The sequence below is a fragment of the Ictalurus furcatus genome, chromosome 15 (assembly GCF_023375685.1).
Source record: "Ictalurus furcatus strain D&B chromosome 15, Billie_1.0, whole genome shotgun sequence".
NCBI lineage: Eukaryota > Metazoa > Chordata > Actinopteri > Siluriformes > Ictaluridae > Ictalurus > Ictalurus furcatus.
Window position 1 is genome coordinate 18,106,327 of NC_071269.1, and position 71,469 is coordinate 18,177,795.

At 38.5% G+C, this 71,469-nt stretch overlaps 4 protein-coding genes across 9 annotated transcripts in view; 1 reads left to right on the forward strand and 3 right to left on the reverse strand.

Moving 5' to 3' along the window:
- The window catches only part of LOC128618968 (rho guanine nucleotide exchange factor 6), a 13,907-nt gene extending 3,788 nt beyond the window's left edge, over positions 1-10,119 (forward strand). Inside the window, exons 2-13 of one of the 2 annotated variants that reach the window (XM_053642712.1) lie at positions 41-140; positions 279-341; positions 1,621-1,671; positions 2,397-2,540; positions 2,681-2,767; positions 5,689-5,770; positions 5,879-6,015; positions 7,629-7,775; positions 7,866-7,952; positions 8,321-8,396; positions 9,202-9,278; positions 9,369-10,119. In XM_053642712.1, the coding sequence (XP_053498687.1) occupies positions 41-140; positions 279-341; positions 1,621-1,671; positions 2,397-2,540; positions 2,681-2,767; positions 5,689-5,770; positions 5,879-6,015; positions 7,629-7,775; positions 7,866-7,952; positions 8,321-8,396; positions 9,202-9,278; positions 9,369-9,437 (1,120 nt within the window). In that variant the 3' untranslated portion in view covers positions 9,438-10,119. Of the gene's footprint in view, positions 1-40; positions 141-240; positions 342-1,620; positions 1,672-2,396; positions 2,541-2,680; positions 2,768-5,688; positions 5,771-5,878; positions 6,016-7,628; positions 7,776-7,865; positions 7,953-8,320; positions 8,397-9,201; positions 9,279-9,368 lie in introns of those variants that run through there. The other variant, XM_053642713.1, reaches the window with a different exon arrangement.
- A 947-nt stretch (positions 10,120-11,066) lies between these two features.
- On the reverse strand, positions 11,067-31,496 carry arhgef19 (Rho guanine nucleotide exchange factor (GEF) 19). 3 transcript variants are annotated; one of them, XM_053642709.1, is made up of 16 exons: positions 30,515-31,496; positions 16,990-17,638; positions 16,141-16,689; positions 15,823-15,955; positions 15,647-15,726; positions 15,320-15,561; positions 15,054-15,214; positions 14,735-14,887; positions 14,346-14,475; positions 14,127-14,201; positions 13,878-13,967; positions 13,549-13,712; positions 13,130-13,288; positions 12,303-12,376; positions 12,102-12,206; positions 11,067-11,950 (listed from the first exon to the last, which is right to left on the reverse strand). In XM_053642709.1, exons 2-16 carry the CDS (start codon positions 17,615-17,617, stop codon positions 11,793-11,795), a joined length of 2,901 nt encoding a protein of 966 aa, XP_053498684.1. In that variant the 5' UTR covers positions 17,618-17,638; positions 30,515-31,496; the 3' UTR covers positions 11,067-11,792. The 3 variants fall into 3 exon arrangements, with proteins under 3 accessions (XP_053498684.1, XP_053498685.1, XP_053498686.1); XM_053642710.1 differs by lacking the exon at positions 30,515-31,496 and adding an exon at positions 30,123-30,507; XM_053642711.1 differs by lacking the exon at positions 30,515-31,496 and having other exon boundaries at positions 12,102-12,227; positions 16,990-17,348.
- A 419-nt stretch (positions 31,497-31,915) lies between these two features.
- Positions 31,916-53,323, reverse strand: ano11 (anoctamin 11). The gene is made up of 23 exons (XM_053642714.1): positions 53,184-53,323; positions 52,524-52,638; positions 50,240-50,433; positions 50,027-50,134; positions 49,736-49,872; positions 49,586-49,643; positions 48,216-48,326; positions 47,117-47,282; positions 46,910-47,000; positions 45,014-45,110; positions 43,934-44,077; positions 43,716-43,853; positions 43,519-43,617; positions 43,293-43,395; positions 42,896-43,007; positions 41,384-41,438; positions 41,124-41,221; positions 39,299-39,435; positions 38,924-39,129; positions 38,671-38,813; positions 37,785-37,875; positions 37,376-37,507; positions 31,916-32,751 (listed from the first exon to the last, which is right to left on the reverse strand). The coding sequence occupies exons 1-23, from the start codon at positions 53,313-53,315 to the stop codon at positions 32,728-32,730; spliced, it is 2,691 nt and encodes an 896-aa protein (XP_053498689.1). The 5' UTR covers positions 53,316-53,323; the 3' UTR covers positions 31,916-32,727.
- Positions 53,324-54,872: 1,549 nt separating this feature from the next.
- Positions 54,873-71,469, reverse strand: part of plekhm2 (pleckstrin homology domain containing, family M (with RUN domain) member 2) — a 19,387-nt gene continuing 2,790 nt past the window's right edge. The window contains exons 2-20 of one of the 3 annotated variants that reach the window (XM_053643695.1): positions 70,316-70,422; positions 70,118-70,227; positions 69,847-69,946; positions 69,208-69,295; positions 68,246-68,411; positions 67,868-67,927; positions 66,304-66,571; positions 64,800-65,528; positions 64,623-64,692; positions 62,854-62,944; positions 62,681-62,745; positions 62,431-62,519; positions 61,926-62,058; positions 61,456-61,646; positions 61,291-61,356; positions 61,019-61,178; positions 60,025-60,204; positions 59,682-59,798; positions 54,873-58,416 (exon numbers count right to left, since the gene is read on the reverse strand). In XM_053643695.1, coding sequence (XP_053499670.1) covers positions 58,279-58,416; positions 59,682-59,798; positions 60,025-60,204; positions 61,019-61,178; positions 61,291-61,356; positions 61,456-61,646; positions 61,926-62,058; positions 62,431-62,519; positions 62,681-62,745; positions 62,854-62,944; positions 64,623-64,692; positions 64,800-65,528; positions 66,304-66,571; positions 67,868-67,927; positions 68,246-68,411; positions 69,208-69,295; positions 69,847-69,946; positions 70,118-70,227; positions 70,316-70,422 — 2,928 coding nt within the window. In that variant the 3' untranslated portion in view covers positions 54,873-58,278. Of the gene's footprint in view, positions 58,417-59,681; positions 59,799-60,024; positions 60,205-61,018; positions 61,179-61,290; positions 61,357-61,455; positions 61,647-61,925; positions 62,059-62,430; positions 62,520-62,680; positions 62,746-62,853; positions 62,945-64,622; positions 64,693-64,799; positions 65,529-66,303; positions 66,572-67,867; positions 67,928-68,245; positions 68,412-69,207; positions 69,296-69,846; positions 69,947-70,117; positions 70,228-70,315 lie in introns of all 3 variants that reach the window. The other 2 variants (XM_053643697.1, XM_053643696.1) reach the window with 2 other exon arrangements.

Consider the following 71,469-nt stretch of genomic DNA (forward strand, 5'->3'; position numbering starts at 1 on the left):
AAGCTGTACACATAATTCCAGCATTATCTGCTGTTTTCAGGGTCTGGTCTTTAGGAGAAAGCAAGCTGCAGGTTTCCTTAAAGAATGAGACAGATGAACCTCCTAAACGTTCTCCACCTGCTAGGAATATTACCAAAGAGGTAGGCATATGTATGATTATCTTTTCCTATAATAATAATAATAATAATATATAAACGATCATCCAAGATTAAAACCACTGACAGGTGATGTGAATAACAGATAACACTGATTATTTCGTTACAATGGCACCTGTCAAGGGGACAGATGAACCTCCTCACCGTTCTCCGCCTGCCAAGAATCTACGAAATGCTATGAAAGAGGTAGGCATGTGTGAGGTTTTCCTATTTTTCCTATTGCATATGTCTGTCATAACATTAAAACCACTGACAGGTGAAATGAATAACACTGATTATCTCATTACAATGGAACCTGTCAAGGGGTGGGATATATTAGGCAGCAAGTGAACAGTCAGTTGGAAGTTGATGTGTTGAAAGCAGGAAAAATGTGTAAGTGTAAGGATCTGAGTGATTTTGGCAAGGGCCAAATTGTGATGGCTAGACAACTAGGTCAGAGCATCTCCAAAACGGCAGGTCTTGCGGGGTGTTCCTGGTATGCAGTGGTTAGTACCTACAAAAGGGGTCCAAGGAAGGACAACTGGTGAATCAGCAACAGGGTCATGGGCACCCACGGTTCACTGATACTAGTGGGGAGGGAAAGATAGCCCGTCTGGCCCGGTCCCACAGAAGAGCTACTGCAGCAAAAATTGCTGAAAAAGTTCATGCTGGCTATGATAGAAAAGTGTCTGAACTCACTGTGCATCACAGCTTGCTATGTATGCTGCTGCGCAGCCGCAGACCAGTCAGAGTGCCCATGTTGACCCCTGTCCACAGTCAAAAGCACCAACAATGAGCATTTGAGCATCAGAACTGGACCATGGAGCAATGGAGCAATGGTGGTCTGGTCCGATGAATCACGTTTTCTTTTACATCATGTGAACGGCCGAGTGAGTGTGTGTCGCTTACCTGGGGAAGAGATGGCACGAGGATGCACTAGGCAAGCCAGTGGAGGCAGTGTGATGCTCTGCTCAATGTTCTGCTGGGAAGAACCTTGGGTCCTGGCATTAATGTGGATGTTACTTTGACGTGTACCACCTACGTAACCATTGTTTCAGACCAAGTACACCCCTTCATGTCAACGGTATTCCCTAATGGCAGTGGCCTCTTTCAGCATGATAATGTGCCCTGCCACACTGCAAAAATTGTTTGGGAATGGTTTGAGGAACATGGCAAAGGGTTCAAGGTGTTCACTTGGCTTCCAAATTCCCAATATCTCAATTCGATCAAGCATCTGTGGTATGTGCCGGACAAATGAGTCAGATCCATGGAGGCCCCACCTCACAACTTACAGGACTTAAAGGATCTGCTGCTGGCACCAGAAACCACAGCAGAGTCCATGCCTCCATGGGTCAGAACTGTTTGGTGGCACAAGGGGGACCTACACAATATTAGCAGGTGGTTTCAATGTTATGGCTGATTAGTGTGTGTATGTGTGTGTGTGTGTGTGTTGATTGCTATGTTTTTTCTGTCTTTCTCCCTTAAGGGCTCAGATCCAATCTCTGCAAAAGAGTCTGCTCAGAAAAGGAACTCACAAGTATGTATTATGTTTTAATATATACATGCTGCATGACTGGTATACACGTCTCTTCTACTCAATATAAACTGATCACTGTACCATAAAACTTTAGAATTTAAGGAGGTAAACGGGTTGTAAATGTATTAAACAACAGCACTGTTAAACTCTCAAATCAGATTGGTCAGAAGGTGTTGATTAATTTTCGATAACAGTACAGCCATGACAGGAGTTCAGTAGCAAGTTTTATATTAGTGTGCTCATTCTATAGTACCAACGTACACAGAGATGTTTATAAACTAATTTAAAAACCATGTGTAATTGCTGATATGGTTAAGCTTTCTATAAGAGGACATTTATTTAGCATTTTTGGAAGGAGTCTCCAGTGTCAGCGCTTTGCTACAGTCAGAGCTAAAGCTGTAAATTTTCAGACAGAGGATTTTATTTATTTATTTATTTATTTTAAAGCGGGCTTTGCAGCTTCTGTGTAACATGACAAGTTACCTTTTTTTGTCTTAATGACTGCGTAAGTCATTACAGGAACTAACTTGTTTTGCATAAGTTCAATTAAATGTAACTATAAATGAGTAAAAAGTACTATGTGGCATTTTTTAATTAATAAATATTGTAATAATGGTCAAATTTGCCAACTTCAACTTCGCTTCCTATAACAGTACAGCTCCATTATCAGGTATAACAATTAAGACATGTGTACCTAATAATTTGCCATATTTGTTGCCTCTAAGGTGGTACTGTGGGGCCAGACTAAAGATGAGCTACACCAAAAGCTGTACACGCATCCAATCCGAGACTGGGAGGGACGAGCGGCACACGCTTATGGAGACATCATTTACTCTTCTCTAGTGTTTTTACATAATGGCTACATGAGGGTAACCAAGTATTTTCTGTGGGTTAATCTATTTGCAGAAGTTACGCAAAAAGATTTGAAACAACAGGTTATGACACGCAAAAAAATCTGTGTGTGTGTGTGTGTGTGTACGACAAAAATCAATCTTATCTTTTCCCACAGGCTATGGCTGAAAGATATCTGGTTCTTTTTTCTTTTCATTTATTAATCCTCGCCCTGGACAACTCGACTCATGATTTCATCTATGAGGTAGGTTCTGCAAAAACGCATTTTGCTTTTGGACATCCTGTTGCTTCTATCATTATCAAAATGTGGCCCACTACTTTGCAGTTATGAAGGGTCAAGAAGGTACAGTAGCTTACACATCAGTGTTAGGCCAAATTTACCCAGTCTTCCTGTTTGCTATTTTTATTGAACAACTTGCAGTCATTATTATACAGAATCCATATAACTATTGTAGACATGAAAGGGGCACCAGCTCTGTCTCTGCAGGCTAACATGTATATAACATCACTTTAGTCTTTGATTAAAAGTTTTTTAAACTCTCTCTAGACTCACAATACAGTACGTTAGAATTAATGGCAAGCACATAAAATAGTCATAGAACTGGCATGGAGAATGTATATAATGAATTTGCTTCCTTATGTCATCTCAGAGAGATGCTTTCCACTGTCACTTCTGACTTGCTCATTATGGATTTAAATGTACAGCTGGATTTCTGTAAAGCTCATTTGTGACAATGTCTATTGTTAAAAGCACTATAAATAAAATGGAATTAAATTGAATTGATTCTTTTTTTTTTTTCACTGAAACACATCTGAGTGGAAAATGAGTGGGAGAATCAGTGCTATCAGTTGTTTTATCTATCCCCCTTTTTCACAAAACAATCTCCTGTTATACAATTAGATTCAACTGCTGCACTCCATTCTTAGAGCTATCAAGTGTAGTATAAACAACTATAAAGTTACTATCTCAGCCAAACGATGCAGGAAGCATTGGCCTACTAGACATTAAAGCGATTATTGGGTTGCACACTAAAATGCTTTCTCATGGTGGAAAAAGGCCCTTGGAATGACTCAACATTTTCATTTACATTTATTCATTTAGCAGATGCTTTTATACAAAGCGACTTACGAATGAGGAAATACAAGCAAAACCATATATCAAGCAGAGAACAATACAAGTAGTGCTACAATACGAGATTTATAATTGAGTTCTAGAAAAGCAAAGTGCGCAGAGTAGAGGTGTAAGAGCCAGAGTAAGTTTTATTTATTTATTTATTTAAATAATGTGGGGTTGGCGTTTTTGGGGTTAGTTACGTGTTTGCGGAAGAGGTGGGTCTTTAGCTGTTTTTTGAAAACAGTGACAGATTCTGTGGTCCAGATTGAGGTTGGAAGTTCATTCCACCACTGAGGAACAGTTAATTTGAAGGTTCTGGAAAGGGACCTTGAGTCACGCTGAGTAGGCACTACTAAGCGTCGGTCGTTAACCGATTGCAGATTGCGTAAGGGAACGTAAGGCTCAAGGAGAGTGTTGTATTTTAATTTTTTTTTTTTCCACTACATAAATAGATTTTGTAAAAACGGGTGGGGGATCAGTGGTGTTAGTTCAGTTGATAAAGTGTTGCTAGCTCTGTTGTTGATGATAACACTTACACAAGTATCCTTCATGAAACACAGTGGAGTCAATACTAAATCATGAAGGTGTCTTTGCATATTAAAAAAAAAGTTTTAAAGAAATGTTATCTATATTTCTCATTAACAAATATATAATATCATAGCAACCTTACCTGCTAGCAATCATCCAGCTAGCTAGTTAGTGAAAAGTATGATTAATAAAGGACATTGCAGATCATGTGATTGGATATAATACTTATTATTAAACACCTTATTAAAGTTTAACATGCTGAACAGAAATGAGTCAGGCTTTTGCTGAGTCAGATTTGGACACTACTGTGCTATTCAGGAACTGAGTGTTTCCATGATTGAGGTGCCATTTAACCCTTGTAACTCTTAAAAATGTAACTGTTTGTATCATTTTCAACATGGAACCTAAATAAACACACACACACACACACACACACACATATATATATATATATATATATATATATATATATATATATATATATATATATATATATATATATATCTCCACACACACATATAACAGTGAAAGTAACAGGGCTGAGTTGTTGGTTTTGGGGGGGTTTTTTTAAGCAGTAAATTTGCAAATACACAAGATGTGGTTAACTAGCATCCATGCTAATGGCATAAGAACATTAAGGGTTTTAATGCTAATAATTTCTTATTCTTAAATTGTTTACTTTTCATCTGTAATTTGCATAGCAAGGTTGTACCTCATTCAATATCAAAATATCATTGAAAATGTGGAAAACACAATAAAAAAAAAACTTACTTTTTTTCCCCCCATGATCTTCAGGAAATTCAGCTGATGCAACTTCCTGTTGATCATGTGACTTGAGGTATATTCCAAATTTCCTAAGGGTAAATGTGTTCAGGGGACATTTGTGGGACATTAAGGTTTCATGCATGAGATGTTAAATGGATTTAAACAATAATGCAAAAGAAAAAAGTATTTTAATGTTTATTGTTTTATTATTTAAATGTCAGGGAAATTTGTAATAAGAGGGCTGAAACAGGCAGAAATAATGTTTTGTAGATAAGTTACTTATCTTAACAATAAGGGCACTTTACCTATGTTTAAAAATGTCTTTTACATTTTACATTTACATGCATATTTTTCTATGTAATATCAGTAATACATAATAATAATGTAATGGCACTCCAATCGTAGAATCACTCAAGCTGCTGTGTCTCTGACTCGGCACAGAATTTCTAGCTGTAGATCAGATCAACAACACACATTACAAAATAGCATTTTCAAATAGTTGTTCAAATACCTGTAATGGGAATGCAGCACATCCCTGCTTATTATCTTAGCAAGGACTGTGTTCACTATTGCTAATAAATATTATAGAAATTATGCAACATTTATGATTAATAAGTATTACATGAAATGTGACTGAAAGAAGTGGAAGATTTATGCTAATAGTATACTGTGGTAATTTGTCGTTATATTCTATTGTATGATTGTTCCCAGTTTATATGATTCTAGTTAAACCTGCTTGTCTGACTCTATGTGTGCAGGGCATACTTCCTCTGTCAGCAATTGAAGTGAGAGTGATTTCTCAGCATGACCCCTGTGCTCCACACATGTTTGAGATCAGTGGTTAGTTAGTCTTCCTGTGTCAAAGCATTACCATAAAATGCAATGGAAAAACTTTATCTATAGACTGAGTAATAGATTGACATTTTTGTTCTTTGTTGTCCTGCATAGGGCCCATGGTGGACTCTAAGATTTTCATCTGTGCCAGTGCTGCTGAGCAAAGGATCTGGATTGAGAACATAAAGGACAGGAGATGCAAATCCCTCAGACAGCAGCTCAGCCCTTCTCACAGTGCTCTCTCTTACCTGGTACACCACATACACGCACAGCCATGTCAGCACTAGGGAAGGAAGTAAAGCCGCTAAAACCCTTGAATTCAACCTTCTACTTCCTGACTTTGAAGTAGATAAATTAATATTATTTCACAAGTGGTGGTGTGTCTATACATATGAAGTGGTGCTAAAATACATGACCACTTTCGAATGTGAAATGTGAAATGTATTAACGGAAATAACGCACAAACGGCATATCTTTGCATACATTTACTGAACAACATGGTCCATTATTAAATATAGTCAGTACACGTATGTGAACTTTTAAGATTCATTTAAAGGGATAAGCAAGATTCCGAATTTTAGATTACATGAAAACCAGGTACGAGTTTGGGTGCCCTGTCTTAGGGTTGAAAACATAAACCTGAGCCTTTACTATTAAAGTCTGAGCTATAGCACACAGATTTGAGAACTTTTGAGCTATTCCTCAATCAAATAAAGGTTGGGAAGCAGTTGGAGAAGGTTACAAAAGAATAGGGGGAAAATAGGCCCCATTTATCTCCTCTTGTGCTTCAGTCTCAACAAAGTCACATACTGTTCTGATTGTATGAAGTTCATACAAATATTGTACCAAGTTTACTAAACCACATTTCCTACAAGCTTGTAGAAGTGTGCTTTTGATAGGTTAGCATGTCTAAGTATATTTGGAGAGATACATTTAAGGAGAAGTGTATTTTTGCTCATTTTCTATATGCTAGCATTTGACGAGAAACAGGTAAGAGTAGTTTTTATATGCTAGTGTTTGAAGACAGCCCTGCCGGGGAGAAATAACAGCTACTAGCTGCTAAAACACAGGCTGAGCTGGTCACACTGGTAGACCATCTTCCCCAGCTGGTAAGTTATTTTCCACCTTCTTTATTATTTGACTAAATTGATCAGTAAATGTTTGAAATTTCCTAATTGGATTTTATTTTCACTTGGGGTATTTTCTTAAAAAATAACTTCTACAGTGTAGGATTTGGGTTAGCACTTAGCAAATATGGTGTATACGAGATTGACCAGCTCAGCATGTGCTTTGGTAGCTGATAGCTGATCAGACCAGCTACCAGATTTTTTTTTTTATCAGAGAAGTACGGTACTGTATTTTTTATTTGCTATCATTTGAACAGAAGTACACAGAAGTAGATGCTAAGTAAACTAATATTTTAGTTTTATATTTAGTAATATGGTTATAAATAGTATCCAAGTATCTTAAGAACTAAGGTCTACTTATTTATTGTCCATATTAAATGATTAGGTTTTTATTTGAGCAAGTTTTTCCAGTCTTTTACTCTGGCATACTTTAGTCATAATGTGAAAAATAACTTGACTCAATAAACCATCCAGTGAACAATAGAAAGAAAAAATGTTTTATAATCAGTTAAGATGTGTGTAGGTGGTATAGTAGTAAAGTGTTTGACCTGCTGATCTCTACATTTACAGTAGATATAGTATTTGAAAAACTTGGCTCAAATGCGCCACCATGAGGAGAAATGCCACACACCAAGACACTGCATACTCCCGGAATTTTGCTAATTGCTCTTTGCTATGTTCAGTCATACTAACACAGCCAGAGACAGACAAAAAACAGTGTATTTTCAATCTCTCAGTTGCCATGTGATGAGGGCTGGAAGAGGGAGGAGCTGAAGCGGTACCTGCTGAGGTCTCCAATATTGCAGTGGGAGGGATCCCCTATCCAACACATGGGCCAACCTGCCTACCTCTCATTGGTACACATTAGCAATTCACAGAGACAGGTGAGTGAAAGAAATCAGATAAATACACATGACTTCTTTCACAGCTAAATTACATACACCTTTATCAATATGTGGGTCTGCCTTTTGCAGGGATCTCAGGAGCGTCTCATCGTGCTCTTTCCTCTGGACCTCCTTATCCTGTCTGTTGACAGTCAGCGGCTCAGGGTCAAATATGAGGTGAGAGAATCTGAGGCATTACGTTTCTGAACCATGATGTTTCTGCTTTTGTAATATGCTGAATTGGATTCTTTCTTGCTTATGTGGCATCCTGGAAAAACCCATTCACATGGTTACATTTGAACATTTTCTACTAAATAAATTGTTGAAAGGGTTAGGGTTAGGGTTAGGTGAGGTGTCAAAGTATGTAATAGGCAGAGAAAACAAAATTTTGAACTTCTTTTTATGGATGATTGCCAGAACTGGCCAGACCACTGAGAGTTTTTATTTTTCTGGACCACCACACATTTTGGTCAGTGTGATCAGCGTTATGTTGTTGTCCAAAACTATACTGGTTACTGGTAACTGATTACAAGTTCAAATTACAGGGTCGTCTGCCAAGGAAGAGTATCAGAGCTTTGGAGAGATCTGCCCGGCATGGGAGACTTGAATTCGAACTTACAGGTAATTCAAATATTCACCATTAATTAGACCTCTAAATTAATTAGACATTTAGAGGTCAAGACGCTATAAATATTTGTCCACACTTGAGAATTCATTATTTATGTCGGTAACACTAAAGGACACTCTTCATAGGGATACATGACACCCTACCATAGCATTTACATTTACATTTATTCAATTAGCAGACGCTTTTATCCAAAGCGACTGACAAATGAGAAAATACAAGCAAAGCCTTTCAAGTCCTTCATAAACATGCTACCATAACGATTTGAGGTCACAATGAGCCAAGGGTCAGATTTTTGTTGACGAAGTTGTTATGGCACTTTTTAACTGATCGTCATGCCAGCTGACTTTGCAGCTCACTGTATTGCTGGTATGTCAGAAGCACATAATGGTGATGATGTGACATTGCTTGTCAGGCATTTACAGATGATGTTCTGCAGTGTCTCTTGTACTTGGTAAATGAACACCATTACATAGTGAACATTCGTAGTGACAGGGATCATGGTGATATTCCTTATTAGTGAGTTTTGTAAAAATTCATACCACCTGCTAACATGCAATGTAGTTAGCAGAATAAGGTAAGTTACTTTAACTATTATGTATAAACTTTATTATCACTAATCCAACTTAGTTCAAACATAGCAATTTTTTTATGTATCAAGTGAGTCATTACTATAGTTTACATTTATAAAGGACTTGGACATTTTTTGCTGTTTTGAAATGGAATCAATTTCTCCTGGGAACATTTTACATTTGAAGTGGAAAATATACAGAATGTTGAATTTTATTTGCTGTTTTAAAGGAGACTTGATGGAATCGCTATTGGTCTCATGCACTTACCCAGAAGACTACCAGAGTTGGATTTTCCAATTACAACAGGTAAAAAAATACTAACAAAATAAATAATAAAATAAATAGATTTAACTTCCTAAGCTCAATTCTGATTTATGTGTCCTGTTTTTCTTTCAGCCTGAAAAGACACAAGCATTTCCTAATCATACACCACCACCTCTTATACCGAAGAAGCGCAGAAGCTGAAGTCAAAAAGCAAAGGCATGCAACCGTCACTACACCGGTTCCCAGAGGTTATTCCAGGTCCTGGACTAACATCTGTCCTGCACATTTATTGTTTTCCCTGCCTTAACCCACCTAATTCAACTAATCATCTAATTAACTGGGACTGTTGAAGCATGTAAACACTAAAAGGTGCAGGACAAGTGGTGTTCCAGGACCAGGGCTGGGAACCTGTGATCTGCAATAGTAAAAAAAAAAAAAAAAATTCATTGCATGAAATTGCCTTTAAACAGGACTATGTTCTTTTGATCTGATCTACCATGTACAGTTTCTGTCCAATGAAAATATTCTAGACTTGCATGCGGCAACTTGTACAGATATGCTTTTCATCTAAATGTAATTAAAATGTGTAGATTCAAATATGATGCATCATTAGACCAGTGAATTCTTGCAAAATGCATGTATGTGCCTTTACTGAATGAAGGCACAAACCTGCCTGCTTTCTGAACAACTTTGTTTTCTTCTTAAAACAAAATCCTTCTCTGAGACATACTTTATTTTCATTAGGTGTGCATTCCTGAGCTGCTGCAGTAGATATCTCTTATCTTATTAAGCTCAGCTCTTGTTCTGCAGCCATCACTACTCTGATTTAGAACAGTCGCAAACTCAGGAAAACGAAGTCTGAAGATCTTGGTATTGCTGTCACAATAAAGCTATTCAGTTTACCTCATACCTTGTCTCATTCATGCCTGTGGGCCAGAGATATGAGCTGATCTGGAATAGGATGAGGATAGCCTCAGGTGAAAGTAAGAAAGTCATCTTTATGAAGTGAACAGTAGAGTGAATGCAAGCACAGGTTGGTTTTTTTTTTTAGTTGAGCTATAGTTTACCCACTTTATTCTGGTCAGGGTCACGGTGGATCTGGAGTCTATCCCAGGAACACCGGATGTGAAGCAGGAATACACCCTGAATGATGCCAGTCCATCACAGGGCAGCATTCACACACATTCACACACTCATTTACACCTAGGGGCAATTTATCTTAGTCTGTCCACCCACCTGCATGTTTTTGGACAGTGGGAGGAAACTGGAGAGAACACATGGACATGAGAAGAACACACACAGAAACTCCACACAGACAATAAGCCGAGCTCTGGGGAGGTGACAACGCCACCCGCTGCGCCTAAGCTATAGCTTAAAACAAAACAAATATTTGTTAGTGATAGTTGCATTTATTTTAGAGATAAAACATTTTTACAGAGATGCATGACACAGAAATAGATATCTAATGCTCTTTATAGACCATGCTCAGCATAATTATTTAGTGTCTTTCCTCTAAACAGAAATGACAAACATATCCACAAAACACCTGGTGAAAGTCTTCCCATCATAAATAATTGTCAAAAGTAGAAGTGGACAAAAACAACAGACAAATCATTTGCAGCAGCAAATTATAAATTTGATTTAAGTACCATAGAAAGCAAAAACTCCACTTGAAAGGATGAGTATTAATAAATGTTCTGTAGCTTTTAAATGAGGTGGTTATTTAGTATTCCAGTATTATGCTGAGGCACAATGGACACATTATATATAAAACCCTGTACAAGCTCAACTGGTAAGCCTTTTGTCCCGTTTTTGTCAAGTTTAATTGTGTGACGGCACATTTCTTAAATAATGTGTACATTAAAGAAATGGTTAAAGGAACAAATTGCCACAGAGCATGTCTTCTTGTGAAGTGACCTCAAATAGACTTGATTATGTGGTTCTTGACAGTGTAGTGGTGCTGTTATTTAGGAAAATAAACAAAGCTACAACACTGAAAACTCTAGTGGCAACCTTTTTAAATCATTTGATTTGTTTTATATATTTAAAATATGAATTGTATGCATAGTCTGCTACTTTATGAGATCTATGTCTATGTACCAGTGGGATGAGTTAGCCAACCAAAGCCAAAGAATGTCATTTCAGGTGAATGTGAAAGATGATTTAACCTCATTGTTCCAGGGCAGAATTAAAGAAGCAGAATTTCCACAACAAACATGTTTTGTCTGATTAGCCCCACTTGAGGTAAATGGAATTGGAAGTAAATCAATTTTATTTCCCCAAACCATTCCTTAAAAAAATGCTACATATCTACAAATGCTAATAGCAATGAAGAACAAAGAAAGAAATTTTAAAGTCGATACTATTACAATTTTTTGATGTGCAACTATGTTACTGCAAATATGTGCCTACCATTGTGGAAATCAAAGTTTATTGTGGAAATCCAGGTCTCTTTTTTGATCGTTTGAAAGCATTAAGAATGTAACATCAATTAAAGCCTTTCTCATTCCAAAAACCAAGGGTTTAAATAAAAGGATGCACTATATTTACAGGCCCTCACGGAGGCTCGCCCTCTAGTTTCTGTGTGACGCACTTGATGCGAATATTCTCCCGAAGGTTTCGCAAACGAGCGCTGCGACTCGTAATTTCCTCCACGTATGTTTTGGGGAACCAGCCCCTTTCTCCATCAGACAACCGGATCCCCTCCACCCATCCTGAGAAGCAAGAAACAATGAAAATCCATTGGAAATTGTCAAAATTGTCAAATTCCATAAAGCCTACAGTCAGCTGAATAATCTTAGACAAATTAACTAAGAAAGAATCTAAAATATACAAGTGTAAAATATCCATTATCTTGTGTCATACCATCACTTGTAATGGTTTTAGCTTGAAGGATATCTGCCTTCTCCAGTGTAAGTTCATCATGTTCCTGGGCCTGGTAGCTCTTAATGCACTGAACCTGAGATAGATCTGCACGAATATAACACGGAGCTGAAATCTTAATTTCAAGTATACATCCATTTTTTTTATGATTTGGAAATAAACTTAGTGTCAAAGTGATGTTACCCTCATTTTCACTAGTGTGCACAGTGGTTGGATCAGGAGGAATCATGGCTGTGATCCATCGCTGTTTGCCACTCCTGTTCAGAGATGAAAGGTTATAAAACCAGCAAGAAAGTCTGCCAGTGCAGATTCAAATTATCAAGCCTGCTAACAATATCCAGGATCTGACAAGGTTTCTTTTCATTTTATTTAACAGATCAAATCTTCCATTAGTCTAAAATTGAGGCACTTTTTAGTCAGTCAGCATGTTAGGATAAACTAGAGAGGTTAGTGACAATATTTCAGTTAAATGGTTTGGAAATTGGTGGAAGAAACCATCACAATGGCAGAATCTGTCAATACTTTATTACCAGTTACAATAAAATCAGAAGGTATAAATAGAAAAAAATCCAATCAGGTTCTATGAGAGGATGAAAGTGAAATCAAAATCAGCAGAATCTTAACCTGAAGTTGTAAGGCTAGGAAGAAAAAAAACGTGTATGTCACTGAAAATGTTCAATGTGGATTTTAAGATATTTGAATATACAGCTTGTTCTATTTAAAATTCAGGTCTTGACAATTTTAATGTGTGTCTCAAATACATCAACTTTGTTTGCTTGCTTGTTTGTTGGTTGGTTTTCTAATTCCTCATTTGCTTAGTTTTGTGCTTATTTGTTATATCCAGTTTTAACGCATTGAACAAAATGTGAAAGCTTGTGAGATTCTGAATTTTTGTTTTTAAACACAAGACATACAGTACTATATACAATCAAGCAAATAATCAGTTTAGCTCACAGTACTCAAGGTACGAGGAACACTTGGTTGTGAGTTTGATGGAATATAGGCCTCACTCTGTTTGTGACTTGAGCAGGATCTGATATTTGAGCTGCTGTCCTTCACACAGCTGCAGAAGGAAGATGAAGCCTGAGATGCCCTGAAGCTTCTGACTCAAGTCCTTCACCTTTAGCTCGCCAATCTTAGCATGCACAAACACCATGAATTTCCATGTGCTACAGGGGAGCAGAAATAACATCACTGTGTAACCATCCTAATTTACAAACTATACTATGTGTCAGACTAATGGTTAGCTGATTGCCAGTCAGCACTTAGCAAGTGGTTTAGAGAAAATGCTGACTTTTGCTAACCCTCCAATTGTGGTGAGGGGACAAAACACACCACATGTTCAGACAAAAAAAAAAAACAGATGTAAATCTCTTTTACTAACTTTCGAACACTCTCCCCCACTGCCACGTATTCATTATTCACTCACTCTTTTCTCCGGGACAGTAAGAGGCAGTCATTAAACAGGTGCAGATACACAGGACGTGTAGGCAGTTTAAACTTTGACCCGGATATGCTCATGGTTTGTGTGTCCACCTCCAGCAGCTCACCATGTTTTACTAACCAGCGAGACTGAGAGATGAGAGGGAAAATCTAAAGAGAGAGAGAGTAGATTATATATATATATATATATATATATATATATATATATATATATATATATATATATATATATATATATATATATATTCTCAAATAATAACTTTTAAAATGTACCACATTTATCCAGGGAATTTATGATAGTATATCCTTTAGTACCTTTCCCTCAAAGTGTATTCTCTTGTTGAGATGAATTAGTTCCTCCATCCTCTTCATAGATTGCACACTGGAGTTACATTCTTTTATAATCTGTATCAGCACATGAGATCAGATTTATTCAGTGGAAATCATTGTTCTCTTTATAGCATGTTCAGCATCCCTTTATATCTGTTATTTGAAATATTACATTGTCCAATTCAAAATGGATCAGAAGTTTGTATTTTTAAAAGAGAATTATAACACTTCTACCTTTTTCAGTTCATTAAACGCCTTGGTGGCCGTGTCCTCATCTCGCGAACCAGGCATTGTTCTCTTTAGAATGTTCTGTAACAAGTTTAAATCAGTCCTATTTTGGTCTGTAGAAGTGATTTAGTAAAATTGTAAATGGAATATCTACCATTCTTGTAAAATACCCTGAATTTAGTAATGAGAAATGATCAATAGTTGGTCAGTGGATATGCTGCCCACCTCCACCAGCATTTTGAGCCGTGTTATCCTTTGAAAGGGCAGAATGAGGAATGATGTAAGAGGGAGGCGCTGGCATATCGGGTCCTCCTCCAGACGGGCAAGGATTCCAGGGAAGCGAGGATTTTCTTGTCTGTGAAAAAGAAAAATGATTACTTCCTGGTTGAATCCTATGATGAGCATCAAAGTTACATTACTCCTGCTCTGCTCAGGTGCTCTAGTTAAAGTCCTCTTCCACTAACCAAAAGCATTGTATCCTTCACCAAGGCATTTTACCCAAATCAGCTCAAGCTTCTGTCAACTCCAAGCCATCTACTTCACAATGACGACAGAATGGTTTCCCCACTTGCCCTACTGCATATAAATAAGGTTCAAAGAGTAAAACTGCTCACAGAAGCCGTTGGTACGTCTGCTCCTGGTAGGCCTGGTTAGTAACATAAGGAAGGTAGACCCTCCGTAGCGCCGGGCAGTGGTCCAGAACAATATCACACACATCAAAGCGCAAGATGTCTGCCTCTAAACGCTGCTCAAGATCCTGTAGAAATCTTGTGGAAAAATCAACAGGAAAAAATAAGCGGTAATATAGTAACAAACTTAAAGACAGAGGAAGAGAATGAGTTCTATAAAGTGACAGATGTAAGGAGATGTCACTAAAAATACATTATAGCTATCACAGCCACCATGCTTACTTCATATTTCCTGTCTACATACTTCTCACTGACGTCCTTGACATCAGGCAATTTGGAGAAAAGCCACTGTTTCTCTTGAGCCCCCAAGCACTCGTTCAGCTCTGAAGACATCATGAAGTGGTCAACCGCTATGGTCAAGCTGCGTATGTAAGAAGCTTCACTTGTCACCAGCTCAAACTTAGCCTGAAGTGAGAGATAAGGCGGATAAGAATATAAGGCGATATAAGTCCAAAAAGTAGTATGTACCTAGGTATCAAAGTAGATAGCTGAGCGCAGAACTGGCATTACCTCTTGCAGTTTACGCTCCTCATTGCTGAAATTGTCCAGCTGTCCACTGCTGCGCACATCAGGAATGTCCTGCCAGAGGGAAAAGGCAGAGCCCCGTGATGAACGAAAGGAGCTGGAGGGAGACAGATTGCTGGGGGATGCACTGTCCCCAGTCCGGTCATCTTCCATTCCAGGCTCGGCTCCCTGTTGCCTCTGGATCTCACGATTAATTGCCACATCGCTGTACTCCTGATACAGGATCACTGACATAGAAAAAAGGGAGGATGAAGAAATGTGTACTTACAAGTATCACAAACCCTTTTTAAGACTCCTTAAGGTCACACTTACAACTAGGCAGAAAGCGTGACAGGCGTTTGGGACTTCGAAGTGGGGTGTCTGCATCCTCATCAATTGAATCTTTTGTCATACTGTGCAGATAAGAATACAAAACAACTTGCTGAATGATATAATTCTAGTCTGTGGTTGAGATACTCAGAAGAAGGATGGCTGAGGAGGATGATCACCTGAGCTTGGAGCTTCTCCTGTGCTGTGGCAGAGTGCTGTCAGCAGAGGGCAGTGGTGGTGCAGATCCCATCGGGCTGTGTGGTGTGCTGTCACTTGAGCCCGCTGAAAGGCGCTGCCTGATGTTGGGTTTGTCTACAAACAGAGAAATTGGTTGAGGGGGTGAGTAACATCCATGTGTCAGAATGATAACCCCAGAAAGGGTGTCTGACCAAAAGGAAACTGACACAAGGCTTCTCCACTATATTAAATGGTAGGAAAAATCTTTCCATAAGGCCTTAGTTTGGAGTGGAGATATAAGAAGTTTTGAAAGCACTCACAGTCTGGACCAGAGTTTACAGATTGGTGACGATCCCTGGAGGTCACACGGGCAGACAGCGACTTTCCCAGCCTTAGGGAAAAAGAGTTTTTCCTCTGTGAAAGCTGCAGACGTGATATGAGCTCAGAGGCTGAGAATCGTCGCCGCTCATGGTCTGAGGAACGGGATCGGGGCAGGGGCATGGGGTGGGAGTGCACATGAGGCAGGGAGGGCCCACCTAAGAAGGCTGAATCTTGTAGATGCCCACTATCCCCCAATTCCTCTTCTCCTATCCCTCTCTCACTTGCCTTTTCCCCCAGTGCTGCATCCTCAGTTGGGTGATCCAAAGCCAGTGGTGGTGGGGTAGAGGTGGAAGGAAGGGTGAGTTCTTCATCTAAATCTAACAAAGCGCTGGAGCTCTGGGATGTTGGCACAGTGGAGCCCACTAATCCCAACTCTCCCTCTATGAAGGATTCAAAGGATCCAGGGAACAGGTAGTCACATTCGAGTACTGGACTGTTTAGAGAGTCATCACTTACACTGTCAGGTGAGTACACCTTCATCTTGCGCCCTGTCACATGATACACAAGGTGCAGGATTGGTAACTAAACAACACAAGCTTATCATTTTTTGGAATTCATAGAATTCAAAATATACCAGTGAATTATCTCTGGAAAAAATATGGCTCAAATTATAAGACAGTGGTGTGGAAAAAAAAATAGTGGAAATAGGTTTTCTGTTGTACTTTTTTTTTTTTTTTTTTTTAGATGTAGAGGCCATAAATTTGACTAAAGCATTACAAAATTTAATCTACAGTTTCTTTCTAAGACAAGAATGTGTCACAAAGTAGCTAAATTATGGTGCCACTTACGTATAGACTTCTCCTTTGAAGATCCCTGTGATGCTCGTCTCTGTAGACGAAACTTATCATGGTTCTGTAGATCTGAGCTTGCTGAAGAGCAGGGAGAGCTGGGCTGCTGAGAGTCCACAGAGTCCCTGTTCCTGGACACAAACGTTGGCAACAGGGGAAGGAATAGATCTTTGGGACTACACTGTGGTAAGAGTTTTTCAGAGTCTGTCTTAAGTGAGTCCACACAGGGTGCTCTGATATTATCCTGAACTTCTTCCACATCATGTCCATCCTGGCCAAGTTTCACATGGGCTGTGTTTGCATGTTTCTCTCCATTTTGGCAGCAGTTCGAGGAAGGCCCATTATGAGGCAAGCCAGAGGAGCATGGCGAGGAACTGCGTCTTCCCAACGATGATGAGGAACAAAAACCATTTGTTTTAGGCTGCTGAAGGTCAATGAAGGCTAGTGTCTCCTGCTGACACACAGCAATGTGCTGGCACAGGAGAGGCCTGTTCTCCTGAGAGTTGTTCAGAGCCTGTGACTCAGGTGAACCAGGGATCCACATGGCAGAGCTCTCCCCTCGGCAACAGAACGTGTGGAGGTGAGGCTGGAAGTCAGGGAGAGGAGAGAATCCATAGCCAGGGAGCATGGCTTAGATGACACATGGGAGCTGTGGGGGAGATATGAAATATAGAGAGATAATCAGTTACAGGACAAATCATCACTGTAGCAAATGTTTTAAAAATGCAACATTTAACATACAGTATATGATAAAAAAGACCTCCTGGTAAGTGTTTCCCCAGCTTCAGCTATAGACTGACTGGAATGTTGAATAATTAAATGTCATACTGTACTCTATGAGAAAAGTTGTTCCTTAATGGTTCTTTGGATAGTTCTTTACTTGCAAAATTTCCTGAAAGTAAAATGCTCTACACAGAGCTTCCAGCGTTCCCCAAGAGAGACACACTGAAAAATGCTTTAGTGTCCTAGAGGGAACCTTTAACCTTTAAGATTTTATAAGAACCATCAGCATGCTTTCTCATACACAGAAGAGCATATTCATCTGGATAATTTCCACTTGCCAGGGCAGGCTTGGACACACCAAAGCCCATCTCATCCATCTGTCAGTGCACATCCTGATGTTGCTGTGTAAAGCTAACTTTAGAGTAGACTGTTCTCCTCCCCCTATGCTTGGTTGGGCTCTGTCAGAGCTTCAGCGCTGTGTCTTCCTGCTTTAATTAAAGAGTGTGGTTTCTCAACTCTCAGCCCCTGTACTTATCCCCCTCCCTCTCCTTCTGCCACGTTCATCCCAGACACTGTTACTCCTGCATGGCCACTGCAGCACCAGCTCACAGCCAAGAGACACCGTGCAGACGTCCAGAGTCCAGAGTGCTATTGCTGAACAAATTGAAGGGTGTGTCAAAATCATCTCATTATAAGATCTGTTACTCTCTTCCTATCGTTCTTTTTTCTTCACAAACATCCCTTGTTTTGTACAAACAAACTAGGTCAGTGGAGATTCTCTAAGATAACCTGGCTATTATTATGTGTCACTGTAATTGACCCAAACCTTCCTTGGGTGTTTGTTAATCCAAAAAAAATGCAGATATGTTTTGTTTTAAACCTTGGGACAATGCTCTCAGGGACATCTGGGTAAAGAAGAATACTAAGCGTACTATGTTTATTGACTGTTCTGCCTACACATGCATAAGTAAAAATAATAATATATATAAGTTGATATTAAGTGTGGGAAAAAATCTAATTGATATCAGCTCAGATGTTTATCAGATGATATCAGCCCTTTTGATGTTTCCCCATTTCCCTTAATAAACATGGTATAAATATTTGTAACAAATTGTCTTTCTAATTGCCTTCCACCTTTTTGCATATACTTTTTTTAGGTTCATTTCAAATTATTCAAAGCTACAATTCAGTTGATTTTGCCTCATATTTTGGATTGTTTGTGAGAAATCTCAACAAATCATGATACTGAAAAATATAGGTATGTTTTCTTGTATTTTACACAGACCATGGGGATGCAAAAACAATCACAATGACTGTTGTGAACTGGGCCTTATGTGGAACAGAAGAAAAATGACAATGCTCTACTACCACATACAAAGAAACTAGGAGTGTATTTTTTTTTCTCTTCTTGTCTGAGGCTTTGTTTCTACCAGGACTGAAATTTTAGTTCACAGGTACTGATGCAAAGACACACTTGGGACAAATGTGGCATGACAAACATAAAATATAGTCCACTTGCTTCAACTGCACTCATTGCCAATTAAAAACCCATCTCCACCACCACAGCACACACATTACAATCATACATACACACGACACAAAGCACATACTGCACAAATGGTTACCTGTTCCCTGTGCCAAACAAAGGATCTCTTTATTCTCAAATGTAGAGGGCTGTTAGGTGCACAGGAGATTTGAGAGGGTGTGGGAACAGATTGGGATTGTACACACACACACACACACACACACACACACACACAACTGAGTACAATTCAAAATTAGTGGAGATTTGATCGGTAAACTAAACCCACTCAAAGCCACAGATTACTGCAGTGCAAAGGTTCCTCATGCCCGAGTACACTTAAGATATGATTTTTCCAAAGTTTATTCATTCTTTAATTATTAAACCTCTAGAAACTTTAGAACTACTAAGCTGGCATTCAGTGAGATACAATAAAATGAAATCAAATCTTGCATAATCTTGCAGTACATAATGGTTTAATGCTGTCCAAAACCTTCACAGCAAAATGAATTCCATTACACACTACATTACAGCCTATTAGCTTATACCTTTCCCATACAATCAGTTTAATGCCTTGTCATTTATGGTTTTCAATTTAAAAAAAAAAAACAGCATATAATTTGCCTTTCTTTGAAGGTGTTATTTGCGTACATTTCTTTGGTGTTCTCATTTTCCCTGTAATTTCACTAGGCTCCTCTAAGTCACTGTGTCTGCGTACTAGAGGAATAGAGACATGGCAGGCCTTTTATGATGGCTGTGATTAAAGAAGAGAATTCTTCTCTCTGACATCGTGCATAAGCGCACACAGACAGTTAAGGCTGGCGTGATTTCTCAGCTGTAAATACCATCGGTTTCTATGCAATTTTCAATAAACTAATGAGTGTTTGCTCATTGTCACGTTGGCGCTTAAAACTATGCATTATCCACAACAGTATATGGAGTTTACATGGGAGACGGCACACAGCCATGGAGAGGAAACAGATTTCATAGTAACACTTTACAATTATAATCGAGTAACTATGCAAGAGCACATCCTGAATTAATAGTAAATATCTGAAATGGAATAATGAATTGGGTTGTTAGTACTAAATGAAGGACAGTATACCACTTCACAGCAGGGAACATGGCATAGTGGTGAACATGGCATAAAATCATATCTTAGCAAGTGAAAGTAACTTGGATAAAGAAAGTTGATCTAATATTTCCAAATGTAATATTAGATTTGATATTAGAAATCAAATCTGAAATTATTCACCCAGTTTTTTAGATGCTTTTACACATTTCAAGCATTATTTTTCGATTTTCTTATTCTACTGGCAAAAAATGTTGCTTCTTTCTAGAAATACTGAGAAAAATTATCTACCAAGACTTTTTCAAGCTTGAAATTAGAAACAAAGGTCTAGAAATAGGTTTTATAAGCATACAATTGGTTTATTGTGATGTTATAATAGGAAATACTGGATATATTCGACTATCTTCAAGATATTAACACATTATTCCTGTTAATGACTCATGCGCACATGCTTATGTTGTTAGCACTCTCTGCTCTCTCTCTCGGTCTCTCTCGGTCTCTCTCTCTAAAATAATGACTCCAATGTTCTGTGTAAGTGAATGACTTAAGCGAGGTCATGTAAGGTTTGTAAGTCTATACGTCTTGAGGGAAAAGGCAGCCATTGAGAAATAGATCAGGAAATGAACTGTAATTTTCTAATTTGGATACGACAGAAGTGAATAAACTAAACCTCTAATGGGGAGTCCAAAATAAAAAATAAATTAAACATTGTGATCGTTGTAATAGTTGCAAGCCAAGCTACCTCTGAAATATTAATGCAGGGTTAGACAGTCAAAGCAAAAGAATAATTCCTTAACAATAGTTTACCATTTATAGGCAGTTCTGTATAAAACAAGCCTAAACCTTTGCTCCATTATGTAAGCTAATACCTTTGTATAAATGTTAAGCAAACTTAAACTGGGTCTAATCGATTAATCATGATGTTGTGTTTTGTTTTATTTTCTTCACAAGTTGGTCTCCAAGTCTACTTTGTTTGCATTAATATATTTTTAGGCCACATATGATGCATTAGTATGGCTCTTCTTGGCCATTACTATATTAGTTTATCTCTACATTCATTTATGTTGTCTGATGGTAATTACTGGGGGAACAATAAGTCCTTCTCATATTTATTCATTAGTAATAAAATATGCACCGTCAAACGTTTCATCATTAGTTCATAATTTGCTCTTGCATAGTTATAGGGTTACTAAGGAACCTTATTGTAAAGCGTCCCCAATTTAATTGGTCTTTAGTCTTTAAAGCGACAGCACATATGCAGACTAATAAGGAGGGAAATGAATAATTCTACTATTCACAAACTAAAATGGGCACATAAACCACTTCTAGGACTTTAATCCTTGGTTAAGTCTCCAAGCTTCCTGCCACCTATTTTGCTCTATTTCAGGGATTTTCCCTCATAGTGAGTGTCTCTTTGAGTTGCAGGGTCTAACAGTGTGGTGACACAGACTTCTGTTTGTGTGTTATATTGCATTGACCCAAGCTCACACAGCTGCTCTAATTGGTCAGGGTCTGGGTGGTCAGTCAGCTTGAGGCAGTCTTCTCCACTTGCAGAGAGCACATTGCTCAGGATGAGCTGTCTCCACACACACTTTAGCTAGCAATGAGCAAGACAAGTGACAGGATGATTGAAATGGTATACTTATTAAAAAAAAAAAAAACAACTATCAAGACATATGAATGGGTCCAGACTTTATTACTATTTTACTGTAGTTACTGAATAATTCCTAGTAGTTAATGGATAATATGCTTGGATATTAATGGGTTAATATTTATCAGACTGGATTGAAATTTTCAGGACTGGAGAAACTATTTTCCACAAAAAGCTAATACTTAATTGTGATTACAATTGAAATTCATAGTCTAAGCTAAATAAGCAACTCTAATGCATGCTCTCTTAATGTGTTTAATGCATGTCTAATCGTAAGTAATGGATTTTTTCGCCTAAATTACAAGCCACCCTTATCTATGATAAGAGCAGAGTAGTGGATTTTAATTGCAGCAGGTATGGACTTCACCTCCGACACGGTGATCATGAGCTGCTGGGAGTAAAGCTCGCCATGTTTACATTTTGGAGGGGGTCAGAATCTCCCCTAGAGCCTGAGGCCTTCCTATACTTACTCAACCATGACAGTCACAGAATTCCTAGCTTAACCCTTTATATTGCATCACCCTCACACAACCCTGCAACACTTGAGAGATGGTGAGAGACAGATTCTGCCCAAAGGAGACAGTCCAGTTACTGAAACATGCCTTGGTGTTCCCATGTCCATGCCAGTCACTTTCCACCATTGTTGACCCAATGACCTCATCGTAAAACAAACTCAGATGGCCCTCTGAGCCACTATCACATGTAAACACAAAGATTGCTGCCTGTGCTGGGAATTCCCTGTCAGATAGGAGTGTGTTTAGACACAGGACACACACACACAGCATTTGAAGTGCAGTTTGGAAATAAAACCCAATTAACAAATGAGCAGGTAAGTAGTTTAGTGAAAGTGAATATGACCTAAGGCATGTGTCGGAATTGTTTTTCCACTTCACTGCTCTGACTGTGTTTAGATTGGCCTCTTCATCACCTTGGAAAGGAGTGCTATGCCACTCTAATGGCACAATGCCACAATTTCAGACCATCTGGGAAGACAAAATAGGCAAACTCTGGCAAACAAAGCACATTAAATTTGAGTCTTACCATGATAATTTTCTACTGTAATAAACGTCCATATAATGTCATTGTGACCAAAAACAGCTGAAGGCAAAGTGTCAAAAAAATTTTAAGTAAAATCTCAGTGTAACCACAAGACATGTCTAAAAGTGACCAATGGGAGGATGATGTAGAATGGCACAAAACCTGGAAATCAATTTGATGGCTACAAATATAGTAGTGGCAAAATGCTTATGGACAAAAAGTATCCTTATTACCTCAAGTTTACTTTCAAGAATGCAACACCCTTCTTCTGTATGAACCCAGATCAACCTGATTGACTATATGATCTCATGATATGATGATATGATATGATGTTAGCGGATCTTCAACATATAATCTAACACGGAGAACATGTTATTGCATTATGTTATAGAACTTAGCAAAGATTTTAATGGGATCATCTCATACAGTGAGACAAGTAGTATTTGACTTGAAAGACTGCTGTAATCTTAAACTGGCTTTAGTTTATGTGAACAGCGAGCAGAGCTAAGCTCCAGTAATATAATTTGATGGAAATGTCAATAATTTCTGATAAAGCCTTTGTGTTTTAAATCCATTTATATGTTTTATGTGATAAATCATGATGACAGACAACCCAGAGTCTAGCTCTACACACGCCTCTCAAAAAAACACATACAGATGTATGTATCTGCCAAAAATAAAATAAAATAAAATAAAATTTTCATGGTAAAATAATATTTTTTTTTACATTGATACCTGAACATGGGGAAGAGTAGAGACAATTTTTAGTTAGTGTTAATGGTAGAAAGAGGAATAAAAATTAAAAAAAAAAAAAAAAAAAACAGTTATGAGCCCCCCAAAATTTTAGAGAACAGAAAAGTGTGGTAAATTCCATTATTTTATTTAAGAATAAAATTCTAGAGTGACAAATTTCAGACAGATTTCTGTATGAATATCATGTGATTAGGATGTTTGTTTGTTGATGATACATTCATTGCCAAAAAGTATCACATCTTGTCCACTGTTTGTACAGCCTGTGCAATGGTTTTAACATTCCTTGATCCTTCAAGTCCCTCGTTTATTTATGTATTTATTTATTTTAGTGCTGCTTGATTGCACTAATTTTTTTTTTCACAACTATGCAAGTACTTTTTAATTTTTTTTCATTATTTTATAGTATTTCATAGCTACATAAATTAGTCAGTGATGCCTCAACGTTTAACCCTTTCGTGCATAATTTCCATGCTTATGGAAACTCAATGTAAGGCGGTTTTTAGAAAAATAAAATAATAAATAAATCACCTCCAAAACACTTGAGACCATTATTGTAATTTAACATAATTCATTATCCTGATTTCTGTTGTTCTCTAGACTATTTGCCATTCTCAGTGTCTCTGGTATATTTTTACAAACTTTCGACACAAAATCCAAAATTAAGAAAAAATATTTTTGACTCCAGTGGACAGCTTTTTTTTTAATCTCAGAAATGCTTCTTTTTAATTCTGAAATTAGTTGCATCATGCAACAGTCTAAAACTGTGTAAATAAATTTTGTATGGTAAAGAATATGCTATATTCAAAAATGATATTTTGTATCGTTTTGTCATCCAAATGAAATATTTTAGACCTGATTGTTAACCATTTTTGGAAGATTGTTTTGATTTCCGGTTTAAAATTGTATCCTTTTTTTGTTTTTACTCATAGTATTCCTATATATAGACAATCCATTCACTTTTTAATATAGTTCATATTTAGAAGAAATGCAAATGACACTGAATAACATGTCATTTGAAGTAATAAATAAATAAATAAACACATTGATGCATCTTAAATTTGAAGGTTTTAAAATAATGTATGCATGAAAGGGTTAGCCTAGCTGTTGCGTTTTTCCTAAAGCAGTCAGTTGCATAGGTATTAAGTAAGCCTACTTTGCTGAGCTGTTAATATAAGTATGTATAATTAATTATAATAAATGCGCATACCACAGGCCTGTTTTTATTTATTTATTTATTTATTTATTTATTTTTTATTAAGCTTAGGTGATTTTTTTAACACTATAGTTAAATTGAGGCCTTTGAACCCAAGTGGTCCAAAATCTAAGTAGTAGAATTAGTATTAATCACATTTCCATGATCCCAATACTTACTGAAAAGTATGTTCCCAAACTTCTTTAATTGGCAGCTATGAAAGAAATCCTATTTTTACCTCCTCCTAATTGGAGTATTGTCATCTTTACTGTAGATAAGAGCCTTTGAATCTTCCTGCAGATGTTCGCTAGATTAACAGACCTTAGATTTGAAAACCATAGTTATGATGCAGTGAGATAATGACCCACTTCTGATGAATTCATTTGTACTCAACGTCCTTTTTTTTTATCGCTATCAGCTCTTCTAGTGAACTGAGCCAAGATTTTCCCTCCCCCTCCAGGTAATTATCAGGACAGAGGCAGGTAGGAACAAGCCCCACACGGTTATTTGTTTTGAAATGTGATCGGCTTGTTGAAAACACCTTGAGATTGACCATCCCAAGAGCTCTTCTTTAGATTTTGGGCTACATTCAGTAAAGATGATCCAAGAGTTGAGACGTTAAGGAATGAAATGTGAATATTAAAACAGGAGCTTGAAGTATTCTGAAGACAGCTATGAAGTATTCTTTATGTTCTGTGTTGGTAACAATGTTTGTGGTTAAAAAAACAAAATCACGTCTCTTTGGCTTTTCGTGTTTAAACATGGACCAGTGCGTGACACTCACAGGTCTTTCAAAAGCCTCTTGAAAGCCGACTACACAATAACGGCTTTGCTGAGATAGCTGCGTGTTCTCTGCGCAGAGTCATTCCCGAGGTAAGTGCCTGAGCGAGGCTTGCACGGTATCATATTAGATGTGATGGGACTTGGCCAAATGAGAGCCTGAAACAGCCTGCAGGCTGCAGAGCTAGACAGGTGTGAGCCAGGGATGGGCCTTTTACACATACCTGCAGGCTTATGGAGGATCGCTTTTCAAAGATAAACCCACACACATAGGGACATGAACAAAAAAAAAACTCATAAGATATTCACTCAAATAGTGGTCAGTACAGGGAGCGGAGGGAACAGAAAATTCTGTTCATCCTGCCTTTTGTGTGTGTGTGTGTGTGTGTGTGTGTGTGTGTGTGTGTAAATGAAACACATCAGTTGCAGCAATGGAGCATGAGATTAGCTGCATGTGCTTTAATGAGAGGGTGAATAGCAATAAATGATGAGCAATAACGATTCAGCTGTTTGGCAGGTATGCTCTATAATCTATACATTTTGGAACAGTGGGTCAAGGTGAGTTTTTTTGCACAAGCAGACCTGCCAAACCTGAAGAGGAACAATGCGTAGTCCCACAGAAGAGAACTGGGTGAGGGTTTGTTAATGGGCACACATTTTTGCGGTTGTTTATGGTCAAAATTTTCCTTTTCCTTCAATAAACCAAAAGTGCCATTGAACATAGTCGATCATACACTGATAGTATTCTATTTCACTTTAATGAACTCAAAACCGTTATCTTCCTAGCAGGAAATTCGTGTCACTGGCAAAAACTTTACTAATGTAAGACGGGGGAGGGGAGGGGCTTCTAAGAAGTGTCAGTTAATATCACACAGATTTTTTTTGACAAAACAGCTACGCAATTGTCAGTCATTCCAGATTCATATGTCGTTTGGCTCATCTGTGTTTTTATTGGGGGGGAATAAAAGCCATATTTTTGATTGATAACTCATACCAGTGTACTCCGATGTTAACAACTTGTATTTGTACACATACAAATGTGTGAATGTTGGCATGTCTGCAGAACAATAGAGGCAGAGAGACAGTAAGTAAGAAATTAAGTTCAATTCCACGAGCAGTCTCCGAAAACCACCCCACCCCCCCGACCCCTGTTCCCAACAAAGGTCTCAGACACATGCAGACACTTTCTGCATTCCCCAAATAACTAAGCTCTTGTCATTCCACTCAAATTGCCCAGCAAGCTGCGGTGGGAGACGAACACAGAGCCTTGTGTGCCTCAGCTCATGCAACAGAACAACAGGCCCCGTTTTGTGTGGCTACATCCTGGTCGCTGGTTCCACAGAAACTCGCCCCAGGTGAGGCTTCAGAAGGTCAAACCCTCCAACCCCCCATGGTCCTGCTCCTCTTCCTTCACCATCTACTCATTCTGCAGGTGAGCTCTGGCAACGCTGTGTGTGCTATTAACAATAATCCTGGCAAACAGAGTTGAGTGAAATGGCATTAGCAACAAAGCCAGGTACCCCTGAGGGCCTCTTTCAGCCTCTGTAGCCTCGCTGACCCAAAAATCATGGACTGACAGAGGGGGAGGGAAGAAGGGTGGAGGCTCCATAATTAACCCACAGCGTCCTTTTTAAGCAAATCTGCAGCCCGAGTACATGTAGGTGCAGATCCAGAACTAGGCTGCTTCCTCAGACTGACAGGTGATAGGGCAGGTGCTCCAAAGTGAGTCCACAAGGGGAGGAGATGAAGGAAGAGGAGGGAGGAGATGGAGGGATAGAGGGAGAAGAGGGAGGTAAATTAAACTATAAATCAGACAGGACTTGCCAAACAGATATGCTGCATTAAAACCGAATTCCTACAGTCACAATAACTGTCACGGGATGTGCAATGGCTCAGGGTGGAGACACATAATTAAAGCAAATAGTTTAAGCAAGAATGAAAGTAAATCAATCAGTAATGTCTGAAGTTTACTTCTTTATTTCTGCACTGGCAGTGTAATTTTGCTTAAAACTAACAGGTCTATATCACTAAAAGTGATTTTGGGTGATCTTGACTGTAAAGTCAACTTTGGTATCTGAAGTTTGCTTCTTTAGTTTTGCACCAGAGCTATGAAGTTAATACAGTAGCTAACAATTAATGGACGATCTAGGTCATCCGAAAAGATGCAAAATTATTTTAGGTGACCTTGAATGTAATCAATCAGCCAAGACAAGTTTGGTTTGGTGTCCGAAGTTTGCATACTTAGTTCTGTACTGGAGCTATAAGGCTAAAAGACAAGTTTGGTGTCTTGCTTCTTTAGTTTTGTACAAGAGCTATAAGACTAAAGTAAATAAGAAGTAAAGGAAGTCTATGTCACTGATCAGCTAAGATATGTTTGGTTTGATGTTTTATAAGGTTAATCCCTGCTAACAATTTAGCAGAACGGTTCAAAATGTTTCAGCTCTATAAACTTTTCAAAGTATTGTATTAGTAAAGTATTTCCATTCATCCATCCATCCGCTTTACAGGGTGGCAACCCATCACAGGGCACAATCGTCCACACATTCACACACTACGAAAAAATTTGGAAATGCCAATCAGCCTACAATGCATGTCTTTGGACTGGGGGAGGAAACAAGAGTACCCAGAAGAAACCCCGAAGCACGAGGAGAATATGCAAACTCCACGCACACATGGTGGAGGTGGGATTCAAATCCCCAACCCCGGGGGTGTGAGGCAAACGTGCTAACCACTAAGCCACCGTGCCCCTGTAAGACAATTTTACACAATGTTAATAAAAGTTCTGACAACTTTTCTGCAACATCTTTAGTTTTCATAATGTTGCCTTAGTTATTTTGTTATGTTCTAACTGGCAGAATTATTCAAAAGACAAAAACAAAAACACTGGAAAAACACTAGCAAGTAGTAGATGTCGGCATTAACTGCCCCCCCCCCACCACCACCACCACCACCACCAAAAAAAAGTCTTACCTGTTCAACTTCATCATTTTTGGTTGAACTACACCTTTAAGATAATGAAGGGCTACATTGATGTATGCTTTGCGTGTTAACGAAGTCATGTCTGAACTTCGTGCTTTTGGAAAGCCACCTGTCCATTATGCACGGTTGTCTTCCCACATCTGCTCCTGAGATGTAACGAGCTGGGTTTAAAGGGGACATTACTGTATGCCAGACAAACACATGAGAGAGTGAGTAAATGGTGTAAGACTCTGAGCCTCCCCTGAGTCACATACACAAACAGAAACTGGCACGGCTGGGCACGACATTGTTGTTCCTTTAGACTGGCCTAGTTTACTGTCTCTATAGAGTTAATATTTTAAAACAAACTAAGCACGCCCTTAGGGATCCATCCCATATTTCTCATTGTCACCTCGAGCAGAGAAAGTTGACTTCTTGCTTCTTAACACCAGTCCAGGTCACATAATGTGATCATCTCGGATGACCTCTTTATAGCTGGTTTTATCTGTCTGCAGTGTTCTAATGATGGGGAGTTTTGAAAGACGGGTTCATTACACAATTCGTCTGTTTTACATGGCAGATCTCGCCTGGGAGCCCGAAAGGCACCTGATATCATTCCATTCAACAGGGACACAAACAGAGGCGCTGAGACAGCCAGAAATGCAACGGAGATCTCTCTTACAGTGGCTCTGATATGACAAAGCAGCAATACAGACAAAGAAAGAGGATGAATAAGACTTTATTGTGATCTGATACTGTTTGTATCATACTATTTCCTGTCCTCTCTTGAACATATCCCACAAATGATTTATCTCCAGGCTGAACTTAAAGGTATTAAGCTGCACTCAAGGATTATTAAGGGAGTTGAAGTGGCACAATTTTCACATAGCTGTAATTTACTCAGTGCGTCATTCGAAAATGCTCGTTCAGCCTCCAGCAGTTGAAGTAGCACTTAAAGCTTTTCTTCAGGTCACTACAATCATCCACTCAACATAAGCACATGGACAAAAACAAACGCGTAATAAAAACAGCACTGAAAGTAAATAAGTGTCATAACCCATCACACATATAGTAAAAAGGGAGCTTAGCTTGTCCCTTTGCTCATCCTCAAAATATACTAGTTCCTAACACAGCAGGCAGACAAAAACTCTCTGAGACTCACTTATCAATCATCAAGTAGTCATCATCAGTAGTAACAGACTTCAGCTTAAACCACCATTTGACTGTGACTGTAGTAAGGCAGTAATTGCAATCCACCAAACTGAAGAGAACGTTTATCAAAAACCATAAATAAAGCAAAGACTTCAACCCTAAAGACAACCCTTAGACATGTCTTCCTTTCAAGCAGTGGACACAAAGAGCAAGTTCAAGACTCTTCCGCCATGCTGCTATGTTCAGGTCTATTTACAGCTCTCCTCTCTGCGTGTCCTGGACAAGCACTCACCTGCCTTCCGCTTCTCCAGCTGCACACTCGCTGTTCCAGCTCTGCACAGCACTCCACATCACACATAGCCAACACATCATTAGCTATGCAAACACAACAAGCTTGCAAGCTGGCTTGTTGGCGTCTGATCGTACGTGCTAGCTGAGCGGAATGGCTGAAAGGCAGTGTCTCTGTTTCCTATCCAAGCAAGTCCTACTGGACCTGAGCCCAAGCCTCGAGGGAAACAAATGTATTAACCTTAAACTGGAATAATTTAGAGGTGGGGTCTATCACTGTACTAGCACCATTGGATGAGCATAATAAGAAAACTGTTGAGTATAATATTACCATACAATTACACCAATTACAACATTGGTGGAAAACACTTTTACAGACGGATGCAAAGGATGTACCTGAAAGTCGTCAGTAACTCCTGGAATGGTCTTTGGCCACCACCAGCGTGCAAATCCAGTCCATTGAAGCGTCCGGTTGAAGCACAGTGGTGTCCATGACTGCCTCGTGTTCTCAGTTTGGTCTTTTTTCCATGTTTCCCACCAGGCACACGTACGAGACACTGGAAGCTAGTCAAGATTTTCAGTTCAAAATTCCCAACCTCTGATCTGCAGCTCAGCAGCACACAAAGAAAGCCATAAAACATGAAAAACACAACTGCTGCCTGTCTTATCTAGTTAAAATGCACAGCCTTCTTCCCAGCTTTCTTCCCTCTCTTTGCTCCTAGCGCCCTCTCTCCCTCTCGAAACCAAAAACAATTCAGGGAGAAAGAAGATTAATCCTCGAGTCCACTGTTTCTGGATTCCTTTTCTCTCAGTCAGAGGGAGAGAGGAGCGAGTTGTGGTGTGTTTGGGGAGAATCTTCCTGGTCTAAGAGTGTGTGTGTGTGTGTGTGTGTGTGTGTAGGTCTGAATTCCTGTGTGTCAACAGTAGTGCTTTGGAAGTGGATATCAGGCAGGTAGGGGGGGAAAGAGAGCGAGAGAGAGAGAGAGAGAGCAAGAGAGAGAGAGCGCGAGAGATGATTATGCATGTATGCGTTCAAGCGTGTGTGTAATTAAGTAAGTATCACTTAGGAGAAAGCTAGGTACCTGAGAGGGCATGCTCAAATTCAAATATCCTGAACTTAACTCTCTCTGTCCCACAGTTTTCATCTACTCAATTAGAAAAACAAGAAAAACAAGGTCACCAAGTTGAGTCTCCATCTGGATATCACAGAGCCACGGACATCTAGAATATCAGGAACTTGTACATATTGTAGACACTGTTTTCTATTCCTGTATAGAGTATTAACAGCAACAAGCATGCATCTTTCTGCCAACACCTTGCTTGTCTTTGTTTGGCTCCAGCTTGTGTCTGAGTGCAGCATGATGGCCGCTGTCCACGTTGCATACTTCAGAGCTCCAACATGTACTAACGCACTCTTCCTTCAGGCTGAACAGCACAAGGCACTGCAATCGCAACAATCAAAAATGAAGCCTCAGCAGGAATAGGCAGAGAGAGAGAGAGAGAGTCAAAGAGCCTTGGGCCACAGAAATTCTTTTTACTTTAGATTTTTTTTCTAAGGTGGAGTTGTGGGATTGAGAAATCATTAACAGAATACCTGTCTGCTGCTGACTTCCAATAAATCAGATTAATTTGATTCCATTTTGCTTCATTTTCTTAATCCTGTATAAGTGCTTTCTTCAGGTCAAGGCCGTAAACAGTCAAATAAACTCACCAGGGCAGGTGGTACTTGGCTTGACTAACTAAGATGAGCTGTTGCTTGATTTAATGATCTGGAATAGGAGAGCGAGAGATCACAAGGGAGAGCACAAGGCTAAAAAGTGAAACGAAAGCAGTGTGCGTCTCTGAAGGATGTGTTAACACGAGATTAACGTTCCAGTGCTACTGCCAACTGGCATCTGATCCCCGGCTCTGAAATACACCGCTTAAACACTTAAGACTCATCTTGTTCAGCTCCCAAACTTGCTTGAACATATTTACCTCTAATGGCCTTTGCTCATTCCTTAAGCACTGCTGAAGAAAATCTGCCCATCCCAGAATTTTGCCCATAACTGTTGCATGCAAGCATAAGAACTGAGACAGAGTTAACATTCATCAATAATTTATTTGAAGAAAAAAACCCCACCAAAAAAAACAGAAAACAGGATGAACTCATTTACCTTTTTCATTTTTAGACACTTCTATGTACAATTTGTCCTTGGTACAAATAGATACATAGAAAAAACATTTCCCTTTTCTTATGTCAGGATCTTATCACAGTTGGATGGAGTGTAGGATGGAATGAAGTTAGTTTTAAGTCTATACTCAAGCCTCGTTTTGGAAGCATAATAGTTTTGGATTTTTTTTTTTGTTTTGGCATTACAAGTGCACCAGATGGAAATGTCTGAATGAAACAGGCATGCTCTCTCAGAAATGTGTACATACACAACAATCCAATGAAAACATCTGAAAACACACACTCACCAAAACATCACACAGTCCAAAACTTGTGCAAAACTTTTTTTTTTTTTTTTTTTGGAAGTCTGTTACTGTGTACTGATTGTTGATGGGGTCCAGCCCTTGCTTTATAAGTGCACCCTCTCCTGGAGACCCTCAGACCCTGCAGACCCACCTCAAGTTGCCAGACGTGTTGCTTGCTTCATGGAGCAGAACAGATGGAGGATGGACAGAACAAGAGAGAGAAAAAGGAAGAACGGGGGAAAAAATTTGGAACATAGGGTGAAACTAAGTTAAAACTGATCAGATGTTTCTCTGCTCTTCAGTCATTTGTTTTCTATTTCTAAAGTGTGACACAGTAGTTCTGAGTACATGAGCACACAGAAAAAAATTCTGTACAAAAACGTTTCATTAGAACAAAAGTGCAATCCATCTTTAGCCGTAATGACTACTGACAGAAAAGAAATGCACACTAAAAGAAAAATCCACCCAGAACAACTATCTTATTAATATATTTATGTTATAATGAAACTCTGAGTAAACTTCTTTTGTTGTCAAATTGATCTATTTTCATTTTGGATAAGAGTTTCCAACAGTACCCACAATGCTGTTTGATTACCCGCTGAAGTCAAGTCAAGTGGGTTTTTATTGTCATTCCTCTATATAACTTTTCTTCAGGACCATGGTGCAACATGGAACCGTACACAAGACTACATAAAGTGCAAATACACAACAGTTTGAGACGAGTGCAAAACAATAAATACACAGAACAAAACAATAAATACATAGGACAGTAAATACACAGGACAATGAATACACAGAATATGGCCTGTAAACTGTAAACATGGCCTGTAAATTGTAAATATGGCCTGTAAACTGTAAATATGGCCTGTAAACTGTAAGCTATTGTGTAATGTAGCTGCACAAGTATAGCTGCAACGTGATGTCAGTGGGAATTCATCTATATATAAAGACAGCAATGCAGCAATGCATATATATATATATATATATATATATATATATATATATATATATATATATATATATATATATGCCGTTTTAATGCTAATCCCGCCATCAACTCCATAATGCTCCGCTCATTTAGAAATTTTTCATTTACATTTTTTTGAGTTTGAGATCATTTACATTTTTTTTCCTATCAAATGCCACTGTAACTATATATATTTATATATATTGTATATTGTATATATTGTAATATATATATATATATATATATATATTACACACACAAGCCTTATTCCAAATTAATTTGGAACAGTATGGAGTCATTTGAAAATTAAATTCACCCTGTACTATATTGAAAACACATTGTTAACACATTATTTGATGTTTTACTTTGTGAATTTCATTTATCCTTGCTCTTGAAGGCCTAGGCCTTTCTTGGAGGCTCCTTATATACTATGATTAGACAATTGTCTCACCTGTTTCACATCACCTTCTTATTTCAACTTGTCACAGAACTATTAATCCTAAATTGTCCCATCCCAACTTTTTTTGGAACGTGTTGTATGCATCAATTCCAAATAAACTTTTACCTTCAAAAAACTATGCAGTTGATTAGGTAAAACATCAACTACCTTGTCTTTATACATTATTTGTTTAAATACAAGTCAAAGTACATTTACAAATCACTCCTATTTGTTTTTATTAGCATTTTCCCTACTGTCCCAACTTTTTCGGAATTGGGGTTGTATATAAAAAACAGTATCAACCCAAAAAAATTGCACCAGAACTGTTAAACACATCACCAACATTACAATAAAAACATATTTAGTGTGATTCAGGATGGAGTTTTCCTTTAAGAAACACATAAATGAATGGTCAGAACACAGCTCTGCCATAGGCACTAAATCTTGGAAATATGCATTTTGACACTGGGAGAATCTAATTTACTAATGGGACTGAGGAATTAAGTTAATTCCATGAAAGTGTTACAGGTAAGGACTCAAAAGTTCTACCCGTCTGTCCCAGAAGGCCTGTCTAAATGCAAGGTTAAACTCAACAGTAATAACTAACCAGGCCTGGCTCCATTTCCATGGTTAATTATATTTCAGACTCACTGTGAATGAAAAAAAAAAAAAAAACCTCTTTACTATCTAGAAAACTGTTACTGGCTATTGTTAAATATTCTACAAAGAATTTATAAGTTTAAGGAGTTAAGTTTAAGTCTTAAGTTAATGAAGCTGGGCCAATAAGTTTAATTTATTAGCAGGACAGAATCTGATAACCAGAGGTGCATTCAGGACGTGTCTTAAGTGTTCCAGTTTAACAGAGGTGGCAAAAGTCCCAAAACAGATAAGAAACCTTCTCTCCATCCAAAAGGAAACTGTGTGTGTGTTTACTACCTTTCTGTCCTGTCCAAAAGATAATAAGTGAACTTTGGCCTGCACTATTATTATTATTATGGCCTCCATTGCACTAGCCATTTTGATTGGGTAACTCTAATATAAACATCTTCACAGATATTTTGCAACTGTTAAGTAATTTGTGGTAAGTTGTAATGAAGTACAAACACTGTTACTGGACTTGGGTATCTGTTAGGAATATTTCTACTTTCAGCATAAATGTTTCTGTTCACTTTTACGTCAGTAGAATTAGCAAATTTCAACTTTTACTTTAATAAGTTACCCCAAACCCCTTCGTCCCTTAGTGCAATATTAACCCCTTCAGGGTGTTCGTGCTAATATTGGTACCCTTGGTAAATATGAGCTGTGAAAATGGTCTTTATTGTTCAACCTTTTGATCTTTTGTTCAAAAACTTCACAAAAATTCTCTGCTCTCATGGAAATCATGAGAGCAGATATAATAATGATATAGACAATATAATAAATACAATTTTTTACAGCCTTCTTTGCTCATATTTACCAAGGGTGCCAATATTAGTAGAGGAGCCTGTATGTCATTATACCTTAGCCCTGCTGAATTCCCAAAGCTGATTGGCCAGGAGGTGTTGATTAATTTTCTATAACAGCAGCTCTGACATTTATATTAATGTTCTCTTTCTAATACATTATCTATCTTTCTATAACAAATAGCTTTGTTCACAAGAAATAGTATGGTGGACACTTCACATAATATACATAAGCCTAATAATGAATATATATTTCTTTCTATGCAAAAGCGATTATTCACCCAGGCGAACAGTAGCTGGTAAGTGTTTCTTTCTTGATTTTTTGTTGAAACTGATATTAGCATCAATTGTCAGATAGAAGCTGTAACTGCGCTTCCTCGTTGCTATGAGCTGTTTACATGTTGCCAGATTAGAGCTAATTCTGATATTCATATTCAGTTTCGGTCGGGAGTCGCTCGTTCACACAATTACATTTTGTTTTGCTAATTAAAGAGGCGTGCCCAGCACTTGTTGAGAACTATATTGTGTGCCTGTCAGTTGTAACTACAGCAAAAGCGATTATTCACCCAGGCAAACAGTAGCTAACAATCAACCCTCAATCCTCAGGCCCTCAATCAACCACAACCTCACTGTACAGCTCGGCTCAACCACACTCAAGCCAACCAGGATAGCCAGGAACCTCGTTGGTGACTTTTGATGACAGATTGACTTTTACAGACCACATTTCAACAACTGCACGGTTCTGTAGGTTCATTCTGTACAACACCAAGAAAATCAGACCCTACATCACCGAACAGGCTACAGAGCTACTAGTCCAGGCTCTTGTGATATCAAAACTGGACTACTGCAACTCACTACTCTCAGGCCTCCCAGCAAGCTCCATCAAACCCCTTCAAATGATTCAGAATGCAGCAACAAGCCTCGTCTTCAACCAGCCCAAAAGAACCCATGTCACACCCCTCTTCATCTCCCTCCACTGGCTTCTTGTAGCCGCCTGTATCAAATTCAAGGCCTTGATGCTCACGTACAAGACCTTGTCTGGAACAGCACCCCCCTACCTCAACACTCTCCTGAAGGTTTACGTTACCTCACACAATCTGCGATCAATTAATGACCGATGCTTAGTAGTGTCTACTCAGCGTGGCTTAATGTCCCTTTCAAGAACCTTCAAACTAACTGTCCCTCAGTGGTGGAATGAACTTCCAACCTCAATCCGGACAGCAGAATCTCTCACCATCTTCAAAAAACAGCTAAAGACCCACCTCTTCCGTGAACACGTAACTAACCCCTAAAACGCCAACCCCACATTATAAATAAAAAAAAAAAACCTTACTCTGGCTCTTACACCTCTACTCTGCACACTTTGCTTTTGTAGAACTCAATTATAAATCTTGTATGGTAGCACTACTTGTATTGTTCTCCACTTGATATATCGCTTTGCTTGTATTTCCTCATTTGTAAGTCGTTTAGGATAAAAGCGTCTGCTAAATGAATAAATGTAAATATATATATTTTTAAATGCTATTATTTAACAAAGGAAATTGTATAATCATTGACATATATGGGTGCTGGTAGCTCAGTGGTTAAGCTGTTGGACTACTGATTGGAAGATTGAGAGTTCAAATCCCAGCACCACTAAGCTGTCACTGCTGAGCTCCTGAGCAACACCCTTAACCATCAACTACTCAGATGTATAAGATAAATATAAGTTGCTCTGGATAAGAGTGTCTGCCAAATGCTGTAAAACATGTATTTTTTTTGCCCATCCCTAATCATAAGTTACCATGTTGTTGCAATAACAACAATACAAAGCATGTTTTCAGACCAGTGAGTGGCAGGATAAAGGATGCTAAAAGACAGTGTGTTTCTAAAAACCTTCTGATCATGTATTCCTTTTGAGACCAGTGCAGATGGTGTGTATGGCTTGAGCCTGGTGTCTTTCTGTCACTCACCAACAGCGCCTCCTGGTTGTCAGCCAAAGCCTGCTTGGCCAGGTAGCGCTCTCGCTTCACCTTCAGCTCCAGAGATTCCGGTACATCCGGAACCATCCATTCAATCAGGCGCAGCACAAAAAACACCACGTGCTAAACATGAGCGCGTGCTTTTTATTATTATTATTATTATTATTATTATTATTATTATTATTATTATTAATAATAATAATAATAATAATAAACAGCAATAAAAAAACAGTAGTCTGTTGCAAATTTCTTTATTATAAACAAATAAAGTGAATTCAGAATTAGCAGGGTAGTACACATCCTCAGTTAATAGAAATACTCAATTGAAAACATATGTATGCAAATATATAGTATAATAGTACAGTAAATATATAGTTTGAGTGGATTGGTCAGTGCTTACCTCAAACGCAATGATGAAGCCAAGTCGGACTGCAAGAAGTTCCCAGTAAACTAGAGTGTAATTCCCATTTTCATCTCGAAAAGCCTTGTATCTGCATCAATACACAAGCACAGAACAAGCTCTTCTAGATCAGCACCATGGTTTAGTTTTCACGAGAAATTACTCCCTCTACTGGTAGAAAAGGTACAGTCATTACTGTCATCTTTAAGATCCAAATGAAATTGAAGAATATTTTATGAGAAATATATATGAGAACATTTTATGTGTGTGAGGGGCTATTTTTTTCATCCCACCCCCACCTGGGTCTGAAGGAATTCTGAACAATTCCATCCCATCTGTCTCATCTTGTGACCAAACACCAAGAAAAAAATCCTAATACATGTACGTGTACAGTATATGGCTAACAAAATGATTCTGATTGTGTTGAATTTGTTTGCACCTATCCCTACTGATTACATCCATAATGATTACAATGCTCATGTACATGAATAAAAGCTACTGTAAGCTTGGAATGTATTGCATTAACATGAAAAAATACAATATATGCAGCTAGTACAATGAACAATAGAAATGGCTTGTATATGTGTATCCCAAACAGGCTGTAATGTAACCTTGTCATTTCACTAATGTCTATTTCAAAAGGAAATTTACATTTTATTTCTCTGAAGCCTTGCTTATTAACAAAAAAAGCACATTCTATAAATGATCCTTGTCAGGGACACAGTTGATCCGGAGCCTATCCTGGGAACACAGGGTTTGAGGTGGGAATATACTTTGGATGGGACACCCATCCATCGCAGGGCACCATACAAACATTCAAACGCTCAATCACACCTATAGCAATTATTATTATTATTATTATTATTATTATTATTACAGCACTTACCTGCACATGCCATGGCTAGAGTAGTTGTAGCTGGGTGGAGCATACGCCAGTGTGAAGTTCACATAACCATTTAAGTCATTATCAAACTTATACTGGTACAGCAGCCGAGGCAGGAAATCAGATGTGAATGCAATCAGGAAAGCCTAGGAGACAAAAAGTCATCTTTAATAACCTGTCAATCGAGAAGTAATAAACTGGCAATCGAGAAAACAGTTGGCAGTTAGAAATGCCCCTGTGAGAGACTGCCACTCACATTCACAATGACAGAAAGGTGGGAAAGGGCCTCAAGAATGATGAACCACACGCCGATATTCTGCGCTTTCTCTGCCACAGGCCGCCGGTATTCACACACAAACTTGTGCGCATCCAGTCTCACTTCGGCCCAGTTATTCAGAAGAGCAAAGAGTGGAGCAAGCGGGAATGCAGCCACAAAGATGGTGATAAAGCCAAACTGCAGCACTGAGCAAAAATATATGCTAATTAAAAACTAATATAATCTCTCAATTAGCCCCTTAACAAATTTGCACCACACATCACAAGGCACTGAGCCTGAAAATTGTGTCCCTAAATTCCCAAATCTTTCAAATCAGTACTGTGTCTAAGCATCAGTAATCTCTTAGAGTCTTACCGATCTCAAGATACTCATCAAACAAGCCTTCACACTCTATCAGCTCATAGTCCTCCTCCCAGCGCTGAGACTCCCGGCCACTCTGTGCCTTCTTCACTGATGTTAGGGCCTTTTTCTGTCTCCATGCCTTCACTTTACTGTACACACATACACACACACACACACACACACACACACACACACACACACACACACACACAGAGGTTCAATTAGTGCATTTATTATTGCCCTCAGCTGCCTGGGAGACAACACTGACCTCCTCACAATCATCTCAATCCTTTGGTTAATATAAATAAGTAAGTAAGTAAATAAATAAATAAATAACACAGAGAATGGGGGCAGAGCTAAGAAGCTGATTTGCAATATACGTAGAGGTGCCAACATTGCTAACAAGAAAATCTTAGCAGGCAGAGAGAAAGAACAGAATTTCACCGCAGTGGATGAGATGGCAAATTTTTCCCTGATGTGAGCTAAGCATAAAGCAGAAAAGAGACAAAATTCTGTTGTGACCACTGCTTCAGCAGCTCCTCGATTTAGTTTACCAACCCAAATTAACCACATTCCAGCCCAATTACTTTCTATTGGCTCACAAGATAGAGGCATGTCAAAGTCTACCAAGATGAAGTCATCATGATGTAAATATAACTGCATGCATCCTTTCCCATTCAATGAATTGGCTTTTCTGCATTTGGTTTGACTGCTGCTTTTATTTGAAAAAGCAGAAGGGTGCAGTTTTCAGGTGGATAGTGTATCTATATAGCAATGGGTGATGCACAGTAAAAATTGCATTGCTTATCAAAAATTGAAAATGCTATGGCTAAACTGTATATGTTGACACCTCTTTGTATATAATTTAGGGTGACCATACGTCCTCTTTTTCCCAGACATGTCCTTATTTTCTGACCTTAAAAAAGTGTCCGGCCAGGATTTCTACATTTGGGAAAGTGATTCGGCTTTAGTTTCATTATGATGTGCTTATGGTCTAATACTGCATCATGCGTATGCATATTTGCATATTTCCCTCTCTGTAATTCCCACCTTCTCGCACACCGATTGGTCGATTATAAAAGGCTTGCAGCAACTATTGGCCAAATTCCTGCCTCTCAACCATTAGCCTACTCTCAGCAAATGCGCGAAGGTCAAGAATTGTCGTGTACAGCATCAAACAGTTTCTTGACAATAGCAGCAAATGACAGCTGTCCTGAGGCGAAACAATTCCCATGGCCATATGAGGTCATTTTTAATTTCACTTTATCACATTGCTTCATATTACATGGCCATTCAAATGTGTAAATGCTGGTAGAAGGTACATCTAATATTTGATTTTATTCTATAGACATTCAAGAATGTAGGGAATAAATGTGTGTATATATAATAGTGCTAATAGTGTGTCTTTTTCAGTGTATTAAAGGTTAATGGAAAAAAAGGTGTCCTCTTTTTGGGAAAACCAGAACATGGTCACCCTATATAATTAAATGAAGCAGCTCGCTCGCTCGCTCTCTCTCTCTCTCTCTCTCTCTCTCTCTCTCTCTCACTCACACACACACACACACACACACACACAGCATGTGATAAGGTCACACTGCCGAGCTCAGCAGTAGTAAAGTTACTGCAGTAGGCAGAGAGCCATAATGCAACACTCTGCTCTATCCTCACACTGCTGACTCACTGCTGACTTCAACAATCAGCATAATTCATGGTGTGAATTCAATACACAGACTTATTATGTAATAAGTATTACTAGAAACACTGATGGAAAACAATGACATGAAATATAACATATAACATGACAAATTCAGACAGAAGCACGTTGTAAGGAACGTACGGTAGGATGAATTCTTGAATGTTGTTGATGAGCTGTTTCCCCATCATGATGATGAAGAGTTGCTCAGCCAGCTCGATCAGACAGCCCCCTGGACCACACTGCAACCCACCCACACAAGAACAACAAACCACACATTTAACTACACCACTCACAAATGCACTGAGCAAATGAGTTTTGCAGCAGATGTTATTAGCACTAATGTACTGTACATACGTGTGGGAGAGAAATGGCAAAGATTCAAATTAGTGCACAGAACTCACGTCCTCGTTCCTCATCCCAAATAAAGTGCCATAGTGACCGGGGTAACCGACGAATCTGTTCGGAGAGTAGAATCGATAGGAAAGACAAAACGGACCATTTAGAAAGCCATTATTGCCCATGTGAAACTCATAAAGACAGATGCAGTACAGTGAGTGCAAATGTTTGTTTGTACTTAGGTATGTGTTAGCTTTCACAGATTTTCCTTTATTGTGACAAGTAACAAAAATTGTCTAATATTATATGTGGGGTGGAAATTAATGAACTACATGTACTTTTAAATTTAACTTAATTGTTTTACTATAATAGCACTTTTATATGAGATTTTTTTTATATAAAATTTTTAACTTATGATCATTACAGAGCAAAGAAAATGCATTTACACTTGGAAGAATGTAAGCCCCTTTCAAGAAAGTATGTGTAAGCTTTAATTACATTAAATATCAAGACCCATTACAAATAAAGCAGTTTCCTGATTGAAAGTCTATACTTCAGGCACCAAATGCTTAGTCAGCAGCAGCAATGTCTGAGACAGTGGAGACAGATGAATATCCCTGGCCCAACTGATCAGGTATCTTCATATTTAAATGCTTCAAAGAAAACAGAGTGATAATGATCTGCAAATGATGAGAGTTCAAACCCATGGGAACTAGCTAGAGAGATCTTTTGATGTTTTACATTATGAAAGCTCTGCATTCAATTTTTATGTATTAAATTTAAGATTTCACTTCAAAGTTTGATAGTGATTGTTTGTTAAATATATCTAAATATATGTAAGTGCTGCTAGAGCCTATAGGCAATGCTCAGGATAATGTGTAAGAGATGTCTTTGCTAGCTAGATGAATTAGCATGAGCTAGCTAGCTAATGAACCTAGAGTAACAAGCTAGTTAAACCCCAACAGCATTTGGCTGATTTAACTAGCCTGCTAACGTAACCTTTGTTTATACTGTATGCTGTTGATAATGAAGGTATTGTTCACTTCGGCACTGTACATTTACCAGAGGCCAAAAAATGTTTTGGGGTGCCTGTGTTCAGCATTGAATATATTTGTGATGTGATACTCCACAGTAGTGGTTCATGTTTCATTTTTTGCCTAGCCTACTAGGTTTAAATGTTATTTTAAAATTAAATGTTATCATTTTATTGTGGCAGTTGTATGTGGTGTTTTACTATCAAAAAGCTTTAGCTGTGCTGTCCATTTTATCTCTGTACTGTTATGGTGGAGAGGTGAATTGTTTGCCCAGCAGGGGGCTCACACGCCTCCTTTCCCATTGCCCTGCTCACCAGCCAGACCTACGATACTCTACATACAGAAACCCAACACTGTCCTGAGTAATTTTATATAAGACTTGCAGCAATAAAATAATACATTTGTTTATTCTGATTGAAAATGTCTGATAAGTCGATTTCCATTCTGAATGCCAGTGAGAATAAATTTTTAAAAAAAAATGTATCAAGAACTTGACCAGGGTTATGCAACTGTATAAACAAACAAAAAAAAAGGTTATCATACCTTCCTTTGAAGAAGGCCACATAAAAAGGGGAGGAGTAGAAGTTGACAAACTGGAAGATGAACACCTTAAAGGTAAATGCACCTTCGTACTGTGTCTGTGTCCTGTGCATTTCTGTAAGAGACAAAATTTGAGTTTTCGTACTGAACTTAATCCAATAAAACTGGACAATAAAACAGTATTATTCTGTACAATGAATATCTATAACAAATAATTGTCAGTGTAATAACAACAGTTTGATATAGTGCTATCATAACTGCAAGCTATGATATAGATGTAAGCTGAAAGTGTGAAGAAGACTCAGTCTTAATGGCTTATTGATTTTCATTCCTAATCAAAACTGCATTGAAGCATATTGTGCTGGCTTACAGGCTGAAGAGTGACCAGCAGAATGCATACCCCATTTTGTTAGTCGTTCTGCTAGCGCTGTATACACCTGCCCCATCAGCAAGATTAGAGCCAGGTTCACCATGCTGCTGGAGATGTTGGCAATGTTCCCAGCCTAGAAAGAAATAGAGAGCAGATTTAAGATACCGTTTAAGATAAGTTGCAGGCGGTAGTATTGATTGAAGCGATAAACCATGTAGCGAGGTGGACGTAATTAACTGTTTCGCTGAATGCTTGCCTGAGTGCGTAGCATGGAACTTCCCGTCTCATACATCATCACGCTCACTATACTGCGGTAGATGATGACAGTCACTAAGAATATCATGACCACGCACAGCTGAGGGACAGAAGAGGCATTAATGAGAAAAAACAAAGATACAGACAAAGCTTTAACAAGTCTGGGAGGAAATTTCTTCCCATCAGCCCCAGGCTCACCATTATGATGATGACCATCGATCCAGTGAACATACGGGAGAGCCGGGCTTTTTCTGGGAAGTAGGGCTCCTTCACTCCAGTCACAGGGTTCTCCTCCATCGTAGGGGCTGTGGCGGCAAACTCTGGCCGTGGAGGCTCCTAAAAAATCATAATAATTTTTAAAAATCATAATAATAATCTGCAACAGTGTCCTGATCACTCTATGCAGGATGTCACACCTCCTCTTCATGAAAGTCCATGCAGTCCCAGTGATGAGCCAGAGTAGCGTTCTTGCGTTTCCAGTACTCCAGGAAGGTGATGGCCCAGAAGGACATGAACACACTAAAGAACACTGTGCCAGGATGGTCAAACAGGTAACCCACCTAAAAATTGGAAATTACAATTAAGAGTGTTTTCACAACTAGTTTGTTTGAGCCCTCCAAACACTCTCTGAGCAGTTCAGCATGTATATGTGAACAAGCCAAGTGATCTCAGACCCCCCCTAAAAGGACCCAAATGCGAACTGCCGGAGGTGGTCTGAGTACAGTTCGTGTCTGGGTCCGTTTGTGGTTCAATCTCTTCGTGATACGGAGAAAGCAATGAGGTCCCGGTCCGCTTTGCGTTTCGTTTCGACATGTGTACCTGGACGCTTGTCGTACCTGCAGCCATGTTCCATCACTGTTGAAAACAACACAAAACTTTTCAACATGTCAGGTCGCGGGGTTGTGTGGTCTCAGGAGGAGAGCTGTGCACTTCTTGAAATTTGTAAAGAGGATTGCATTAAGCGCCAACTATCCTCAACACATAAGAACATAAAAGCGTTTCTTTTGTTTCCTCAAAAACTGAAGGAAAGAGGCAATAACAGAACAGCTCTACAGTGCCAGGAAAAGTAAAAAAAAACTACAAAAGAAGTACATGAGCACCCGTGACAAAACACGTCGAAGTGGAGAGTCCACTGAAATTAATGATTCCTGTCCCTTCTATGATGATTTGGATGAAATTTTGGGTGCAAGCTGGGGTCTGAGTACTTATGAAGTCGTGGTGTGAAAAAGAAAGGGTCTGAGATCACTTCGTGATCACTTCACTTTTTTCCCCAAAAAAAGAAACGGGTTCTCTTTTGAGTCCACTATATTGGGAACACCAAAAGGACTGAGGTCACTTTCGGCTGGTTCCCTTTCTGGTTCAGTTTAAGTGAACTGGGTTTGGTTCTTTTAAAATGAACTATATGTGAAAACACCCTAAAATACGCATTACTGACAAACCATGAAAAACCTTTACAGTAAACTACAGCGGTTTACAGAAAGCTTTAAGCTGTATACCTTAGCCATATGGCAAATGTCAGACATATTCCAGGGTTTGCAGGTTTCACAGAGAGGGCACATAAGGTAGCGTCCTCCACTTTCACAGACTTCTTTCCTATGCATCACATAAAGAATACAAAGTAGCACGTTACTTAAAAGCAGTGTTCACAATGATACATTACACCCAAAATTCATGACAAACAATGTTCAAAACGGGCACATGACACCATAGACTGTTCCTGGCAACTCACAGAAACATACATAATCATTTATAAAGGCTTATTCCAACATGCCTCAGATGTCTTAACAACCGTTTATTAATGTTTCATGTTGACTAAGTCCAGTGATGGCAACTCACTTTGAGGTTCTTTGTAGCTATGTTGGAGTCACATAATGGTGATAACTCTGTCATTACAGTTTTATGAAATTATTATAGGCTGTAATTAATAGTAAAAATGTTATAAATAGTAACCTCACTTGGCAAGCCATGTTATTTTATCATTATGTGATTCTGACATACAAAAAGTAAACTGAACTACAATACTACTCCCAGAGCTACGTAAGTTTGTTGGAGTTTGTGATAACAAGCTTATGTCAAAATATCAGTCGCTTGACGACTCAGGTGTAACATGAACTTGACATCACATGAGAAACTATTCTTCCCGTCTTGACAGCTGATGTCTGTTGGAATAAGCATTTTTGTTTGTAAAAGAAGTGGGAAGCATTGCTGCCTCACAGTCCCAGGATCACTGATTTGATCCTGAGCGGGAGTTACTGTCAGTGTGGAGTTTCACATGTTCTCCCCAGGTCTGTACGGGACTCCTATGGGTTCTTAATTTCCCCTCACCTCCAAAAACATGCCAGCATGTCAATTGGCTTTACTAAATTTCTCCTGAATGGGGTTCCATTCAGGTTGTAATCCTACCAGTGTTCACAGGATAGGCACTTCCACCATGACCAGGATAAAGTGGTTATTGAAAATAAATGAATGACTGAATTTATTTATTTAATTACTACACCCTCCACTACTACCCCTCTTTGGAGGACAATAAAGACTTTGTTAGGAATATATAAAGTTATGTTTTGGACTTTTAAAGCCAATCCAGTCAGAGGAAGAGAGAAAAAGATGGAAAGAAAAGCAACAAAAAAAGTATATAAAATAAAAATATTATGCATATGTAAATGTGCCCACCAACAAATAAAAAACAGAACATAATTTCACAGCAAAACAGCAATGAGTACACAGAAATGAATACTTATATTTATTTATGTTTATAATTGTTGTCATAAGGGCTTGCAGTATATAGGTGTAATAAAGCCCTATGAACTACCTCCCTCCCTCCATATGTAAACTGTTAACTGAATAGAATAAGTCTATAAGAGGACATAAGAAAAGGAAGCAATAAAAGTAATAAAACTCTCATTAAAAAAATATTTGGGTGAGGGTGCAGCATCACAGCGATTGCCAAAGCTGCTTTCACACAATCTGACATAAATTTGAGATATTAAGAGTTAATAAGGCAGTACATGAGCTGTACTGAAAATGTCATAAGAGTCTTATCGCTTGATAGAGTACATTAGTTTTATCTGCGGATCAATAGCACTTATACGGTGAACATATGAGACACTGCGAGTGACTATGCAGAAAGCGGAGTCAAACTTTCATCTTTTCTCTGACTGAAGCGTATATTCATGCCTTGCTTCCTGTCTTTACAGTTTAGTGCTTTTGCTGCAAACACCCCCATCCCAGCAGCCGCTTTTAAAGCACCTTTGGTCAACTGTTTCCATGGAAACAGATTAAAGGGAAAAAAGACACACACTGACAATACACTGTTTGCTGCAGTAGCCTGCGGAGCAGTAGGAGACAGTTGGAGAAAGTTTTGCAGGAGCACTGCATTTGTGTAAGATACTGACGCTGGGGTGTTGGATCCCATAGTCATGATGCCTGAGACAAACACCAGGGTCCCAACTATAGCTGCAGGAAGGAGCCACACTGTGTAAAAGCCTGTAAATACCAAACAGAACATGCGTATGATGTAATTGAAGAATGATTTGTTTGCTATAAATATTGCCATCATAAGCTCATCATCAGCCTACACCAAATGAGAAGTGTCTGCTCACCAAGCCATGCAAAATAAAGGGCTATTTTCTCCCCAAAGTATTCTCGTATATGATCCAAAGGCTGGTACTTGTACCATTTGGACCAGCGAGCCCAGTAGTAATACAGCACCTGCCTCCTGTTTAACTGATCAGGAGAGATCTCATATTCTGGTAGCTCAAAGGGACCCTGATAATAAAAAAAGGAAGCACTTTATTTTTTAGTACAGATTATTTAGTAGTTAAGAAAGTGGTGATTAAAAGTAATTTCTAGGACATTCCTTGAAAATTTACTCCTTGTAAATCTTATGTGAAAATGACCAGGTTTGTACAGCAAATTGCTGTAATAATAGTAGTAATGTTGGTGCCTATTTTGCATGTTAAATAAAATGCAAGTACAAAGCAACTTATGTGGAAAAAAACCCCTCATATGGCAGTATATGTCAGTACTGATGCTAACATAATAATGTTAATAAGCATGAGAGTGGCTCCAGCCCCTTTCATCGCAGTGATTGAATTTTTTGGTATTTATTTTTATTTTTTAGTAACTATCTTTTTTTTTCCATAACAGTGTTATATACTACCAAACCTCAGTAAAGATTTGCAGATCTCATTGTAAAGTGTAGGTTTGCACAACCAATAAATGTGCAACAATACCTGTGATATTATGTAATACCATAATAATTATGTAATTATTCAACATTAATAAAGCAACAACATGAACGTAAATCCATGTTGTCCAAATACCATCAAGATCTGCCTTACACCGGGTATTTACTCACATTACTTGTAATTACTGAATATTTACCTATGAATTACTAAGTATTTACCACAGTGTAAAATAAAGTGCTACCAAGAAAACGTTTCCAGATGTGCAGCATGATTCCATAAGAGACAGTAAATAAGGGGTATACTACTGTACATGAGCTACAGCTCATATAGTTGTTCATATATGGTTGTTAGCATCAATTATTCCCTTATGCCTGTTTTTTTTTCCACATTAGCTGTAATTACGGTGTATGTAACTATTCATTAATAAGTATTTACTGTCATTTTCAATAAAGTTAACTAAAAAACATTTCCACATCACTTTGGCAGATCATGTGACAGGCTGATCTCTTACATCATGTAGTGGGAATGCTGCTTTGAAGGCACCTTCATTTAACAGTCGAGCCACTCCAACTTCAGCACGCTTCCGTTTGCCATATACCGTCCGTGCTAAGATCTCATACACCTGCACAGGTAATTACATCTTAATACATGTGCTGAAAATCAATTATATGACATGCCATGAGATTAAACAATGAATAGGTACAACTAATAGGCCTGAACTCTGTTTTAGAAAGCTTGTTCTGGAATGGAAGAGCTCTTTAACCCTGTTTAAAAAGGCATAATATTATACAATATGATTCAATATTCAATATGCCACTGAATCTGCTAGGATACGATATGATTTATAGCCTCTGATCGATATGTGACCAACTTTGTTCAGAATCTGCAGTAGACCTGCCATTAATTGCATGATGATGATGAAGAGAAGGACTATTTAAATATCAGAGTTATGGGCAAATCACCTTCCTAGCTTATTCAATTATCTTCACCTCACACCAGACACACCAGTTGTCTATCCATTTTCAATAATAATAAATTTATGTTTAATTATCAATAACAGTAGATTGATGATAGTTGCTATTAATATTATGATCATTTCTATCATTGGCATTTAAATCAAAATATCAATCCAAAAAACCTGATTGTTACACCACTAGTATATAATAGGTTATAACACGGCATTGTTAAATTCTCTATTCTGATTGGTCAGAAGTTGTTTATTAATTCTCTATAACAGCAGCTCAGACAGTAGCTCTAGCTGCAAGGCAAATCACAGGTTTAAATTAAATGCACTCGTGCAAATACATGATCATTTCTATAGTAACAACTTACATAGGGACTCATATGGTAGATTCTTGACATAAACTGATGAAAATGTTTGTAACTGTTGATTATTACAGTCTCCAGTGTCAGTGTTTGGTAACCGTCAGAGATAAATATGTGCTTTAAAATTTTCCGACACAGGAAAACTTAAAATGGAGGGCTTTACAGTTTCTCTGTAAAATGAAACTGCATTTTTGTCTAATTAAATGCAGCTATGAATAGACAAAATATTAATAATAAATTGATTTAAAGAAAATTATGATGTAATTGTTTAATAAATAGAAAATGGTTAGAGCTGGCAAATTGCTGTGGTATAAGAAAAATTAAACACTTTGGGATGTACTGTTATTGGTAAATAATCAACTTTGTGTTGGTAATGGTCCTCCACTTCGATTATTTTCCTATAAGAGCACACTCATTACTTAGTACATAATAAAATAATTATTAGATTATAAGCACAATAAAATCATATCAAAAGCCAAAATAAAGGACAAAAATTAATATAAGCATGTTTTTAATCTTGCCAGTCGTCAAAAAACATTTAGAAAGTGTACTCACAATGCGCTGTCTCTGTGTGTTGGTGAAATAATTCTCATGATCCTCACAACCCAGAAACCTTACAAAATAAGAATTAACATTAGCCACAGCTACAAATAAAAAAACCACACACACACTCCAACAAAAGTGGTTTAACCAGCAAATGCTCACTTTTCCATCTTGGACCTGCGGAAGGCGCATGTGTAGTAGTCCACTGGCCTGTTAGGCACCGAGTCTGCCATGATGTTTGGCACCCAGAGTTTTTGGAGAACTCGGGCTGAGGTATTAAAATCCGGATGCGGCTGTGCCTGTGGGAAAACAATTTATGTCAAATCCATGCTTTAGAACTGTTTCCAATAACATTTATATCTGTGACCTTCAAGCTGCTGTAGAGATTCTGCACAACTGCTTTGTAATAGAACAAAGGAAAATAAATTAGAAAAGGCAGCAGGAATAGCTGACCTGTAGTGGTGCCCTGAGGCATAATTCCTCAGCATAGTACACCAACACCTCCCAGGGAGCACTGAGCTTTAAATAGTGTACTGTTTTTTTTACACTGGATGATTCCTCCTGGTAACAGAAACAAGACCAAAACACGTAATTAAATCAAGTCCCTTAATATTACTGTAGGTCTGTAATACAGGTTCAAAAGAGAAACATGATGACAAATTGGACCTTTTCTAATAGAAGACCAGCACTCTGTAGATTCTGAATGAATTTGTCCCTCCATCTGGCCAGCTGTGCTTTCCTCTTATCAGATCTGCTCTCCTCTTGGATCACCTGCTCCTCATCCTCCCGGGGCTCTCCTGAGCCTTCACATCGAGCTCTCCGCTTCCTGCGGGACTTCACCTCCCACACCACTACAAAATCTGAAATATACACACAGCAAGAGTTCATTAAAGTAATAAAGTACAATCAGACACAGGATGTGGCATTTCAGCTTTAATTTCCTGATATTTACAGGTGCATCTCAAAAAATTGTAAATTTTGCATTTCATTTGCAAATCAAGGTCCCAGAGTCCGGAGGAAGAGTGGAGAGGCACAGAGTCCAAGTTGCTTGAAGTCCAGTGTGAAGTTTCCATAGTCAGTGATGATTTGGGGTGCCATGTCATCTGCTGGTGTTGGTCCACTGTATTTTCTCAAGTCGAGAGTCAATGCAGCGTCTACCAGGAGATTTTAGAGCGCTTCATGCTTCCATCCGCTGACGAGCTTCATGGAGATGCTGATTTCCTTTTCCAACAGGACTTGGCACCTGCCCACAGTGCCAAAACTACTAGTAACTGGTTTGCTGACCATGGTATTACTGCACTTGATTGGCCAGTCAACTCGCCTGACCTGAATCATCAAGACGAAAATGAGAGACATCAGACCCAATAATAGTAATTTGTGCAAAACGAGCCCCGACCAAGTACTGAGTGCATAAATTAACAAACTTTATATTCTTTATTCGGATATTTTGAGATACTGGATTTTTGATTTCCATGAGCTGTAAGTCGTAATCGTCAAGATTAAAACAAAAAAAGGCCTTGAAATATTTCACTTTATGTGTAATGAATCTAGAATATATGAAAGTTCCACTTTATGAATTAAATTATGGGAAAAAATTAACTTTTCCATGATATATTTTTTTTTGAGATGCACCTGTACATCTATGTGCTAAATATCTTAGAACATGTCCAGAACATCCCATTTTTAGGTAAGCAAAAGTATTGGAACAGATAGTCTTAAAGTAAACTAAAGTAAATAACTCTTAATATTTGGTTGCATATCCCTTGCTTGCAATAACTGCATCAAGCCAGTGACCCTAACATCACCAAACTGTTGCATTCTTCTTTTGTGATGTTTTCCAGGCTTGTATAACAGCTTCTTTTAGTTGTTGTTTGTTTAGGGGAGTTTCTCTGTTCAGTTTCCTTTTCAGGAGGTGATATGCATGCTCAGTTGGATTAAGGTATGGTGATTCATTTTGTAAATCTAATACCTTCCACTTTTTTCCCCATTTGTTGAGTTGGCAGTGTGTTTTGGCTCATTATTGTACAACATGATGAAGTTTTTCCCAATTATATTGGATGCATTTCTCTGTAAATTGGCAGACAGAATGTTTCTGTAGACTTCTAAATTCATTCTGCTGCTACCATCATGAGTTACGCCATCAGTATGAGTGGTGAGTGGTTTGCTGATGAGTGGTTTGCATGTTGTGGTATGGCCTCCATATTTCTGCACTTGAAATCTTCTTTGAATGGTGGACTATGATACTTACACCCCTGCCCTGTGGAGATTGCTGGTGATGTCACTGGGTTTTCTTCACAGATTTTAACAATGTTTCTGTCATGAACTGCAGTTGTTTTCCTTGCCTAACTTGTCAATGTCTAGTTGCTAGTACACCAGTGGTTTCTTTCTTTTTCAGGACATTCCAAATTGTTGTATTGGGTATGCCCAATGCTTGTGCAATGCCTCTGATAGATTTTCGCTCTTATCTCAGCTTCAAACTGGCTTGCTTTACTCCAATAGACAGCTCTCTGGTCTTCATGTTGGTTTATCCTTTTTAACAACAAATGCAGTCTTCACAGGTGAAAGCCAGGGCTCAAACCAAGAGTTGACATTCAAAGCTATTAATTGTTTAAATAATCAATCTAACAGGGCACACCTGTGCAAAAAGAAACACCTATCAGTCACAGGTTCCAATGTTTTTTGATCACTTGAAAAATTGGTGGGATAAAGCAAAAGGTGCCAAGTTGTTTAACACAGCTAAACGTAATTATCAGGAAATCAAAGCTGAAATACTGAACTGTTGTCTCATATTCATCTTTTGATCTCAAACCCAAATGTCGTCAGTGTATAGCAAAAACAAGAGAATTGGCAGAACACATTACAAACTGTACCTTTAAGGTTGATGACATTTCTATCTATTGGATTACTGCAGATAAATAAAGGAAACACATGAGTCCAGTATCACATTTACCTATTTTAGTTTGGCCATCTCTGAAGTAGTTGCCCGGAGGCCGAGCTGTTGGAGAGGCTGTCTTCTCACACTGAACATAGATCGGATCATCATTTTCATCAACAGCAGCATTCAGCTGGTTTTATGTAAAAGGCAGAGATAATGAATGAGCTCAATCACAACATGATTGTGTAATCAGAATAAATTTCTCATGAATCGTCCTGAAAAATCCACAGGGACTATGGAAACAAGTGCTAGAAAGATGTTCATATAAAGCTTCTGTCTCTCAAAACCTCCTGAGCGACTCATTCAAGCATGAATTTTGAGAATGCAGGAAAGAATTAAGCAGACCATGAGACAAACATCAGAGGCAAAAGATGGGAGGATAATTGTTGAAGAATATTTACTTCAAGAGAATCTAATAACCTGTACCGGCTGTAGTGATTAGACAGAGCCTTTAGCAAGAACACTGAATTACTCCACATTGATTGCACTCATTGTTTTAATGCAGCACTAGGGAACACAGTAATGGTTTAAGGAGTAGAGCACAAGAACCCTAGTGCAATTTGTGAAAAAACAAAACACATCACAGAAGGTAAGATAATCATTTTAAATCTACATTATAGACTCCATAGATTAAGAACTTTAAACAATGTAAAATGCTTAATAAATGTCACTTACATATCGAGGAGGAATGAAGCCCCCATTCTCCAAGCTTCCATAACACTCAGCGCCATATGATTCTCCAGTGTGTTCCAGATCCAGCAGAACCTCGCGGTCCTTGGACAGCTCCGAACCCTTCTTCCTGAGCATCAAATACGTCAAACTCAGCGGATCGGTATCAGAGATGCAGGAACTCTGAAGCTCAGTGGGCACCAAACACTGCAAACACACATACACACCGAATATAGTGTATGCTGCTAGTTACATATTCCAGAGTAGGCACTTCTACAGTTCAAATCAGTTCAGTGAATTATATGGGAAATCAAATTATCGATGCATTCCTTTATGGGAAGAGCTAAGCAGAGAGCAGAGGAGAAAGCACACTAAGTGTGTTCAGTAAAAGAGGGAAGAAGAAGAAGAAGAAGAAGAGGAGGAGGAGAGAGAGAGAGTCTGCAGCAGGCTCTCGCATTCACTGCATCCCTCTGTCTCTGGAGCACTCCAGAGAGAGAGAGAGAAACACTGAGCTACCATAACTCTCCTAGAATAGGAGCAACATGTCCTCTTATTAACAGGGAGTTTAAAATGTCAAAATATGCAAAATGCTACACCTCAATCCTACTGCGGAGCATGTTACTGAAATAATATGCACATTATTATTTTTATTAAGTGGGGAAAATGTGCAAACCAAATATTAAATAAAACAATACTGTACTGTATATATTATATATTTCAGTATATACAGTATTACAAGTTCAAATTTCTGTTTTTTGGGGGTTGGGGGGGAGAAATTGCAATGAAGTTTCAATTTGCAATACCATGCAATGAAGTTTAATTTCTATCTGTTTTATTATCTACCTGCACCTGAGACTTTGTTCATAGTACATCACCACAAGCATCTGATTCCACACATCCTGCTATTTTACTCTGATCCACATGTTTTTCCGTGTTGTTTTAATCCCATGCGCCACACATTTGCTCCCACCCTGTCCCTGCCTGTAATGTTGCTGCAGTGATGCAGAGTAGTGGGAGGTGTCTTCAATGCTCTGTGGTAATACGGTGAAGACCAAATAAGCTCTTCTGGCCAACAGACAGCACTGGAACTAGAAACAATGAATAACTGGTTTTAGACAGTTTATCACTCTAGGTCAGGGTTATGAAGGCACTTTGGGGAGTGGGAGGTGGGGTAATACCAAAAAAGAGTTGTGTGTAAGATTCTAATAGGACTCTCTAAATAGCAATTAGGCTTTTGTGATCATTTAATTTTATTCTATTTTTTATTTTACAGTTAATTATAAGTAATTAAAACGCTGAGCAAATTTATTTTTTACTCTACAGTAGTTTGAGTATTGATAATTTTTTGTAATTGTTTTTATTTATTAAAAATATATATATTTATTTATTAAAAGAATTATTGTATTTGTATATTATCTATTTACATTATCTGTTTTATTTACTTCTTTTGCTTCTTTTTTTGTCAATTCATAATAGTCAATAAAAGCCTTGGGATGACTTGGCCTGATTTTTTATTTTTTTTAACAACTCTGAAGTAGTTTGAGTTCTGATAACGTATTTTTGTCAGGAAGGAAGTAATTTCTTTTATTTATATATATATATATATATATATATATATATATATATATATATATATATATATATATATATATATTTTAAAAACTAGAATGTGAGCCTCACCGAGAAAGAGTTTGAATACGTCTCCTCTAGGATGATGAGTTTTAACTGTATTTACTGATTAATGAGGAACAGGTAGAACTTGATGCCAACAAGTCTAGTCCTCAATAGTTATTAACTTCTATGCCTGAAATACCCTTAAAACAAGTTAGTCACTGCCGAACAGACCCGGTTCCCGGACCACATGACTCCACATACCGAAGTGTCCTTGGGCAATACACTGAACCCCAAGTTGCTCCCGATGGCAAGTTAGCACCTTGCATGGCAGCTCTGCTACCGTTGGTGTGTGTGTGAGAGAGAATGGGTGAATGAGACAGAGTGTAAAGCGCTTTGGATAAAAGTGCTATAGAAGTGCAGACCATTTACAAACAATATTTTACTGTATTTCACATAGAAAACTGTCTTGTTCTGGAAACTATAATGACCAAACAGTAACATCTTTTATTAAAGGTTTAGCCCAAACCATTCATATTGACCCATCACAAATTTACGTAACCAGACATGGTGGGAGAACCTTAAAAATTATGGTTTCTCATGATTTATGAATTAGTCTGAGCTTTGTGTTAGTCAAAATTGTCTTTAGAGCAGAAGGGCAAGAAAGAAGTAAAGATAGAACAGAAGCTCTATCTAGAACATAAGTTTATATAGTGCCTTTAATTAGTTTTGTGTACCTTGCTCAAGTGCCTAATGGTGAGTATCCAGTAGCCTTGAAATTTAAGCACAGAGGCAGTGACAGTATTGGGTCAACAATAACAATACTGCAATATGTTGTACAGCATAACAGCACATAATCAATGCCGGATATAATACTGCATTTTTGATGTATTGGAAAAGAACAGAACTATCAAAAACTGATGAGATTTTAAATTCAGATATTAAGTACTTGACTTTTTAAAAAATAAAATAAAAATTACACACACAAACAGTTCATGGACACCTGACCACCACACCCATATGTGCTTTTTGAACATACTATTCCAGATTTAGGCCCCCTTTGCAGTTATAATAACCGCTACTCTTCTGGAAAGGCTTTTCACTAGATTTTGGAGCATGGCTGTCTGGATTCATTCTGACACAAGAGCATGAATGAGGTCAGATACTGATGTTGAGTGAGGAGGCCTGAGACACAGTCAGCATTCTAGTTCAGCCTAAAGTTGTTCAGTGGGTTTGAGGTCCAGGCAACTCAAATTCTTCCACTTCAACCTTGGCCATACTATAGCACAGAAACATGCTGGAACATTTGGGCTCGACCCCTTAATTCCAGCGAAGGGAAATTGTAATACTAAAGCATACAAATACATCCTATACAGTTGTGTGCTTCCAACTTTGACAACAGTTTGGGGAAGAACCACATACTGTATTGCATGAGGATGGACAGGTTCACATACTTTTGGCCAAAGATATGTTAAATGATTGGGGGGGGTGGGGATAAGAAATGTATATCTGCAGTATACTCAAGATGTGTGTGTGTGTGTGTGTGTGTGTGTGTATCAAAACTTCAACATAACTAAACCAAGCACTTCTGGTTTTCATTAATGAGTCTGAGGATATTTTATATTTGTTTTATTTCCCCATTTACAAAAAAAATTAGAGAACATTATTTAAAAAAAAAAAAAAAAAAAAAAAAAAAAAAAAAAAAAAAATCCAAACAAGAGACATGCAGCATTTAGTGTACTTAAAATCAAGTATTAGGGCAGATTGGATTACCTTATTAACAATGGCAACACATACAAATAAGAAGCAACTAAATACAAACAGAATATGTACATATACATTACAAACATATTTAAAAAGGAGATTTTAAACAATTTCAACTGCAATCCATCATTGCCAATGTCCAAATATACAGGTTACATTTAATTCAGACAAACGTCATGAAACCTGAGGTTCTAAAACTTACTTCATCACATCAAGTCATCAGAGCCCATGAAACATCCTCAAAAGTACACACACACCTTAAAAACCACCCACCAGAAGTATTTCCAGAGTGCAACTCAACCATAGGGTAGAGTTATGGAATGGCCATTCAATTTAAAAAGGAAATGTTTAAAACTTAAAATAACAATGTTGGGAAAGCATTAATGATCTGAAATGAAAACAAGTATAATTGCACACTTGCATGTAAAATGTACAATATGACCAAACAGGCCTTTTGTTGTAAATGGATGGAGCATATGGGTCTCAACAAAGGGGTTGTGTAAAAGTCAAGTGATGGGATCTGCCAGACATAAAAGTAGTTTTGCAGACCGATCCTTAAAAACACTGGTTGGCTAAAGCAACATAAATACAAAATAAAATAAAAACACAACGAGAATAATAATAATAATAATAATAATAATAATAATAATAATTAAAAAAATGGCTACTCTTTCCAAAGGAGAGTTAGGCCCCAATATGTGCTGATACACTTGCACTAAATAATAATGGGAAGAGAAGGGGGGGGGGGGGGGGGTAAATGGCTAAAAACAAAGCTAAAAGGAAGAAATGGAAGTGAATGCAATACTGTGCATGGAATTTCTCACATTACAGTTTCTCTGCCTATTGCATTAACTGCATACAAGCACATTATGATGTACCATTCTGTGTGTTCGGTGATATCAGGATGTCACACCATGCAAAAATGGGACAAAGACTTGCACATTTCTTTCTTTAGAAAGTTTCTTGGAAAACAAAGTGACTTTTTACAGGAAACACATGGGGGGGAAATCAGCACAGAAATCTATGTAACAAACAAAAAGCTTAATCCAGGCTGATGGATTATTGCCCCACAGCAATTACATTCATCCCATTAGTAAAATCAGTATAGATAATGTGAGTAAAAGCGATGGAGAACAACTGAGAAAAAAACAAATTTATTATGTGCAATCTTGCATTCTTTCGTTCATAACCTGCTCCCTCATTTCATTCTTTGTGCACTGCTGAATATGGAGGTGGGTTCAACAATATATCCAGCAACAGTATATCCAGCAACAGTAACCAACCTTTAGCAGCCAAAAAATAACCATGTTACGTTTCAGTAACAGTCAAGACAGTAAACCATTGAATTCCATCAACAAGTACCTTTGCATACATATGGGTTTTAGTGAGGTATTTAATAAAAAGAGAGCGTTATGAGGAGGAAAGTAACCTTAACTAAGCATTTTGTATTTACACTTTACACAAACTGTACATTTGTGAAGCGTTTAGATTTTCATTAATGACTCCCATTTGTAGCCAATCACCTCAAGCACAGTGTTTACAGCTCATTCTTGGCCTTTTTTTTGCCCATTTGTCTAGGTCAAAAGGTTTAGTACACTAGAACTCAAATATTTGTGCAATTTGTGTGTTTATGTCCTTATACAGCCTGCTGTTCATACATACATTAATAGCAGGAAGAGGAGTCAAGTGCTTGCCCCCAGTCTATTCTGGCCTGAATGACAGGCTCTCAGCACCATGGCTCTCTATGGCACCTCCCTCTGTGTATACTGTCACTCCTCTGCCAGGCACTCCTCATCAGCTCCAGCGCCTCCCTGCACCTCTTCTGCACCAGCTCGTCCAATACAGCCTTACGAGCCAGAGAGACCTGCGTAACAGTCAAGGAGACGACAATCTCCATTAGAAAAGAACTTACAAATATTAGTTTGTTTGTTTTTTTTGTTTTTTGTTTTAAATCAAGAGTTATTTTGACTTAAAGGAAAAATTTCAAGCTACAACAACTAAAATAAATCAATACCTAATGATCAATTATGAAAATCTGTGTCAGCGAATCTCATTAGTTGGTCTGCGCACGGAATGAGGCACATTTACTCACCGTGTTACTTCTGTTGCAAAAACATGCATCGGAAATAAGGCAGACAGTACAGACTAAAGTTGTGTCCCAGATCACATAATACACACTATGCACTTACAGCATGCACTTTAACATCTAGTGTATGAATTTTAGAAGGGTAGTATCATCTCAATTGGAACACTAGGTTGTTGTTTTTTTGTAAACAAGTTTTTTTCTTGCTAACCAGAAGTATAAGCCGTTTCCCCAAATGAAGGTAATGCAACACCGCTAGTTTTAAACACAACATCCAGAGTCAACATTACCTTTTATGCCAAACATGACCTCAGTCACCATCAGACGGAGGTGTAATCACCACGTGACAGCCGGTGGGGGGGGGGGGGGGGGGGATTGTGCTACCTCTAAGGCAGGGGGCATTTTATATTAAATGTCGAAGTGTCCCGTTACATCATCATTCATAAACGAAACACTGAATTCCACAAAAAGAACATCATACCTACAGTCAAGCATGGTGGTGGAAGTGTGATGGTGTGGAGATGCTTTGCTGCTTCAGAGCAACTTTCAATACTTGAGGGAAACATGAATTCTGCTCTCTACCACAAATCCTAAAGGAGAATGTTATCCTAAATGAGTTTCAATTAAGTTGAAACTCAAGCACAACTGGATTATGCAGCAAGACAGTGATCCAAAGCATAGGAGTAAATCCTAGTCCTAGAAGGAAGACTGATCTCCAGTTATTGGAACCGTTTGGTTGCAGTTATTGCTGTTAAAAGAGGCACAACCAGATGTTTATTTTAAGGGGGAATTAGTTTTTCACATGGGTGATGAATCACCTTTTTTGCTTCAATGGGGGGGGGGGGGGGGGGGGCTATTGGGTGTTTACTCGGGTTACATTTGTTTTATGTTGTATTTTGTTTGTAGAGCTAAAACTATTTAGTGTGAGATATACACAGAAATTGGGATGGGGCAAATACTTGTTCACAGCCCTGTATCTGTGACAAGCATATATAAGTATTATAAAAAACACTATATAAATAAAAAGAATTTGCTGAGACTATTACCTGAAAAATAGATGTCCACACAGAATCAAGTGCCTCCAAGAGCCGATTCCTCTCCCCACAACCACTAAAATAAAGGACCCATGGAGGGAGGAACTGAGACCGGTCGGCTGCAAATTCCTAAAAGCATACAGATAATGTAGGACATAAGATGTTATCTATACACACGCACACAATAAATTACATGCATGAAGATATGAACACCCACTACAAACTTCATTTTGTACTTGAGCAGGCTCAGAAGTACTACCAGTGAACTGTGATGCATTAGTATTTATTGCTCTAGTGAGATTAAGTTAATGAGGAGCTCTAAATGAGGAGATGGTGTGAATATCCGTTCTCTTACAATAACACAATATTCTTTATCCTCCTCAAGGCAGACAGCCGCGACATCATTGATATCAGCTGCACAAAGCGAACGGAAAAAACTGGTCTGGCAATCCTGATGACATGTCAACAACTTCTTGTCGGTCAGAACAAGGCAGCATGGGATACATGGCGTTGGCACGGCTCCCTGTGGAATCACCTGAGAGACCAAGATTACACATACACACAGACACCATTTTATTTATTTCCCCACATTTTAGAATAATAATAAAAAAAGTCATCAAAACTCTGGAATAAACAAATGGAACTATGGGAATTATGTTGTCCAAAAATAATTTAATATTTTAGCATCTTCAAAGTAGACACCTTTTTGCCTAGAATTTCTAGAAATGTGTTCTTGGCATTTTCTCAACCGATTTCTTGAGGTATCTCCCTGAGATGCTTTTTAAACAGCATTAAAGGAGTTTCCAACTATGCTGGACACTTATTGGCTGCTTTTCAGAATATTTTGCTCAAAGTCATCCATGTAAAAAAAAAAAAAAAAAAAAAAAAATATATATATATATATATATATATATAAAAAATAATGTTAGTTTTCTAATGAAAGAAATGAATATGTTGGCACAATTATATTTTTTGTCTACAACTATTTAGTCTCAACTATTTAAATCACACAGCTACAGATCAAAAGCTTTTTAAGATCGTGAGAAACATTTCAGTCAAGTGTCTCCAAACTTTTGACCGGTGGTGTATATATAAATTTAACAAACATAAATGAGCTTAGAATACAAAGTGCTTTTATGCAGATAGTAGTATAATGGCTCAGAAGGCAACTTGTGTACTCTAAATGAATAACTCCCAATAAATGTTGCTAAATATGCAGTCTCTACACAGCAATATGCAAACTGTTAATAAAAGCTGTGGTTTGTGCTAGATTTTGGGGGGTGGGGGGGGGACGACGACACAAAATGTAATGGCTGATTGTGGGTGCACCAATCCAAGGCTAAACTTACTCCTTTAGACACAGCCTGACAGATGAGCTGCATCCATTCTGCCATGTCCAGCTCATTTTCAGCACTCAGCTCTAGAGGAGAACGTGCTGTCAGAATCACCTGGAATGCATGTGGCCTCTCCACACTGTTTGAACGTCTGCAGCCTCCACAGTGCTCACCCCTGCAGTGCGCAGGCAGAGAGACATACACTTTTAAATAAATAAATAAATAAATAAATAAATGTCAGCTAGCAAAACCAGCCAAGAACTACTGAATCAGGTAAACATGCTTACCCCATGGTAATTGACATCAGCGGCGTGACATCAGTCTTTTCAGCATACAGGAAGAGGTTGCCACCACTGATCAGATCAACATCATGCATGTGTAAAAACAGACATATGGTTTAATCACTAGGGTAATGTGTATACTTTATCTTGAATAGGTCCTTGCTGCTGTACCTGAGCACAAGGTAACAACTCTTCCACAGCTCCCTCCCCAGGTATGAAGTCCCTGCTCGATATAGAAGTGCTCCCTCCTTGGTGCTGCTGGACTTCCCTGAGCCTGACGGAGAGGTGGGAGTGCCCAAACCCATGTCCATGGGGTCTTCCCAGTGAACGAGGGAATAGAGACGAATACTGACCTCTGACACCTGCACACATTCAGGAAGTGAACACTAAACACTATCTACAGCAACACAAACCAGACAAAAACTAGATTATGTAGCGACAACACTAACCCATTTTGCAATAATATAGTTAAATTTATATAGTCTTTATGATCTAAAGTACTGTTGGAGGTAGTACAAGGCAGAAGCATTGCCATGTTCAGATGAAGTATGCAAAATTCTACATATAATTATGCAAATGTTATGCATAAAAATTACACTGTATTTATATTTCAAAGTTATAGGTATTCCTACTCCACATACCTCACAGTGCGACTCCTGGCACACAAACTTAGTCAGAGCCAGCTTCTCCATAGTTGCATCTGTCAGGACAGCAGGGTAAGGCAGCGCAGTACAGCCGTTCATCATTGCAGACTTCAGAATGCTGAGGAACCAGCTACAATGTGGAGAGGGGATGGAGGAGAATTTAACAAGGGGACCGTTTAAACATACACCATCAGTTTTCACTTTACATCAGTAGGCTTAACTCTAGTACTGAATGAAGTGCTGTCCAGCAGTCAGCTATTTCACTGCTTAAAGACACCCAGTTCGACTAGTCAGTAAATTACCAAGTGTGTTAGAGCAGAGAAAGCACAGGACAGGAGCTGAGCAACCCCCACTTTAACTGAACAGTAACAGCCCCAGATTTATAAAAAAAATATTAATAAAAAAAAAATAAATAAAATTAAGGGTATTTTTTCATCATTATATGTAACAATAAGGCATTTAAATTAATGGATAATTTAAATAAAGCATAACACAGACTAACATAGTGAGTGAACAATCTGCAGTATCCAGAAGAAACTGCCGCCTTCTGTTGGTGCACACCAAAGTGACTGTCTGCTGGTCCAAACCCACCTGAGGAACAAAACCAACTTACGTTAATACTAATAACACGTTAAAATAATTGCTGCAGGATGTACTTCCTACACACAGACACACCATTGTGAATGTTATTAGCAAACCTGGCTTCAAAAGAAATTAAATGCTATCTTATTAAATAACAGACATCAACTCACAGATATGTAGTCTAGTTCACTGTAGGACACAGCTTCTTCTACATTATACGGCTTGTCTGCTGCTCCTGAAAGAGTAGCACACAATTACAGAATAAAGCCCATGTTAAGTATTTATCTAATTAATATGACCACAATGATGGTCTGCTTTATTAGGTCGTGGATAACAGGCTTACCTTTCCGCAGTAAGTATATATAGCAGTCTGTCAGCAGCAGAAAAAGAGGCTGCAGGTCTCCCTCCATGTGGCCGGTACTCATTCTCACCATCTGCAGAAAATGAACCAAAATTGAACCAGACACTTAATATGATGGATTTGATAGTTTCGTTTGTGCATTTTATCTGGATGTGTCCTGAAAAATTGGAACCAGAAGCATTTACAATCTGGTTGTCGGGGCTGAAATCTGACTGCTGTATTATGCATAATGTGTAAATGAGCTCTGGTGTTGTTTCTCATTTCCACTGCTATGTAAAAGAAAAGGTGCATGGATATTCAACTCCACTAATATTGGCACCCTTGGTAAATATGAGCAAAGGCGGCTTTGAAAATTGTCTATTGTTCAACCTTTATTTTTAACAATTCACAAAAATACTCTCATCTCTCATGGATATCAAACAATTGCAAACAGGTTTATCCAAAAAAAAAAAAAAAAAAAAAAAAATATATATATAGGGGTGCAACAATTATTGGCACTCTTTTAGTCAATACTTAGAGCTGTTATCTTGGGATAGCACAGAGTCTTCTATAATGCCTGATGAGGTTTGAGGATGCATGGCAAGGGATCCGAGACCATTCCACCATACAGAACCTCTCCAGATCCTTCAAGTTTTGAGGTCCACGCTGGTGGACTCTCCTCTTCAGGTCACCCCACAGGTTTTCTATAGGTTTGAATTCAGAGGACTGGGATGGCCATGGCAGGAAAAAAATCTCCCCTACTCTATTTTGCTTTCATTGGACCATAAAACCCAATCCCATTTGAAGTTCCAATAGTGTTTGGCAAATTGAAGACACTCGAATTTGGTTTTGGATAAGAGTATAGACACATTGTATGGACAATATAGACACGTGTCCAATTCCAGGTTGACTCATAACATTTCCACTTGACTGAAACTTCTTAATTATTGCCCTGATGGTGGAAATGGGCATTTTCAATGCTTGTGCTATTTTCTTATAGCCACTTCCCATTTTGTGAACCTCAACAACCTTTTGCCACACATCACAGCTATAGTCGTTGGTCTTACCCATTGTTATGAATGACTAAAGGGAATTTGGCATACGCATTACCTCATTTATACAGGAAGTCATGGTTGAACAATTTCCTGTTCCTAGTCACCCAGATGTATTTTAATAAAAAAAAAAAAAAAAAAAGGAATACATTTCACATTTGAAGGCATAGGGGTGCCAATAATTGTTGCACAAAGTTTTTTTTCCCCCTATAAACCTTTGTTTTGTTTGCAATTGTTTGATATCCATGACAGAGTATTTGTGAATTTTTTGTGAACAAAAGATCAAGAGGTTAAACAATAAAAGGCAATTTTTCACAGCCTTCTTTGCTCATATTTACCAAGGGTGCCAATATTAGTGGAGGGCACTGTACATCACCCTGCCTTTTGTGGTGGCACTTTTTCTAATTACTATTAGGCAGGAACATAGAGCTTAAACCATGTGTGCCAAAGTAAAGTACTAAAGGTTTGGACTGTCAAATGTGAATTGAAGATGGAGGACCGAAACCACCTGGTAAACTGTGTTTAGAAGTCAAAGCCTTTCTGAATGCATCTTGGGTGCATTTACACCTGTTTTGTTTTTTTTGTTTTTTTTTTGTAAATGGATAATCCCTATCTGGATATGATAGAGTTCTAATGAAAGTCAAGATTTAATGAAATGGCCTGGAGTGAAAAACACTTTTGAATTAAAAGGAACGTTTTATAAAGAGATTTTAGATGTACCTTTAAGAGTTGCTCGTCATTCTCCCGGAACACATGGATCATAAGTAGTAGTAGATGATTATTATCTACCCTGAAAATAAAACAAAGGAAGACTAGATTTACTTTTAGCTGAAATTATTCTCTCTGCATGACAAGATAGGAAGGGCATAAATCAATAGCTGCTGCCCATGATCTGACCTAAATTCTGCAGGATGGGAATTCTCTGCTTGACCAGATCCTGCTCCTGTTCCATTTTCTTCAGATTTATTATGAGCAGGACCGTTTGGCTGCTCCATCTCAACATCTCCCCTCTCTTTCGTTATTATTTTGGAGGACGCATCTTGTTCTGTTGTCTCTCCTTCTCTCTCATCTTCATGGCCACTGTAAACAGTCTGCGACTGGCCATTCCCTGCAGAGTCATGGTGGCTACCACTCTCGGCAGCAGCATCTGCACTGTAGGGGGTAAAGCAGTAGAAGTGTGCAGAAGCTGCTGAGGCCACAAGGCGTGACTGCGAGTCTGGATCGGGAGGCTCCCCACCTGCGTCCTCCAGAAAGGGCTGATGCTGAAGTGGAGATGTGGCTGAATAAATGCCAGACACACCATCCTCTGCCTCCTCTTCATGTCCTTCCCAGTTCTTTCCATCCAGAACCCCATTTAACCTGTCCATTACGTCTCGGAGTGGCTGGCCTACACTGTCCATGGAGGTGTCGGTCATTTCAGGGAGCCTCAGCAAGGCCTCAGGTTCCTGGTCCTCACAATTCTCTGTGGCTGCTCGTGCTGAGCCATCCAGTGCATCCAAGGACTTAATCTGAAGTGATTCCTCAGTTTCTACTTGTTCTGGGGAGGGCATGCTCTGGCCACTGCTCACAGAGTCAGTTGATCCCCTCCCACGGCGTTTCTTACCTGGTTTCCTCCTTCTGACCATCCTAATAAAAAACAAACATTTATTAAAAAAGTCTTTAGAAAAATCATTGATTATTCAATTCCCTATGAGCATGTACACCATTACCTTTAACTTAAATTTTAAGCTGGATGCAACCATATCATAAAATGTACATGGTTCCCCCACCCATACATAATAATGTGCAAATTAGTTCTGTAGATATTCTTCACATTATCTAAATTGCACATTTCTCTATTAAGGCCCTGACACACCATGCTGTGTTGACCAACGGATGCTGGAAAGCGTCGACTGTTGCCCAATACGCAGCATTTTAGGGATCACCTTGCACCACTGGCATTATAGGACCAGTATAGGGTTTGACGGAAGGAGGAGTTCTCTGATTGGCTATTTATTGTAGCAAATCAGAAAAGAACAGAAGCTGAAGACAGAAGACAGTTGAGTCATTGCTTAACTTATGTTCATCTGGTCTTTATTACTCAACTTCTCATCAGATGTTTTTCTTGCAACTAAATGCCCGAGCAGACGGTTTAAAGAGCTGAGAATGTATTCAACTAGGCAAACTGCATACTGCTATCCTTAACAGCATATCAAGAACAGTATACAGTTCTAGATACTGTTGCTTATACATGGTGTACCATTTTGATTTGGTTTTACTGTACTACTGTATGTACTCACTGTGCTATTCAGTATAATAGTTTCTGATTGCGGTATCTACAATTATCCAGCAGTTTGGTGGGTCACTTCCCTTAGAGTCAAAAAAAAAAAAAAAAAAAAAAAAAAAAAACCCTGGAACACACCTAATGACCTCCAGCTCTGTGCTGGTGCTCTCGGTGTCATCACCAGCAGGAACATCACGGTGACTGGCTACGTGTACCGGTGTAACATCTGCCGAGGTGTTAGTGTCCGAGTCTTCGATAAAGGGGTTGTAGCGAAACGTGGGGCTCCGTGACAGAGACATGCTCCTGGCTGGAGTTGCTGCTGTTTTGACCACAGAGTCACTGATTACTGTTTGGGGGTCTGAGGCTGTGGAGCGAGGACCACTGACTGGGTCAGTTAGATCGCCTTCTGTCAGGGAAAGAAATAAAACTTTCAAAATCATGGAAGAATATATAAGTTCAGCAAAGGTATTAAGCAGCAACAGCGCTTCTACTACTCCAGCAACATTAGAGCTTGAAAGTGCATTTGTAGACACCGCTGCTGAATTCCACAGACAAACACACACACACACACACACACACACACACACACACACGTGCACAAACTATACCTTTCAAAATAGAAAGGTACAGGCCTGGGTTCAACCACACTGAAAAGCATTATACAGAATGTATAAGTATCAAAGCTGAAAAAACTAAAAGACAGGAAAGTATGCGAAGCGTTGAGCGTTAGAGACTGCGATCCAGAGAACATTTGGCTGAATTCATGTGTCTTTGTATATGCTACCTCAAAAAGTGTGTATGTGATTAGGGCAAATGGTTTCAAAGCTGAATCAAGGGAGATTGCATTAAGGAAAATTAAAATCAGGTCAAAGTAGCCTAAAAAGCCCAAAATTAATACAATTTAGAGTCGGACACCTTTTAGAATTTAAATTATGAACCTATAACATTTACTTTCTGGCAAATGTAGACTTACTAAGAACATGCAGATACCCAGTTTCTCACTAATTGTATTTGGTTATTATCAAAGTTTTGTATACTGTTAAGTTCTGTACTGCTTTGGACCATTTGTACCAAGTAATTGGTTATTTATTAAAAATAATTAAAAAAATAAAAATAAAAAAGGGGAATAATAAGGCTAACAGTCCATTTGATTTTTGCAAGCTCAAGAAATGGATCATGCTCAAGAAAATTAGTTCAACCCAGGCCACAGACATGCAGAACTACCACACAAGTAGAGCTGCTATATACACAGGAAGGAGAAGCTGACACCAGGCAAGGCAAGTTTGACAGAAAGAAAAAGCTTTTGCAGTATGCTTTAGTGCAGAACCCTGTATAATCATCTGAAATGATTTCTCTGCTCAGTGATATAGCTTGACTTAGTACCCAACTACCCTCTCCTTTAAAACATCACATATCCAAGTTCCCTACTTCAGTTACCATTAAAGTTACACAACATTAAAAGTAACTACTGCAACTAATTTCTGGCAAAAGTCTGGGAAATGTAACCAATACCAGACTGCTTTCAACTCAGCAAAAGCCAGGCAGTTTTATACAGGTCCTATAATGACTGACAATAGAAAGCTACACAGACATGCGTCCTTAGCCAAGTCCATGGGAAAATGAGCATGCGAGATGTGAGATTTTGATGTGGGAACTGGAAGGAAAGAAGACATGATGGCTGTGGGAAATAACCATGTCCCACCTTCCCAGTCTGCATTTGGCATTGACTGCAACATAGGGAAGATGTCACCAAAATCATAATCTACAAAAAAAAGGAGGGATAAGACGCAACATTAGACAGAAAAAAATGACCAGATAGAAAAAGGGGGCGAGACGGACAAACCAAAAAGATGTATATGAATATGAAATAAAGGCATGAAATATACACCGACGTGAGCAATATCAGGTGAAATAGAGGATACTACATGAGGAACTGTGAATTCTGTAATTAATGAAATGTACATCTTTCATATAGTAAAAATACAACACAAAAGACAGGAAAAATATAGTAGGATACGAGAAATGAAAGAAAGAGACAAGGGTTAGGGAGAAGGAGGTACAACCATGTAAAAGAGATTACCTTCACTTGAGGGAGCAATGGCACTGTCATCCCACTCAAGATTAGTGGAGTTGAATGAGTGCAGAGACAGGCTATCAGAACTGGGCAATCTCTCCTCAAAATCCAAGAGATTCTGTGGTTTGTAGTAGTCTGGCATGTAAGGTGCCACATCTAGGTATGGAACATCCTAGAAGCAGACAAAATATGGGGTGGATATGAAGTTGGATTATACTTTAGAACTAATTAAAAACACTACATAATGCATAATTTCTTGAGGAGTTTAATCTCAGCAGGGGTGGACAAGTCACTAGCCCGGGTGCTGGAACAAGCAGTTTTCATGTCCAAGATACTAGTTTGTTTTTTTTTTATTCCTCATTTTCTTGGGCACAAATGTTTACAAACCAGAAAGAAAAAACAAACCTACACCTCAGTACTTGCAAAGAACAGTTTGTTTTTTTGTATGGACCCATGTTTAAACTTCATGGGGGTGTGATGCACCTCAATGCTATAACAATAGAGCACACTACTCAGTCCAAATCCCATTGTCTGTTGTGATACTAACAGCCAGCTTGCACCTCAGCTGTTGTAGAAATTTTTTTTTTTTTTTTTTTTTTTTAATTATTATTATTATTAGGTGGAATAAACAGTGTTAATGGATAACAGGCAATGCTTTCAAAATCAGGAACATTCACGTATGTGGAAACACTGATGAAACTTAAACTGCAGCACAAAACTGTCAAATAAACTGTCCTGCTATAAGCAACACACCTCCAAAAAAAAAAAAAAAAAAAAAAAAAAAAAAAGGCCATTTTTTTAGGATAGTCAGTTAGGTTTCCAGGCAACCAAAACATGGGACTAAGCTTTTACATGCCATTTTGCACATGGGATAGCTAATAAATTTATCATCATTTGTCCACCCCTGGACAAGGTTGCCATTCTTTTCATTAAATAATTAAAGTTTAGTGGGCAGAATAGTAACATACCAGTTCAAGGTCAAAGCGGATGAACTCCAGCCCCGAAACAAGCGTAAGGAACAAAGTGAGATGGTCATGGCTACAAACCAGGGCATTCCTGGAAAACAAGGACCACATCTCTAATTGTTTCTACAAAAAGCAAAGCCAAAAAAGAAATCCAAAACTCTAAGGGTGTAAAAACACAACCAACCCAAATGCAGGCAGCCTTGCATTTTTAACAGCTGATAGACTTCAGTCAGTCCTAGAGGAGGCGGCGTGGCCACCGTGCCAGTCAGTCCTAGAGGAGGCGGCGTGGCCGCCATGCCAGTCAGTCCTAGAGGAGGCGGCGTGGCCGCCGTGCCAGTCAGTCCTAGAGGAGGCGGCGTGGCCACCGCGCCAGTCAGTCCTAGAGGAGGCAGTGTGGCCGCCGCGCCAGTCAGTCCTAGCTAAGGAGACAATCTTTGTACTAGTCAGTCCCAATCAAAGAAATGTGGCTTCTGTGCCAATCAGAACTCCAAATTGAATCACACTATATATGACAGTAGCATTAAGTGCATTTCTGCCTATTTACGCATTTTATCATCTTGGAAGAAGCCAGAAAAACCCCCAGTAAAACTTTGTTGACTTGTAGATAAATTTCACTACAGTAATGTCATACATCACACTCACTTGAAGTAATATTTATGCAAAAGTGTTTGATTCTCCTGGAAAAGACGAAGATAGCTTTCCAAAGAATTTTCACTGAGTGCTAGGTACAGCCATGCTCGACCTATGGGGAAACAGAAGTTATCCAGGTTACATTCCAGCAACAGAACTATGCTTAAACTGAACACAAAATAAGCCTACAAACACAAATGAATATTTCAGCAAATATTGTGGGATCTGCCCCAATTTGGACCAATGCGGTCAGTTAACAGAGAGTTTATGAATTAGGTCTCACTTCTGCCAAGGTTGGTGGCTATGTGCTGAAGTTCATCAATCTGTCGAACGGCTTCTCGTCGTGTAAAGTGCAAGACAAGCACCCAGTAACCTGATGATATATCCTGCAGCCTACAATGCAAACAAAATACACATTTACATTTATGTTAATGATTATATATTTGGCAAAAATATGCAAACCCACAGGACACACCCCTACCCATATAATAAAGCGTGGTCTAGGTGCTCACATAACCGCTGGAGAACACGGTCATGGTTCCTGATGGCCGGTGTCTCATCTTCACAAGCTGCAAAGTAACTCTGCAACTGGGGGTTTAAAAAAAAAATAATAATACTACTCCTCTTGTAGTGACAACATTTAGCAAATATATACAACCCACATCACCATTGCATAGAGGAAGAAAAAAAAAGAAAAAAAAAAAAAAAAAGACAGAACAAATTTATAAATGCATAAGAAATATTACATGGCCATTAAGACAGTTTTGTGACAGAATGAAATTACATATTAGTCAACAGAACATGCAATTGTTTAACTGATCTAATTACCCAATGACTACATTTATATCTAGCTTATCATTTAACTTCAAATATACGCGTGCATCTAAAAAAAAATAGAATATTGTGGAAGTCATTTTTTTCTGTAATTTTATTCATAAAGTGGAACTTTTTCACTACAGATTCATTACACAAAGTGAAGTTTGAAGCCTTTTTGTTTTAATCTTGATTACAGCTTATGGAAATTAAAAGTCCAGTATCCCAAAATATTACAATAAAGAATTTATAAATGTTGACCTGAGAAGAGCTCTAATCAGCTAATTAACTCAAAACACATGCAAAGGTTTCCTGAGCCTTTAATCCATCAGTCTGGTTCAGTACACAACCACAATCATGAGGAAGATGAAAGTAAATGTTGCATTTCATTTGGAAATCAAGGTTCCAGAGTCTAGAGGAAGAGTGATGAGGCACAGAATCCAAATTGTTTGAAGTTCAGTGTGAAGTTTCCAAAGTCACTGATGATTTGGGGCACCATGTCATCTGCTTGTGTTTGTCCACTGATGTTTTCTCAAGTCGAGAGTCAATGCAGCGTCTACCAGATTATAGAGCACATCATCCTTCCATCTGCTGAAGAGCTTTATGGAGATGCTGATTTCCTTTTCAAGCAGGACTTGGCACCCACAGTGCCAAAACTACTAGTAACTGGTTTGCTGACCATGGTATTACTGCGCTTGATTGGTGAGCCAACTTGCCTGACCTGAACACCATAGAGAATCTACGAGAAACACCAGACCCAACAATACAGACCAGCTAAAGGCTGCCATCAAAGCAACCTGGGCTTCCATAATAAACACCTCA

Coding starts and splice junctions, on each gene's coding strand:
- arhgef19 (XM_053642709.1), bottom strand. CDS start 17,617: ATGCTCCCTGGCTATGGATTCTCTCCTCTCCCTGACTTCCAGCCTCAC. Junction 15,956..16,140: donor TGTAAACTCTGGTCCAGACT/GTGAGTGCTTTC, acceptor CTCTGTTTGTAG/ACAAACCCAACATCAGGCAG. Junction 12,377..13,129: donor CTGCTCAAGTCACAAACAGA/GTGAGGCCTATA, acceptor ATCTCTGAACAG/GAGTGGCAAACAGCGATGGA.
- ano11 (XM_053642714.1), bottom strand. CDS start 53,315: ATGCTCAGGAAGAAGGGTTCGGAGCTGTCCAAGGACCGCGAGGTTCTG. Junction 45,111..46,909: donor ATGGGATCCAACACCCCAGC/GTCAGTATCTTA, acceptor TGTGATGCATAG/GAAAGAAGTCTGTGAAAGTG. Junction 43,008..43,292: donor AGAACGACTAACAAAATGGG/GTATGCATTCTG, acceptor TGTCTCTTACAG/AAATGCACAGGACACAGACA.